This window comes from Juglans regia, chromosome 10 (genome assembly GCF_001411555.2).
Source record: "Juglans regia cultivar Chandler chromosome 10, Walnut 2.0, whole genome shotgun sequence".
In the NCBI taxonomy this organism is placed as follows: domain Eukaryota; kingdom Viridiplantae; phylum Streptophyta; class Magnoliopsida; order Fagales; family Juglandaceae; genus Juglans; species Juglans regia.
The window spans coordinates 32,561,376-32,633,464 of NC_049910.1; the positions used below are offsets into that span (position 1 = coordinate 32,561,376).

Here is a 72,089-nt window from a genome sequence, read left to right on the forward strand (position 1 = left end):
TTTCATCACCAAAAATAAAATTAGATTTCTTGGTCATTAAATTTATCAATGAACTATTATACCAATTAGCAGAGTAAAAGAATTTGCTGATAAAATTTCAGATGAAATAAAAGATAAGCAACAACTACAGAGATTCTTAGGAAGCCTCAATTATGTTGCAGATTTTTATCAATCTCTTAGGCTATTATGTAAACCATTATTTAAAAGATTAAAAAAGAATTTACCCTATAGACATAAAAACATACAAATATTATAAAACAAATTAAGGTTCATGTTAAGAAATTACCATGCTTAGGACTCTCATCTTCTCATACTTAAAAAATTGTTGAAACAGATGCCTCTGATCTTGGTTATGGAGGAATTATGAAACAAAAATTATCAACTGATTTGAAACAGATTGTCCGATTCCATTCAGGATTTTAGAATCTTGCCCAAAAGAATTATAGTACTATTAAAAAAAAAATTTTAGCTATTATATTATGTATATCTAAATTTCAAGATGATTTGTTGAATCAAAAATATTTACTTAGAATAGATTGTAAATCAGCAAAGGAAGTTTTGATTAAAGATGTGAAAAAACCTGGCTGCTAAACAAATATTTACTAGATGACAAGCTATATGAAGTATTTTTTATTTTGATGTTGAACATATTAAAGGAGAATCTAATTCTCTTCCTGATTTTCTATCCCGAGAATTTTTACAGAAAAAATCATGTCATCTTCAAAGTCAAAAGTAAAGTCAAAATCTTCATACGCACGGCCACCATCTCCTCCCTATCATTTACCTTGTCCTTCTGCAACTCCAAGACCATATACGGTATTAGGGTCATTACTACAAAACATTAGACCATCTTACAATTCATTTTCACCATTAGCTTCTCCAAAATTACCGACCTATTCAAAAGTTGTTTCCCCTTCTTCCTCTTCTCCTTCCCAAATTTTTTATTTTGATGTTGAACATATTAAAGGAGAATCTAATTCTCTTCCTGATTTTCTATCCCGAGAATTTTTACAGAAAAAATCATGTCATCTTCAAAGTCAAAAGTAAAGTCAAAATCTTCATACGCACGGCCACCATCTCCTCCCTATCATTTACCTTGTCCTTCTGCAACTCCAAGACCATATACGGTATTAGGGTCATTACTACAAAACATTAAACCATCTTACAATTCATTTTCACCATTAGCTTCTCCAAAATTACCGACCTATTCAAAAGTTGTTTCCCCTTCTTCCTCTTCTCCTTCCCAAATTATTAATCCTCCATTACTATCTCAGCCTTCTTCATTTCCTCTTATCATTAAATCTCATTGGCACCCAGTCTTCCCCATCGAATCTGAAATTCAACACCTGTCTGACCTCCAAAAATTGCTTGATGCTTTTCATTTACCAGACTGACATTATGTTCTACAAAATATTAAGAAAATCCTACATTTTTATAAATTCATATTAGTAGACACCGACTCAATTATTCTCTCTGAAATTCCTTGTTCTCTTCAAACTCAACCTTCTTCACCCGCATCTCCAATTATTGTTTTTCATAAAGTTACCATTAAATAGGTTCTCACTTTGGAACAATGGAGAAAAAATTACTATTTAACAAGAAAGTTTTCTCATCCTTATGATCCACTTTATTATGATTATTATGATTACCAGCAAATATGAACAAAAATGTTTCTAAAACAAAATAAAAATTTGTGTCATTCGTGGTTCATTCATTTTGGTAAATTACAAGAGATCAACACACTCCCAAAATGGTTTTCACTATGGTGGGAATATTATGGACCCGAACCTCTTCCCCTCCATAAGAGTCTTCGACTTTTTACTACACAAGATGATAGTTCACAAGCATTAAACCATTGTTTACCACTCATTCTTTTATTCCTCAAAACAAAATTAAATTAGATTATGAAATGAAAATATGTTATCAAACCTCATCCCTTTCTCAAAACTATTATGTTTCTAGCTGGCCAAATTTCTGTCAAATGGTGGGAAAATTACAATTATGATCATGTCTTTAAAATATTTTCAAAAGTTACCAAGATTCCAGAAGTTCTAGTCCAACGGAGCAGATTTCAAGCTCAATTAACATCAATTACCAACAATAAGGATTTGAAAAAATTAACCGAATCAATGTCATAGGTTTCAGATAGTGACGATGAAGAAGAAGCACATCATCTCGCCAAATTATCTCCATTACAACAACCTGTCTTATCACCAGCTCATCAGGCCTATCCTTCTCAACAAGCCTATCATTCTCAGGATAACTAAGCTGCCTCTCCTTCTTAAGATTACTCATCCTACCATCCAGTACATCTAATGGATTCTCACGACTCGTTTGAACTGGAATTAGCAAATTATGACCCTCAGATTATGTGATTCCAAAATATTACTACTTTCTCAATTAGTTAGCATAACATATGAAAATTGTCAGGAATATTATCTCTCCAGAAGATTATTATTCATGTCAGATTTATCCTGAAAAATAACAAATGACTTTGTACATACTAGTTTATGTATCTTGTACTGTGTTTGTTTGTTTTTAGTGACAGCCAATACTGTTATTGTTTTTAGTATCGACTGATACTGTTCATGTATTATTAGAATCACTGTTTTGTACTATTTTAATGTCTATATAAAGAAATTCGCGAAGGAAGAAGAGCATTCAGAATTCTCATCTAAAGCCTCTTCCTCTCTCGCCCAAACTACTCAATTCTAGTCCTCCTCACTTTGTAAATTTTCTTTTTTTAGGTCTTCTGCTTCTAACTCTTTTGAGAATTAGTCTTCTTGTAAGTATTATGTTTTTAATGAAGAAGTTTATTCTGTATATCTTTTCTATATTATTTACTTATTCATGCATATGATCGGTTATACTGCTTATTTTATTTACTATCATGCATATAACTGGTTATACCGCCTATTATTCTTATTAATATGGTCGGTTAACTTGTAATATTTTTTTTGTAAACTTTATTTATATTTATATTGAAAAAGTATGTATATCTTGGGCCCACAGGGTGGTAAACCAAATTCAAAAACAAATTATGAGTTTCAAAAACAACTTTTGGGTTCAACGGACCAATAACCCATTGGGCATTGAGGTCTATAATAATTGTTCTTTTTTGAGCTCATGTCAGGATTCAATTCAAATCTTATTTAGGAATAGTTTGGATTTAGAGATGAATTGAGATGGTTTATAAATAATAGAATAAAAATTGAATTATTTATTATATTTTATATAGAAATTTAGAAAAGTTATTTTGAAATTTAAAAAAATTGAATTGTTTATTATATTTTATGTAGAAATTTAAAAAAATTATAATGATAAAATGAGATGAATTGAGATGAGTTACGAATACAAACGAGACCTTAAAGCCTTCGGTTGAAAATAGACCTCAATGGGACCCCCTCTATCTCTAGGTGAGAGTCATGCATGCACCCCAAACTATATTAACTATTTCGTGCCGTCTCACTCGTGCCTTGTTTGAATTATACTTCAATTTTATTATAAAATAAGTCTAATTAATCACATAAAATTAGGTAATTATTTTATAAATTTATTTTTATTAAATCTTTTCGTGTACCTATCACTTCTCTACTTTAATTAGGAGATCGATTAAGGGATTGTATGCAATTCAGATCTCTTTGCTACCATGCCAAACCTATCTCATTCTGTGCAAGTTAGTTTGGTCACATAAAATTAAATTATTTTATCTTATATCATCTCATCTCATTTAATTATTTTAATTTTTTAAAATTTTTACATAAAATATAATAAATAATTTAATTTTTTTAAATCTTAAAAAAAAATATATATTATAATAATATTTTATTTAATTTTTAACAAAATATCTTAATATAACCAAACGAGTCCATAGGAGTTTCTCTCAAATTATGTGACGTCGATGTCATTAGGGACTCAGTTTTTTCTCCATATATATTAAAAGCCATCTTTTATTGACTTTCTTGCAGGACAGATACTACCATAAACACGTAAAAGCTGGGACATGTAATTCGTGAAAAATGTAGTAGCTTTACAAAAAGGAGTAGCTTTTATGAGTTGCCAATCCGAACCCTACTTTTACAAATAACGTAAATTAATAACGTTAGGTGCATATGTGATTGTCAAAATCTATTTAGTGTACTCAAGAGTAAGATTTGGGATAGGTATTCATGTTAGTACCAACTTTGCCAAATTGTCAGCACTTTGATTTGATGCTGAGTTTACTTATATTGAAGCTGTCTTTTGTAATGCCACGTCTTTGAATTATTTGCTTCACCAACATATCTATCTTATCTTATTATGATCACTTGTCTTATATGTACCCTTTGGTTCATGCTAATTAATTAATTGGGTAGAACAAACCGGTTTGCAATGGAATAATGCCCAAGGGCTTAATAACAAAATGTATTATGTTCATGTCTCATAATTAGAGCTCTCATCTAATTCTTAAGGTAGCTCACACGGCAAAACCGAAAGCATGTACAAGAAAATTATTTATTTGTAATCAATTATTTTTAACGAAATGATTATTTTTAGTTAAAATAAATCTATTTTCATCGTAAATAGTCATTTTTATTATAAATAATTAGTCACAAATATCAATTTTTCTTGTAGTGACTAGTGAGCATAAACAAAAGCCACGAGACACAAGTCTAAGCATTGCTGCCATTAGTACACTTGACATTATATGCCCTGCCAACTACCACACTCAATCAAGAACATGAACATCTGACGAACACACACTTGACATTATATGCCCTGCCAAATCATTTGCAGAGAGCGTTGGGAGCCTCTGTAACCTGATCCATATTAATTTGACAGTGGAAGCACCCCTCCGGAACCAACTTTGAACAAATCCATCCTTGGCGTCAACTTTGAATAAATATTCGTACTTTTTCTTGGGCATGCAAGGTTTGAGGTGCTTAGAGAACTTGAAGTACTATATGAAATTAAACCAGCGATCGATCTAGCTAACCTGAGTCTCAGACTGCATGGTCGCTACGAGATAATCAAGACCTCCCTAAGTTTTTATTCGAATTTAAACTTATTATAAGAGAGATAGATATATGAAATGAGCCTACATCATGAATTTATTACTATGTGTCCTCTCCACTCATGAGTTCAAGCCTTCAAAATTTTTTATTGAAGAGATTGATAAGATATTTTTTCATATTCTAAGAACACCCTCGATCGATTGTCTTAAACAAGCTAGCTGGGTGTGCCCCAGTTTGGACCCCATTGTCACCTGCTCCGTCCCCCTCCAAGTTGACCTGCAGGTAACCCAGAAATAATATACTTCTTTTAGATAGTTTGGTCTTTTCTCTTTGTAGTATAAATACATTGGCACGTGTACGTACATTCTGAAGAAGTACATTTTTACTCAGATGAAATGAAAACAAAATTGAGACGTTCTTTCTCTGTGTTATCTTCTCGAAGCTATCCCTAGCTTGTTTCTCTTTGCATCTCAGATCACAAAACCATGGCAGAGTTCTATTTTTGTCAGCCCAACTTTAGTTGTTAGGTTAAATGTCGAAGGGATTCCAAATGGAAAATGGTAGACCATCGAGAAAGTGTACCAAAATGTGTTTTTTTTTTAAGCATTTGTGTGTGTATGTGTGTTTTTGTAGTATTTAAAAAAAAAAATACATACACATTCATAAAAAAAAAATAGAATACACTATTCGGTACCGAATGTCGATGGGAGATTAATGGCGGTACTTTTGTAATGGAATGTGCTATTAATTGAACATTACTGCATCAAATTGCATTAGCTAGCTTCTCATTTGTGTAGTCCATTATTAATGTTGAAGCACACACTTTCATTTTATTATGTAGAGTATATGGTCACCTCATGGTGGTCGCATGCAATTAAAAGCCTCCCATACCGTACCCTTTTCGATCAAACACCTCGATTCCTACTATTCGAAAGATATATATATATATATATATATATATATATATATATATATATATATACTAGGTGGGAATAACGTGCAAAGTACGTTTGCCTAGTTTTATGAAATGGTTATTTGTAAAAAATAATGTATATATTTTATAAAAATGATAGTTTTCACTTAATAATTTAAAACATAGTGGAAAAAATAAAAACATTAGTTCAAAAATATCATTCAATCTAATACATATTTATAACATTCATAATTTTAGCAAAGCTTCCTGCAATAAGTTTCATTTTGTGTCATCTTGTATAGGATCAATAGAGACAACATTGAAATTCTTATGTTGCTGTTGGTTGAGTCAGTCAAGGTTGCCCTCATGTCATCACCTTGTCAAATGATTCATGAAATGCTTAATGGTACAGATATCAATTGTAATGCACTCATCTATTCCTCGACAACAAATGTTTCAATAGTATGCTTTATCACACAAAACATGAGAATCTCATACTGCATGGTTCGATAGGACAACGGTGTTTCCTGAAATCTATTGTGTAGAACACTATTTTATAAGACCAATCAAAACTGAAAACAATCTACAAATTTGATTGAAATGAGCTCTCATACAGTGTAGTTGGTACACGAACGTTTATATTCACTCATCCTTCAAACCCATGAATGAATGAACAGATGAATGTTCTTTTTTCCCTGATTTCTACCGCTCCTTATTCAACTTGGTGCTTTCCCAATAACCCGTTGAGTGATCCATCCTAGACCATCATACAGTCCGTCTCCTGTGAGGGCACAACAGGCTTGAATGTGCCAATTATGATTCTTGATGCTGTGAAGGGAAAGGCAATCGGTGATTTCAGCTAGGGTCATTGCATCCTTGAGGTCCTGTTTGTTTGCAAAAATTAGTATGATAGAATGTTGTAGATCCTCATGTCCCAGCAACCTAAAGAGTTCCTCCTTCATTATAGAGATCCTGGCTCTATCAGTGCTATCTATCACCGCAATAAGTGCATGAGTTCCACGATAATAAGTTGCCCATGATGCCCTGAGCCTTTCTTGTCCACCAAGATCCCACGCCTGATATGAACAGTAGTTGCAAACGGTCAATTTTAGGTGCTTAGCATTTAACATATGCATAAACAACTTTTCAAACTTTTCAATCAGGAGTCATTTTCCAAGCACGTGCCCCAATAAAAGCCTTGCACCCCTGAATAACCACTACATTTTCAATTTGTACAATAAACTACTAACTAAATTACCAAAATTTGGAATTTGCACCTCCAACTAAGATTTGAATGGATTTCATGCCACATGTCCTATTTTCCATCAATCTTAATAGTTAAATCTTGATTCAGTTTACAAATTGACAGAATTTAGCAGTTTAAATGCAAATTGCCATTTTTGGGACTTTAGGATGCAAATTGAACAAACCATGGTAGTTTGGGAGTGCAGAGCGTAATTTCTCAATACTCTAAAAGTAAATCCTACATTCACCTTTAGCCAATTAACTGGTGAAATCTGTATATACAGCCATTAATAGAAGAATATCCATGAACATACAAATACAGCAAAAGCAGCACCAATTTGTGTAATACCCTGACATTTAAAAAGTGTACTTTGTAATTTTTTCAAAACTTGGCGACAATTTGGTAGTTGTACAAATAGAATTTCTGAAAATATAAATAAGAGAGAGGATGAATTTATTTCCTTCACCTAGAGCAAACAAGTGTATAGATATGTAAAAAAGAGGGAAAAAAAAGACAAATAAATAAAAGAAAATCGAACAAAATTTCCTCATTGGAGGAGGAGGAGGAGGAAATAAAGAAAAGTTAAAGGAAAGTTTTCTAAGGGTATGCCTCGAAGGTGAAGGATTAAAAAGAGGTTAATAAAGTTTAGTAAACAATCGAGGTTGCTAAGTGAAGTGTATAGGAATTCATGATGCTGATGAGAGGCAAGTAGATATGATCATCCCCTTACTTTCTTCAAATGTCAACAAAATATTTCTCTGAAAATTGTTTCAATAATTATGATGTAAAATAGCCTGCCTTTGGTAGCCCTCTTTATGCATCCAATACTATGTCAGAAAGAGTTCAAATGTAAATGATAATATTTGATGTTTATGTTATGTAATATGAAATGAAAATGTTATAAATGTTTATGGTACTTGAGGAAAAGAAAAAGAAAAAGAAAATAAAAGATGGGGGAAAGGATGTGACTCTATGAATGCTTGTAAAGAATTTAAATGTTTTCCTGGCCTTATGATAGATATGCAATAGAACCAAATCTTGAGAGGCAGGGGCAACCATCTTGTATGGTACCTTGGGACTGGCTCACCCAAGCGCGCCTAGTTTATCAAGTGAAAAACATATATTATGAAGAGTGGGGCTATAGGTACGGGCAAGTCCATAGACCAAAGAAGGATTCATCAATTTTCATTACTATCCATTTCACCATTCGTCTCATCTTATGAATGGAATCGAACAGGGATCCTTATGAATGCCAATCCTTTTACATAGTTGAGATGAATAAATGACACAATAGTTGCTTTTCAACAAGTTTCCAAAGAGACAGTACTGCATCTGTGAAAAACAGAAATGGCCAAGTATGTTTTACTTCAAACTAATTCAATGCCTATAGAGTCGAGAAACTAAACCCATCCTCAATTATACAGTAAATCATCAGTCGCACAATACAACTACAATTGACTATACAAATCAAACCTTTCCCAAATTATGTCATTTCTGGACAACTAAACAATAATTACTATCAAGAAATTTTTTTTTTCTTTTTTACAACTGACAATAATTAGCTAGCTGAGTGATGTATGAGAAACTGTGAAAGAGACTAAAATTTTGGAACACTATACAAGGAAAAAGATGAGAATGCACCAAAAGTGTGTTTGCAATAGCAAGCCATCTGTCAATCTAAATTATTTGATACTAATCATTTGATGATCATTCAAACAGACATACGGTAACATTTGGAATGACGGACTATGGTACCAATGGAAGACAAAATAAGAGGATGTGTTTAAGATGGTATGGCCAATGGCCATATGTAACAGAGGTCTGTGAATGCAACGTAGCAAGAGTGGATATATGATGTGCAGGGAGCAAAAACTGCAAAAACAAAAAGAAGATTGGGGGGGGGGGGGTAGAAATTATAGGCAAAGACATGATTATTAAGAGAGAAAACCAAGAGCATGGCCCTAGCCTGTAGGCAAGGTTGAATGGCCTTAAAGGATCCACACAGCTGACCCCAATTTGTTCGGAATTTGTAAACAAAAATGACTTGAGTTGAGAGAACAATTATTTGTTGGATTATTCATCAGTGTCGATTTGTAATAGCATAACTTTCTGGACCTCCTATTAAACAACCACTTTAATATATACCGTAATTATATATAGGAATGGTAGTAACTGTTACTATCCACAATTAAGTTTTAGAGAAATACACTAAAAGCCTACTTAGAACACCACAGTACATCAACCGCTTCAAATATCATAGACTATAGAGTAAATGATTACAACACTTTCTGTTTCTGATTCACTAATGGTTCTAACGAAATTAACGATCACGTTTCAGGCATTTAGGAGGGGCACAGATCAATGAATATATGCATGCATAAATAGAGAAAGGGAGATATGAGCTGTTTACTACCTACAGCAGAAAGGCGACGGATATTCATGCAAATACAATTAGTCCCATCTTTTCTTCCACTCTGGCAGGGGAAAAAATTATTACAATACAACAAAAGTGTTATACGCTGCAGGTCACGAAGCTAGAGAAGATGAACGAAGGCTAACGAAGAGAGAAGAAGAACATGGGGCGGCGGCTAACAAGTGATCGTATGTTCCAGAAGACCTAGAAGACTTGCTGGGATAATGGGCTTCAATGGGCCTCACGAAAACACCTTCACGATGGGCTTAACCCAACTCGTAGCTGTTATTCCTTTTATGTAATAAAGAACCTCAGGCCCGAGTAGTAAGGGCAGATTAGTCTTTTTACAATTCTGGTATATATCCTAACAAACTATACGGAAAGAGGCATCCAAAATACTTTTCACTTTAATTCAGTTACAATTTGGAGGTGCTCCCCTCGAAGAGAGCTTTATCAGAAATTCAATATACATTTTCATTCCATTTTCATACTCAATTCAAACATTCCAGATCTTGATTGTTACAAAAAGCAATATCATTGATATAAGAATGAAAACAGAAAGAATTTAATATTTGAATAAATATATTTTATAGGAGAAGCCGTGAGCAAATCTCTAATGCTCCAATACTTTAAAATATAAATTTGAATAAAGTACAAAAAAAAACCCCATGAAAGACTTTCCTGAATGGTGATAAATATACAATATACATAAATGGAAAAAGTTAAAAGACGTCGAAGCTGCTATCTCACCTCGAATCGAATGTTCTTATAGACGAGCTCTTTCGACGTTGCTCCCAACAGTAGGGTGATTAGTGACAACCAATTCACAGAGATTTTTGCAATCTAAAATTTCAAGATTTTGACCTCAAGCAAAAAAATAATAATAATAACACTGAGATCTGAACAAGATCTCTTCAAATATATGAAGATCTGTTCAGATCTATAGGAAAAAAATAGAAATAAAACGGGTTAAAAAAATCTACATCAACTCAGATCTGTAGGAAATACCTCTTCATTTACCTGCAGATCCACGATGGAAACAAAAATATAGACAGCCGTGAAGAGCAAATATGGCCAAAAATATGAAAAGTGAGAGTGGGCTTGAGGGAGGTTGAAGGCAGGGAGGAGACGTTGAAGGCGTAGACGGTAGCGTCCTGGAGTACAAACCTGGGCTTGCTTGGCTGGAGAATGGCTCAGACAATGAGCACAGCACCAGGACGATGAGGTTGAAGATGAGGATGCCCACACCTCAATAGAACAAGAAAAGCTCTGAGGATTAAGGAAATTGTCAGAAATTTTCGAGACGAAAGATGCGTTCTTTAACGCCGATTTAACGAAGAATGGGGATTTAACGGAAAAGTTAACGGAAAACAAGAATTTCCGTTTAACTACCGTTTGATAGACACTTATATAATAGTAATAGATATAATATATATATATATATATATATATAAACGCGGCTATATTAAATATTGTTGCATGGAATCTACATTACCCACCAATAATATAATTTAAGAAAATACTATAGCCACAAATAGATTACGCAAAAGTAAAACTTATAAATTGATGTGACTTGATGGGGTATATCAAATTATAAAATTATTTTTATTATAAAGTAGATCTAACGGATTCTATAAAATTACATCAGTTTGTAGATTTATTTTGTATAATCTATTTGTATATGTAGCAGTTCTTTATAATTTAATACAGTGAAATATACATATTGTATCTATCTATTTTAATTGTAGGAAGTGTTTATGTCAAGATACATTGAGTTGGTCGAATGGCGCAAAGTAGAAGCAACACCATGAAAAAGCTAGCAAGAAGCAACCATGCAATATGCATACCATTTTGGAGTGGTACTATAGCTCAACTAACTCCAACCTACCACGTACGTACAGTCTCCACATTAACCCATAAAGCTAGCGCATGCATGCACGGTAGTACTGTTCATACGTGGATGTTTTGTGATTAATTCTCTATGAAAGTGAATGAGAAAGATAGGGTCATTCGATGAGAAGCCAAGTTGGTTGTGTTTCGACCTTTCATTTGAGTATATTATATACACCACAATCCACGTGCATATATATAATGCTAATTTATAGATCCCTCAGCCGTTGGAATTATTAATGCTAGCCACCAAAACTAGCTAGGATCTGTCTTTCTTCCTATAAAAATGGGAAAAACTAGGATAATTTCTATTTAATTTTGAAGGAAAAGAACAAAAAATAAGTGAAGCTGTCAAAAGTTGTTCGCTAAATTAAAGTCTACATTTATTTATCTTTTTTAGTTTGTATATGATGCAAAAAGAAATAAAAACAAAAAAAGAGTTAACGACGGGGCTAGCTAATTCTTTGAATTCTAATACAGATCAGGTTAAGTTGTTTGTAAACATAAAATTATTCAAATGATGCAGTCGATCACATCTTCCGCCTACCTCTAATATTCGAAGAAGTTGTAAATTATAATTTAATTATCTTAATATTAATATCATAATATATATTTATAAAAGTTCTGACTAATATTGAATGAGTTGTTTATGAATATATATAAAATCCAAATAAATGAAAAGTTCAAACTCGACTCAAGTTTAATTAAAAATTAAACGGATAAGACTTATATACCCACCACTAGTACTTATTCGTACTTGACTTGTATACACCCTAGCTACGTATTCTTTGGCGTTCAAAGTGGTGTACTATACAGTACTTATACTTGAGGGAAGTTCCACGTAATTTGCTGATCTTAATGAAATTAAATGCACAAGAACTAATTAATTGTTTGTAATGGCTTTCCAAAATCCCATGAGTACCTATTGGGAATTAATTAAGAATAAATATAGATAGAAGTTACTATTAGATGTATCCATTTTGTACACATGATGTGACATTCATCTAGATCACATATCTCTCTAAGTGAGTGTTGGGAACAATCAACTAGAAGCAGTCACGCAGTGAATGCAAAGTGTGCACTGCTATAGTAGCTTTTCTCTAACATTACTCATTAATTAATTGCACCGAAATTTATTGCCAATATATAGTATCTTTTGAAGATCTTATAAGGATTAATGAAAATAAATATAATTTTCTTTAAGATTAATCAAATCCATCGTCTCAACTCTCAAGTAAGCCCCTAAACCTAACCACGAAAGCCGTAACCCATACGATACATGCAAATTATAACACCCCTTCTTGATTGGACTTGATTGCAATGTTAGAAATATTATATGCCGATAATTTCAAATAAATAAATAAATATATATTATATGCCGATGCCATCAACGATCAATATTTTTTTAAAGTTTATTTTATTTAAATTCAAAAACCTAAAATAAAATAATGACAAACATGTAAAGTGTACAAGAGACATTAACTTAAAATAAGTTGATGCTTAAATCAAAATTTCGAAGAACAATTCTACATATAACACCATCATTTTACTCTTATCTCGCTATGATGAGATAGTCAATATCCATCAACTTTTTAACTTCTTTTTTTATAAGAAATAAGAGACAATCCAATTGTTATAGAAAGTGTCATATTTATCAAGTGAGATAATAGTTTACGTAGTATATAAATAATACTCTTAATGGCATGTTTGTATGTTTAAAGTATTTCAAAGTTTTGTGAATAATGGTAAAATAATTTAAATGAAGATGTTTTATTAATTAAGTTTTGAAAAATAAGAGAGAAAAAATTGAATAAAAATATTTTTAAAATAAGTATTGTGTTGAAAATTGTGAAGGTGAATAGATACAGTTAAAAAATTATTCGAATATAATTTTTGTATGTATTATTTGAAATTTAAAGTTTGTAAAGGTTTTTGTTGAATTTTGTTTTTAAGTAATAATTAGGTAGTGATTAAATGAAAAAATTGAAATTTTAAAATTGAAAATTTATTTTATATTTAAGTGATATTTGTGAATGAAGTTATGATAAATTTTAAAAATCTTAAAAATTCTCATATTTTCCAAACATGTCATGTAATAATATAAGAAAAATAATTTGTGCATGCCTAGACTGTGCAAGTCTCATGTGACCCCTTTGAAAAAAGTGAAACTTACTTAAAAGTTTATTTTGCATGGTGGTTCTCATTGTTTTTAAACAGATTGCACAAGAATTGCACACCTTGATTATAGACTTGTATATAGTATTACACATAATATAATAGCTTCTTACATTAAATATGAATACTAAAAATCAAATTTACAAATCATTATTTTGTAAGTACATTTTTTTTTTTTGGAGTTGTTAATAATCTTTTGAAATTTTGTTCTCCTAAATTGGTCAGACGAAGATCATGGTTTATAAGAGATACAATATAAATAATTAAATTATCTCTTTCTATCAATTTAAACTTTTAAGATTGGTGATAATTTAACAACCACTTTTATCACTTTTGTTAAGGAAATACCGTTCTTTTGTCTACCTAGATGGCCTACACAAACACTAAACTAAGTTTTAGCTTCAATTGTTTATGTTGTAGGTAGATGTGATAATATGTGACATGATTCGTAAATCCAACACAAATACGACATAAACTTAGCTTGTTTGGGTTTAATATAAATAGATTCGAGTCAAAACGGGTTAATTCGTTAAAACACAATTAATAAATAGGTCAACATGCTTAACCGAAGTTAACCTGCAATAATATGTTTAATTTTTATTTCAAAATTACAATTTTATTATTGTTGTATTGTCATATTGGTATTTATCAATATACTTATGTTTCTATAGTTAGGATTGTAATTCTGGACATATGCTCATATTTGTTATTGTTGGATTTGTCATATTGGTTTTATTATAGGTTAAAATTTCTAAATACTATTTTTTTTTTTATAAAATGATGAAATTTTATTGCTCAACAAGTCTTACAATATCTCTAAAGATACAATTGACTTAATACATGTTGGAAATTCTTCCAATCCTATGAAATCCTCTTGTAGAGATAATGCTTCTTGGGCAAGAATATGAGCAGCCTGATTAGCTTCTCTTCTTGTATGGACAACTGACCAAATGACACAAGTATTCAAAATTTTGGTATCCTCAATTAACCGACCTGCCTGGCTCCAATCTGGATTCTTCATTGAAAAGTTATTCACCATTTGTAAGACATCTCCTTCCAATATAAGTGATCGAATGCCCATTTCTTTACAGAATTTGAAGCAACCATTATAGTATAAGATTCAGCCACCCGAGAATTTTGATTTAGACTTCTGGAAGTACTAAGAGAACCTATCACCTGTCCTTCTCCATCTCGAATGATCACCCCTATGCCAATATTTCCCTTCTCCTTATCAATCGCAACATCCCAATTGGCTTTGTAACACTAATTAGGAGGCTTAGTCCATTTTTGATAGATGTGTCCAATATTCTGATGATAATGCTTTTTTGTAGTTCTAAGCATTTTTAAATGCTTGCCAATCATCCTTTACTTTGTTGATGATCGAATTAGGATGTCTAAAATGTTTTCCATGAACAAAATCATTTATTCTAAACCATATCAACATTGCTACTATTTTTGCTTCCTCTAGGTCCTCGTGTTGGAGAGTATTACATGGTTTGCTCCAAATGTCCAAAAATGATTTACTTTGAAAAACCATCATTTGAATTTTCTTACTTCCCTGGCACCTGACATCTTTTGAAAAATCATATTTTATTAGTAGGTAGTCTTATTATTATTATTTTTAGATATTGTGGTTACTAATAAATATAGATTTTAACTTTTATGTTAAATTATGTTAATCAGGTAAAACGGGTCATGCGGCTTAGTTCAACCCATTTACATGAAATGGGTTGAAATGAGTTGTATCATGTGGACTAATTTCTAATTAATTATTAAACGAGTCAAAACGAGTAACACGACACGATCTGTTATTTAAATGGATTGTGTTAGGGTTTGAATATCTCACTCGTTTAGCTTAATGGGTTATATTCAGATTAATCCATGTAGTCAAATTTACATAACTTGATACGATAAGAACACGAATTGTCACCTTAGTTGTAGGATTTCAAGAATAAAATGTCATGTTATATAATTCTCCCCCCTAAATCTTTTAATATTGTTAGACAATTAACCACGACATGCGGTCTACCTTTGACCAGCTAAATTATATTTTTCTGTCACTCAAGCAACTTTTTAATTGAGATTAGGGGAGTAATATACTTGCACTAGACTTTGGTTTACATCTTTTGCATGCGAATAATGTTGTGTACACATTTTTTTCTAAAATAATTTAATTTGTTTTAGACAAATCCCTTCTTTTTATTATAGGGTGTCTTTTTATGCTTGAGTCGATAACGTAATTTTTTAATATTTATTGATCATTTAATATCACATATTAAATATTGGAATGCTTATTTTATTTGTCTAGCAATATCTTTTCTACTATAGGCTATAGAGTAGCTTGAACAAGAATCAGAAGTCCTATAAAAAGTGTCATACAGCTTTAACTTTAAGCGGGTATTTAATAAAACTTGGGTTGGTGGGGATAAAAGGTGTGGCCACAACCTGCAACAGAGGCTTTCAATGGTACAAAATTAATCAACATGATAAAAAAATAACAATAATAAATAAATAAATAAATAAATTGAGAATGCTTTTTTAATATGTTTATCAACTGCGACTCATTAAACATATTATTCTCATTTTTATTCACCAATTTTGGCTCAACATAGTGGAAACCTCATATTTATAAATTTCACCATCGAGTTCACCTAATTTTTAAAAAAAGAAAAGAGTAATTCTATTTGCAGCCTCATTTGAGGACTATATGTACAGACTTTTTATTAAATGAAAACAAATATCATTTTAAGAGGAATAATTTTGTAATTTTAAAAAATTTTAAAAATAAAATTACTTAAACTTGCATTGTAGTCTCCAAATAGAAATTGTAACTAGCATTGTTAAAAAAAAAAAAAAAATAGAAGAAGAAGGTAAAAAAAGACGTACTGTAATTGATTATATCTATTGGAGGATTGTAAAACTCTTGTGATAAATTAATTTTTTTCACATCCTTGTTCTTATTTTTTGTGTACATTTTATCACACTTTCGTAATATTTAGCATACAGTACATGACAAACGGTGCCACTTATCTTGTACACGGAAAACTATATTATTAATTGTATATTGGATCCTAAAATATAAAATATTATTATATGAGCTTATTGTGACAATGATCTCATCGATTTTACTTCTTACTTAAATTTTAAAATTTACTGCGAGAGAAATTAACATATAAAGCTGACTCTGTAACATTAATTTTGACCGTGTGAATTTTGAGTGTTTATTTGTTATTGTGATAATCACTACATATATCTTTTTATTCTAATCTAAATCTTACAACCTAGACGACGACTATTAATTATAAATTTGTACAAAATAGGAGAAATAATCACCTCTAGTCCACAATGACGATTTGGGCCTTGATAGTATGGTCAGAAGTTCACAATGACGGTTTGGGATGTCAGTACGGTTCCTATACATACATTCATATTAATAGATAGTTAAAAATATAGAGAATACAAATAGAGAATGAGACACACAGATTTACATAGTTAGATACAAAGTATTCATCTACTAGTCATTTGGAGGATAAATCCATGATGAGTTGAATATTTTACAGTCTCTCGTACCTCATTGTACAAATGGGGGTCAATGATCCTTTTTGGCCTAGAGAAGATGGTCTCTGGAGTCTCCTCATCGTAGGGTTGAAGAAGATCCCTTGGTTATTCCAATCGAAGTCTTCCTTATCTTTCCATCAGATCCCCTTTTATTTGGGCCCTTAAGAGTGGTGAGAAATGGTAGCTTTATGTCACCTCACCCTTTACAGGTCTGACTTCCCCTCTTATCTTGTCCCATCATTTCTCTTCTCTTTCTTCGTGATGATGGCTCCCTCATGAACAAAGCTTGAAATATTATATTGGGCCTGGTAAATTTACTCCTAATAGTATGTTGTGATTCTTAAAGTCAACTTACTCAACAAGAAGGTCTTGAAAATCTTCAAGTCAAGTCGTAACAGAGATCACTTGTAGAAACTTGTAGAAAAAATAAATCTTGGGAACCAATCCCTAGTTTTCTATTTGTTTATGTTAAGCAATGAAGATCTCCGAGTGCGGAGCTTGGCACGAAGAGATAGGTGGGAGATAGCTCAGCTACTCGCAAGTGCGGAACTAGGCTTGGAGAGCTAGGCGGGAGATGTGATCAACTGCTCAACGCGCGAGCAAAGAGCTTGGCTTGTAGAGGTAGGCGGGAGATGTGATCAACTGCGCTAGATCCGAGCGCAAAGCTTGGCTTGGAGAGCTAGGAGGGAGATGTGCTCGATCGTGTTAGGTGCGAGCACAAAACTTGGTTTGAAGAGATAGGCAAGAGATGGCTTGACCGTACTAGGTGCGAGCACGGAACTTGAGAAGACTTGCGAAATTTGTAGTAAGGGCATTCGAGGATGGGCCCTTATGAAGTTTGTTTGTACGAACGTTTACCTAAAAATCGAATGTTTGGATAGTTGCATTTGGCCGTTTATTGTTAGCAAAGAGTGCATTTTCATGATTGTTTTTACTATTGTTAGTGGTAGTAGATTTTTTGCCTCTTGATGTGAGTTGCTGTTGATTTTTTCTATTTTGGTATTAATATTAGAGCTTGTTTGTAGTAACTGGCGCTAAGTTATCAGAAGCTCGTTGACCCTTTAGGTCCATTTCAAACAGTTATCGAGCTCGTCGACTTGTTCTTGAATGTCATATTCGTGAGGCAATTATGGAGCTTAGAGGCTCGTTTCTGAAGGGAACTCGCTAGCAGCAATTGTGACACGATTTTCAACACTCGACATTTATTGGAGAAGATATTAGGTGGAATATGTGCTAGATCGCCCTAGGTGCGAGCACAGAACTAGACTTAGAGAGGAGAGAGATGTGCTCGATTGCGTTAGATAGTGAGGAGAATGAGACATTTAGAAGAGGTATTCCCTTCTATCGATACGAGCGTGGAGCGTCGGTTTAGATAATTAAGCGAGAGATGTACTCAACTACTCTAATTGGCGAGTAGAGATAAAACACTTATGTGATGTTCCCCGTTTAATCGTTAGTATGAACGTAGAGCGTAGGCTTAGAGAACAAGGGTCTACCCCGTCCGTAGGTGCGGTTAGCACTAGCACCCGTAATTTATCCTTATCTTCTTTTCAGGATTTCTTCGCACTACTTCCTAGGCTTCTTCTTTGTCATAGCTACCCTTTTGAGGAGATTCATGTATGTTGTGATCGGCCCAATTTGGCCAATAAAAAGCCATCTTTAATTAGCATTAGCATTCGTCTCATAAAAAAGAAAAAAATTCATTAAAATTTAATGATTTGGAGGTTAAAATGCTGATATTAGATTCCGTATACTATCAAAACTCAAGTTTTGAACTACAGTACTTTTATTTTTATCTATATATTAGAAAATTTATTATTCATTCTCTATTTTTATTATTTTATTATAAAATATATTTCTTATATTTTTTATAATTTGTATAATGTAATTCTTTCATCTTTTTTTTTTAATACCTTTTTTATTAACACTACTGCACGGTGGTTTTATTTTCTGGCTATATTAATATATATATGGTTAGTGTAATTGTAAAATATAAAAAAAATTAAAAAAATTATTATTAAAAAATAATATTATATTATTATTTTGATAAATCTAATGGTTAATTTAACGTGGAGTTATGAATAAGGAAGTTTTGAATTTATGAAAAATATGTACTTTTCATCAAATTTTAAAGATAAATTTGATGAAACCAATGTTAACGCTCTAACATCGAGAAGATATAATCTAAATGGATCATGACACTGTCTCATTTTAAATATCGAAATTTCACAATTTTTATTAAACAATCATCTTTTCATTTTTTTTAAATTCATAATTTTTTTTAAATGAATATAACTTTCCTTAAAAAAAATTAGGAATTTCACTAAAAAGAAAGAAAAAAAACATTTATTGATGGTTTTCAATTCAAATATGATATTCAGGTAAAGAATGCTCAAAGTGAATCGCAAGCATGCAGTCTCCGAGAGAAAACATAATTAAATATTAGAGTAATATTACATACAGTCGTAGAGTACGTAAATATTATACAATCGTTTTAAAAAATAGTAAGGTCTATTATTAAAAAATTAATTTTTTTTCATGTGGGTCTCATATTTATTCAATTTTTTCAAAACGACTATACGGCGCTTGCATACTTAAGACTGCAAGTATCATTTCTCTAAATATTAAGGCCATGTTTGGAATTTAGACTATTTCAATTTAGTCTAATTTTGAATCTAACATCTAAACACTCAACTTTTAAATAACTAAACTCATATCAATTCAAAAATTTTTTATACGTGAGACCCATAATTTTTTTCAACTCAATATCTTTTTACACATGGAACCCACAACCTTTTTTAACTTTCTATAAATACATGTAAACACATTTTAATATCCAAACATATTTAGACACATATTAGGTGAGACTCATAAAATTTATTCCATCATCTCAATTCATTACTATTCATAAATAACTTAACTCCTCTCAACTCAGCTCAACATTGAATCAGACTTAAAACTTTCCCTTTTGAAATTTGTTGTTTATTCTCTTCATGATGTAGCTTTGTAAATCAATTGGAAAAAAAAATGCCATACAACTATAAAAGTACAATGAAGTTCCTTGTTTGATTCAAATTAAAGTTTGGGGTGCCATAAAATATTAAAATGGAATTAACAATATAGTTATATAGAAGGATAAAAAAAAATAAAACTAATTAAACCATTTTAATTAAAAATAATTCTCTTTAATTAATATTTAATTATGTTTGTTTGAAACTTTAGAACTTCAAATAAAAACTTAATGTTTATCTATTTCTCTTCGAATTACATCATTCAACTTGGATAGAAAATAAGAGAATTTTAAATCGTTTGAAAAGAATAAAGAGTCTTACGATTTTTTCTGAAGAGTGAAAAGAATAAACATATAAAATGAATTTTGTAATATTTCTCGTTGGAGATTTTTAGATAATAAATATTTCACAAAAACAAAAGGGGATGGTTGGAAAATGAATGAGATTTGAATTTTGTGAATAGCAATAAAATTATTCGTAAATAGTAGTAAAATTGTTTGAATTAAGATATTTTATTGAATTTTAGAAAATGAAAGAGAAAAAGTTGAATAAAACTATTATAAAATTAAAATAATGTTAGAATATAATTTTTTAATATTATTATTATTTTAAAATTTGAAAAATTTGTATTATTTTTTGTATTTTGTTTGGTAGTTTAGGAAAGTTGTAATGATTAGATAAAAAAGTTAAATTGAAGTCTCGTTTGGTTACGCAGTTATGGTAAGATGAAATGAAATGTTTTGTTGAAAATTGAATAAAATATTGTTATAATATTATTTTTTAATATTATTTTTTTAAAATTTGAGAAAAAGTGAATTGTTTATTATATTTTGTGTGAGAATATATAAGATGAGATAATTTAGTTTTATGTAACCAAACCAACCTAAGATTTTTGTATTTGGATAGTATTTAAAATAAATTATGAAAATCTTTGAGATGCGATAAGAATGAGATGAGATCTCCAAACGAATATTATTATTATTGGGTTGGGTTTTGAAAAAGTTGAATTTAAAATATTATGTTTTAATATTATTATTATGTTGAGTTTTGAAAAAGTTGAATTGAGATTTAAAAAAGTTAAATTGTTTATTATATTTTGTAAGAAGATTTGAAAAAAGTGTAATGATGAGATGAGATGAGAATTTTGTATCTCATCCCACTCCTAAACTTGCCTCAGCTATGCTTAAATGATGAGGAGATCATATCATCTATAAATAATAATAAAAAATAAACTATTTTTAAAAAATAGTAAACTATTCATGATGCTGAGGAGATCATATATCATCTGTAAATAATAATAAATAAATAAACTATTTAGAAAAAAGAATAAATATAAATAGAAGTTTCTATTAGGTGCATTCGTTTTGCACAGATGTGGTATCATCTAGATCACATATCTTTTTAAGTGAGTGTTGGGAACAATCAACTAGAAGTATCTACGCAATGAATGTAAAGTATATATTGTTATAATGACTTTTTTCTAACATTATTTTTGAAAAAAATAATAAACTATTTATGAATAATACTGAATAATAATTAACTATTTCGCAAACTAAACACATGTGGTCAGTAAGGAAGATCTCGAAAGATATATAGGCTGATTTAGAGAAATAGACATTTGTAATTAAAACTACAATATTTAATGCTTAATAACGGAAGGAGTGGAAAAAAAGCTGTAGAGACCAGAGAGAGAGAGAAAGAGGTTGGGGATGTGGAACTTTGAAGGGGAGGCGGGAGGGGACCAGATGGATGGACGGATACTCTTCAATGTATATATATATATATATATATATATATATATATATATATATATATTATATTATATATTTATATATCTATATAAACGTGAAGTCTAGGCTCTGCAATTCAATTCTTTTTATCGTCCAACAAACCGCTGGCCCTAAAATCCTCATTTTTCTCTCTTCTCTCTCTCCGATTATTGCAATAACCCGGAAAATCTAGAAAGCAGTAGGAGGAAACTCTACAACTATCCAGAAAAAGGAGTTTTCCTGATCTGAAATGAAGCAATAGCCCCTCATTTATTTTTGCTCAAAACACCGATTCGAAGTTTATTTACTTAGTTTTTATTGTTGCTGCGTTTGGTTGGACTTTCTACCTCGGTTTCTCTCTGGTTAAGGTACGGACGGAGGGATTTCTTTCGTTTTTGTATTTCCTTCTTCTTCTTTTATAATCTCTTATTTTCGGGTCTGATCTGGGTGGGCATTTGAAATTAGCGGTCTTCTCTAGCTTTTTCTTGGCAGCGAAACACGCCGTGAAAGTTTCGTCATTTTTGTTGGACACCCTGATTTTAGATTAATGGAGGGGTAAAATGGGGATTATATGCACGATTTTGATGTATATTGCGACGTGCATTGGTTTCCAGATATATTAACGAAATGAGATGAAAGGTTTTGGATTTAGCTTTGGGTGTTCTATAGTTTTCGGGTCAGATCCGCTCTGCCTTCGGCTGTGTATATACGAATGATACTGTATTAGATAATGCCTAGGATCGTATGTTTCAAATTGTTGTTTTCCTTCCAAAAAAGTTCTCCTTTGTGGTTCTCTTTTTTTCCCTTCTTCTTATGGCTTTGAATTTGGTCCTTCAGTTCTGGGAATGCTCAGAGAAAGAAATAGAAATGCCCCAATTGCTAAAATATTGAGCTCTGATTTCTTTTTGGGTCCAAAGGGCATTTCTTTCTGGAAATCAAATGTTTTAAGTGGCGAAAATTTTTGGGAACCTATTTCTTCGCAGGACTTGAATGATGTGGACTTTTTTTTTTCAATCTTTTTTATTTGAAAAAAAAAGTTTCTGAAGCAAACTAATTTTGAGGCATTTAATTGAAAAAGGATCACCCACACGCATATCATGTGTATGTTCCGTTCGAAGGAGAAACTAGCTCATGGCAGCTTTTAAATTTGTTCTTACTCATTCTTCATCCGAACCATACAGACCGATGGTGTTCTATCTGTGCTGCAACTCGTTGGCGTTTTCATTGCTTTTGCTGTCTGTTGCGTATGTCTGAAGATTCCCACTGTTTGTTTTTTTCCCCTTCCCCTGACAGACAGTGCTCCGATTGGCGACAAACTTTGACTGGCGCCCTCAGGCCGTAGAACTTCATCATGGTTGCCACCGCCGCTACTTCTGCTTTCTTTCCGGCCGCATCTCCAGCTCCAGACTCTGGCCCAAAGACGGCCAAAAAGCTTGCGAATTTGGGAGGAATGAAGTCGAAATCTGCTGGGTCTTCCGGTGCCTTGCAGGGCAAGGCAAGTACCCAAGCTTCTCCCAAAATAAATGGTACCTCAGTTGGGTTGAAAAAACCAGTGGAAGGTGTGAAGAATGAGTTTGAAACGTCGTCGCCTGCTCCCAGGACTTTCATTAACACATTACCTGATTGGAGCATGCTTCTTGCCGCTATCACCACAATCTTCTTGGCTGCTGAAAAGCAGTGGATGATGCTTGATTGGAAACCAAGGCGGCCTGACATGCTCATTGACCCTTTCGGTCTAGGGAGAATTGTTCAGGATGGTCTTGTGTTCCGGCAGAATTTTTCTATTAGATCATATGAAATAGGTGCTGATCGCACAGCGTCGATAGAAACGTTGATGAATCATCTACAGGTATTATTAAATCCTCAAATTTTAGACATTTAAAAAAAAAAAACAATTATGTAGTGGGTTGTTCTGTTTTTATTGAGTAGCATATAATACGAGATTTCTTCTTCATGAGCTGTTTTCTTATTCCACCTGCTTTTGTTGCAGGAAACTGCCCTTAACCACGTTAAGGGTGCTGGACTTCTTGGTGATGGCTTTGGTTCGACGCCAGAGATGTGCAAAAAGAACCTCATATGGGTGGTTACACGAATGCAGGTGGTGGTAGATCGCTATCCTACATGGTAAGCCACTTCATGCTAATAGTTTGCGCTGATTAACTACACTTAAGCATTAGCTGATGGATTTTCTCATTTAGTCGGTTTATGTTTGTTCGTCCATTTTTCATACAGGGCTTTGATGATTGTATCCTAAATCAATAGCATAGATTATAGTTTGCAGCGCTGGCCGTGTAGCAAAGTGTTGGCTATTTAGTTTGCTCTGTTAACGTATCTTGCACTTAAAGGTTTCTAAAAGATCACTATTTTTTTGGTGATGATGCCTTATCAAGGTTGTGCTCAATTTGTGCATTTGCAGGGATATTAATTTTTTGGGGACATTAGTGTGTCTGGGAAGCTTAACATATTATCATAGGTGGATTTTCTGACCTCAGGATTGTTAATTCTTATTATGAAGCTAACTTATCAAAATAAAATTCTAAGTATGAAGCTAAAGTTATTGCTTAAAACAAATTTGAATATTAGGAAAATACAAAATCAAGGAAAAAAAGGTTGCGGTGGTGTTCACGGGTCCCCCCATACCTAAGGACCTATTCCACTCTTGATCAAAAGACTTGTCCCATGATAAGTCTGAGTAATAACCATTTCATTAAAAAACTTAGCAAGGCCCATTCCATTTAGGAATATACCCTGTCCCTATATGATGTATTCTGATTTGCTGTGTTTTATTTAATTTTCTTAGAAGAAGAAGCTCAAAGCAAGTGGTAACCTTTGGAACTCCCCTGGGTGTGAGGGTTTACATTTTTAAGAATCTTGTTTTGCATTGATTGTAAATTTCGGAGCCAACCACTAATTTTTTGTGGGCAAGTTTTATGATAGCTGTTTTTAGTCGAGTGTAAGAACTTTTATAAGATGCCGTCATGGTTGGAGAGCAACAGAATTTATAGGTCATAAGCTGATTTGTAGTTTCAGGAAAGATGTCCGAATATATTGATGAATTTAATTTATTTGTCTTACAGGGGTGATGTTGTGCAAGTAGACACTTGGGTCGGTCCATCTGGAAAGAATGGTATGCGCCGTGATTGGGTTTTACTTGATTCTAAAACTGGCGAAACTCTGACAAGAGCCTCTAGGTATGATTCTTTTTAGAGTTGAATCTTTTTTTCCCTGTCCTCTTGAAGGCGCATATGATACTCAAAATTATGTCATTTATGTTACATCATAGTTCTTTTACTTTGGTGATGATAATTAAAGCAATAATAATAGTCTATTTTCTTTTTGTTATCAGTTTTCTTGACATGATTCAGATTGAAATGTGTTGAGAAGTGTTTTCTATGGGATGTATAGTAATAAACTTCAGGCATGCCTACATGAAATGTGTATGATTGTTTGCGTTACATGGTATTAGCAGAAGTAATTGATCGGGTTGTGTTTTTGGCTTTGTTGATCTACAGTGTTTGGGTGATGATGAATAAACAAACCAGGAGGTTATCTAAGATTCCAGAAGAAGTTCGGGGAGAAATAGAGCCTTATTTTACGGATACTGTTCCTGTTGTGGAAGAGGATAGCAGAAAACTGCAAAAACTTGATGACAATACAGCAGACTATGTTCTTACTGGGTTAAGTGTAAGTTTATTTTTTTCATCCAATACTTTTAATCAACATTATTTGCTTTGACTTCTGACAAACCGCGATGTTTGCACCCTTGTTGCTTTCTAAATCGTTAATTTCCCCTTTATTATTTGCAGCCTAGGTGGAGTGATTTAGATGTCAATATGCATGTCAACAATGTGAAGTATATTGGCTGGATCCTTGAGGTAGATGCTCAAGTGAATTTCTTTCTTCAGTTCATCTCCTTTGTACTTCCCCTTCTCTCTCTCTCTCTCTCTCCCCCCTTCCTTTTATATGTGTTTACTAGATTCAATATACATGCTAATAATGCCTGCCCTGTACAAAGATGGTCAGCCAGATAAAATTCTGAATTGAATGTGTCTAACCAGAAACAACCTTTTCTTGGGTTTATATATTCAGTACATTTACAAGTCAGCAATGTATTTGCAAATCCCTTTTGAGCAGTAGTGCTTGGTTTTCTATTTTTGAGTCTTGAATTACTTTAAAAAAAAAAAAAACTCTTGAATTATATGCTTAGGAAAAGATTAAATTAATGTTTTCTTATCCATCAAATCCCAAAGCTCCAATATAGAATTGTCTAATTCATTCAATACTTCCAGGTTTTTATTAATTAATAATAAGTTCCTGTCCCAGTGACATGCTTAAATTTCCAGGCTGGATAAGTCCAATCGAGGTAATGTTGTAGTCCTTCACAATGTTGGTTGTCTCAGCAGGGCTTTAGTGATTTCAGTGCGATGCCATGTGCAACTGTCCTTGTCAAGTATTAATTCCTGCTTTTTGTCATTGCCACGTAATACTGTTTGCCTTTTAGCTTTCCTTATACTTTTTCTGTTGGCTTTTTGCTGGAATAGATGTACCTACTACCAGCCATCTTGGCCCTGCAATACTTTGGTTTCTTTGAGCTAGATCTCATCAGGCTGTGCTTTGGTTTCTCTGGGGGATGCCTGAGTAATGCATTGCATCACAAGTAAAATATATTGTATTTATCCAATCTATGCTGTTCTTTCCAACATCCCCTTGGTTTAATTAGCATCAGAGGTTACTTGTAAAAAAAAAATTAGCATCAGAGGTTGTCGTTTAAGATTTGTGTTTTGGGTGCCATATTCTTAACATTAAATCCATCAATATTGGGATGTGAGAAATTACAGTAAAAGATGCACAAAAGAGTAATGCATAAACTCAGTGTCGTGTCCCACCTTCCGCTTGGGCTGGTACCGACCCCCTTTATTAGCTCAGTCTCCAGATCAAAATCTGCAACATTGGACTTTGAGGTAACTTTCTAGTGCTCTTGAATGCGGGCTTTATGATGGAGATTGAAAAACAATTGAGTAGGTAGTGAGATGTTTTTAGGAAAATGGGAAAAAATAATAGGATAGTATCATGACTTAGCTTGCTACACTAGTTTATTTTTGGTTAATCATATCTAGCGGGGGTTGGGGTTTACATTATATGACATGGAGTTGTATACCCGGTGTTCAAATGTTTTTTGGTAGAGGACCTCATCTTGCGACCATCTTCTTAGGAGGGGAAAGAGTAGTGCCATTTAAGATAGACTATTGGCAAGACATGCAAGGGGCGGAATTGAGTGTTGAATGATTGTTACTTTTCTTTCTTCAGTTGATAAAAAATTTTCTGTTTCCCTTGATGGAAACAGATGGAATCTCGCTACCTGAGATTGTTTTTGTCATAATCTTTGTCTGTTGTAAGTATAATACATGTTAATATAATCAGAAGTTGATACTGGCTGTTGCAGAGTGCTCCATTGCCGATCTTGGAGAGCTATGAGCTTTCTGCCATGACCTTGGAGTACAGGAGGGAGTGTGGAAAGGACAACGTGCTTCAGTCATTGACTGCCGTCTCTGGCAGTGGCATTGGTAATTTGGGAACTCTGGCTGACATGGAGTGCCAGCACTTGCTTCGACTCGAGAATGGAGCTGAGATTGTGAGGGGCAGGACGTCGTGGAGGCCCAAACATGCCAGCAACTTTGAAACTTTTGGTTCAATTCCTGCTGAAAGCATCTAATATTAATATGAAGTGCTATTGGGGATGGAATGGATATAGGAGCGCTTGTGTAGAATCCTCTGCATGTGTTTCTTGGATTTTATTCGTATTTCTTCCTTTTCTATATATATATATATATTTATATATGTTCCTTCTCTTTTGTCATCTTCAGGAAAGAATAGTGTTCCTCCCCACCCTCCTCTTGTAATTATCTCTTTCTTTCTCTCTCTCAAAAATCCACTCTAGTTCTTATCCAAAAAAGTCTTAAAGGAGATAGATAGAGATCAACGTATAGAGTTATTGCTATCAATACAGATTTTTGGGGTACCACAAAATGTTCAGTAAATGTTATAGCATTTATTTTATGATTTTATTGAAAAAGATATGTGTATCTGTATGGACCCTCGCTTAATGGCCTCGTCCCTCTCGGCTGGCTCACCTGATTCAATCGGGAGCAATGTCCTGCGTTCTGGCAGACTGGCAGTGGCAGTTAAGCTTAGCTTTCTGGTAATTGGCATGTCTAGGCGATTTTGTCATATTATTATTATTTGGTTAACATTTTTTTCTATAATTTAGAATTGGTGGAGTATCCACTTATTGCTGCTTTTATTATGGACGACTTAAAAATATCACCTTGTTTTGGTGCAACAGCTAACACTCGTTTGTGACTGTTTTTATTTATGAGTGGCTCTACAGCCACCGAAATGAAAAAGGATGTCTCGAATAGTGTATTTTATTTTTTTAATTTTCTTTTCTTTCATTTATTCTTTTAATCATTATAAATATTTTTAAAAAAAGTAAAAAATTTACAACATCATTAAAAAATATTTCTTTAATCATTAAGAAAAAAAATTAAAAAAAAAAACATTTCGAGAGAAATGTTTGGAATCTATTTTGGAGATCCCAAATATTTATTTATTTATTTATTTGGAATGTCAGCATTTAATATTTGATGACTTAAAATACTATACGTTTGTATGCGACAGCTAGTGTTCGTTGTGATTTGGTTGTCAATGTGAAAGGTCCGATACATAAATTCTTTTTTTAAAATTTTTATACAAAATATAATAAATAATTTAAGATTTTCAAATCTTAAAATAATTATAATATTAAAAAATAATATTATAATAATATTTTATTCAACTCATTTAAAATAATTTTATTTCATCTCATTCCATCTCACTATCTAAACAAGTCTTAAGTTGTTAAAAATTAAAACTTAGTATCTCAACTTGAATTAGTGTATGCTTCTCTTCAAGATATGATTCTTCATATGAATAAAAAATTCATGATGTGACATGATTAAATGAATATCAATAAGAGAATTGTTTGTCACAAAGAAGTTTTACAAAAATTTACAAATTAATGTGTCTCGATATGGTACATTAGATTATAAAATAGATATCATGTATCATACGAAGTCATATAAACTTGTGAGTTTATTTTTGTGAGATCTCTTTATGACTGCAGCACTTTAATAGAAAATAATAAAGAATAAGTTTTAGGGAAGAAAATATTTTGTTGGTAGTTATAAATGGTCATTTTATGGATTTGGGTCTTAAAATTAAATTGACGAATAGAAAGGGATCTGGAAAGAAAGCCCAATTCCCAAAACATATACTTACTGGGATCTGGACAACTAAATTTTCGAAATATAAGCAAAACACTAATGCTGTTGGTGTTATTTAGAGTTAGCCTTGTTGACGTTAGATTTTTGAGTATTTAAGGTCGAATCTTGCTCTACGAGGGATGGAGTGCAAGGATCAAGGTAAAAGAGATTTGCTGTGTTTGTGTTAGTTTAGTTAGCCATGCTCTTTGCCCCATCTGCCAGTCTGCTGAGGGAACAACTTCTCATCTTTTTCTGAATTGTTCCTTCTCCAGAATTCTATGGAGTCAATCAATCGCCTTGGCCCCACATTGAAAACATCATACGCGTTGTATCTGGCCTTGATTATACACAAGTCAACATTCTTCATTCCCCCCCACCCTCCCCAAAGCAAGTAGGTTTAAGATTATATATTTAATTTTCTAATTTATGGATTTTATTAGTTGAAGTAATTAATATTAAAATCTATTGAATAAAAATTGAAGGTTTTTTTTTTTTTTAAATGCAAGCAAATAAACTTCATTAGAAATTAAAAAGATGATACATGAGGAGGGGGTGGGTTCCCCAACAAACACTCCAAAACAATAAGAATAGTGCAAAGTTGTGGATAAAAAAGAAAAAAAAAAAAAAGAGTTTTTGCAACCAATTTCTTGGTCTTCATCCATATTCTACAAAGAGAACGTCGTCTTAAAAGACGGTAATAAGTTGTTCGCAAAAATTTGCGAACAACGGAACCACCGCTGGTGGCGGTTGAACATCTGCTAAAAACGGTAAAAGTGGCGGGTGTACTGTTGTTTTTTGTCTTGAGATATTTTTGGAGAGATCCGCAATTTCTTCTTCGAGATCATCGGTTAGAGAAAGCGATAATATAGATGAAAACACGGCATCGGGTGGACTGATCTACGGCCTGTGAACATCTACATTCCCATGCTCCTGTGATGGCATGTGGCAGCCACGCAATGGTGGGATGGAGACGAGATGGCCCAGATCTGGAAGATCTCAGCGAGTTGAAGCTGCTGGTACGGCACGTGTAGCCGTCAAAGGCGTCGGAGCATGGTGGCGCGTGAAGGCCACATGCGGCAACAAGCCATCGGCACGTGGACCTCAAGCTTCATCCTAGCAGATCGGCAGATGACGGATGGGGCGGTGGGGCACGTATAGGCGGATGGCAGCCGAAGAGCAGCAAATCTGACCAAAATCGAATCGGTGGAGGAAGGAAAAAACACTACCTTGAAAGTGTATACATAATGCGGAAATGGAAAGGAGAAGGAGGAAGAGTCTCTCTCTCTAAAAACTTTCGGCTATAGGAAAAGAAAAAATTTAGCTCGAATAAAAATTGCAGATTAGATGGTGAATACATATGTATCATAGCCCACAGACAGGGGTGTAAGTTTAAATCGGACCGGATCGAATCGGACCCGTTGGTCTGGTTTTGAATCTGTCCGATCCGGGACCGATTCCTATATTATGAAAACCAGCCGGACCCAGTCCGGTCTCAGTTCCATAGTTTCCGGGACCAGACCAGACCGGTTGGGAAAAAATATATATATAAATTAATTTTATATATTACACAAAACATTTTATATATATATATAAGTTTTATATATAATATATATAATTAACTATCATATATGAAATAATTTCATATTATAATTTATAAATTATAATATAAAATGTTAATCTTAAATATAAACATTTGTAATTTATTTGATCATATGTTATTAATATAATTATATATATATGATAATATTATTATAATTTATAAAATAAAAGTTTAATCTTAAAGATGAAAATTTAATTGATCATATGTTTTAAATATAATATATATATAATTATTAATAACATTTTATCATAACAAGTAACACTTTATTATATATTTTTTACATTTTAAAAAAACTGGAAAGACCAGACCAGACTGAAAACCGAAGGTACTGGCTTAAGAAAATAATCGGAGCGTAATCGGTTTTGAAAAATGCAAAACTGGTATATACCGGTTCGGTCCTAAATTTTGTCTAAAACTGGACTGGACCGGACCGATTATACCCCTACCCACAAAGACAAAGGGTGCTATTATCGACGAATGGGCCCAAAAATTCTATAACTTCATGCTTAATCTAATGTTCATAGCTTTATTAATTGATAGTTGATGTTATTAGTAGTGTACGTTTTTAGCTTTCGCAACCTTTCATTACCTTGTGGTTTTTTGTTGGACGACTGACGAGTCTAGTCGATACCTGCTACACCTATTTTTGTCTTCAATGGAGGAAGAGTTGTTATTGATTTCCATGGAACCCCAGCATGACCAAGTGGTACATAAAAGATCAGATCGGTAAATAAAGGAAAAATACATTCTCATCAAAACGCGGTCTCTCTGTCCAATGATTGAATTTTAGAGCTCAAAAGTAGTTCATTTGTCCTAATTGTGAAACTATCGATGCCTTTCTTTCTCCCCTTTAGTAAGCGAGATCTTCCTTTACAGTTCAAATAACAGGTTCCTACCCTCCCTCCCTCCCTCTGGCTTAATATTTATAATTTATGTGTATATGTGGTGTGTATGTATGTATGCTTGTGTGTGTGTGTGTGTGTGTGTGTGTGTGTGTGTGTGTGGAGTGTGTTTGTATGTATGTTGAATTAAGCTTCACTTCATGAATTATTAACAGTGAGGCATGGAATTTTAGTATCTAAATTGTGAAGATTGTGGTTGGGTTTGTTAAAGTAGGTTGTTTTATGGTAATGAATCATGGTGATCTGTGTTTGAGGCCACTGGTCTTGTTTCATGTGTTGGTTTCGGATTCTAATGGTAATTCCCTATTTTGTTCAGGTAATTATCACAAATTTGGGGTTAGACCTACCAAATTCGCTTCTAACATCTAATTGAGTTTTGTATTACTAATGTGGACACGCTCATTTGTGATTTGAGTAAAGCCTTTCCAGTCAAGGACTTAGGTCCTTTATCTTACTTTCTTAGATTGGAAATAGACCATACATGAGATGGTCTTTTGCTCTCTTAGAGAAAGTACATAAAAGACTTACTCACTCGCAGCAACATGCTGCATGCGAAATCCATGACCTCACTCATGGCAGCCTCACTCAAACTCTCTAAGTTTGACTCACCTAATTTTGAGGATGTTACATTGTTTAGAAGCATTGTAGGTGCTCTTCAGCACCTTTCACTCACAAGACCCGATATATAATTTTCTGTAAATAAGGTGTGCCAATTCATGCACTCCCCAAAGCTCCCACATTGGAGTGCTGTAAAAAGGATATTACAGTATCTCAAAGGCACAATCAACTATGGCCTTCATTTTTCATCTCAGTCTCCTTTTATCCTACAAGCATATTCTGATGCTGATTGGGCGGGATGCCCCGATGATCGTCGTTCGATTGGGGGTTCTTATATTTTTCTTGGTACATACTTGATTTCCTGGATCTCTAAAAAGCAAAGAACAGTTGCAAGATCAAGCATAGAGGCAGAGTACAAGTCGGTTGCCACCTCTGCAGCAGAGCTTATTTGGCTTCAAAATGTGATATGTGAATTAGGCCTTCCACTTTCTCAACCTCCAATTTTATGGTGTGATAATATTGGAGCCACTTACTTGGTTGTCAATCAGGTCTACCATTCCCGAACAAAGCACATGGACCTTGATATTCACTTTGTAAGAGACCGAGTTGCTACCAAGACCCTTGTTGTTTCCTTCATCAGCTCCAAATACCAGCTTGCTGATGTCCTTACAAAACCACTAGTTGCTGAAAAATTTGCTAAGTTTCGGTCAAGTCTCAAGGTCGTTGATACTCCCTTGAACTCGAGGGGGCGTATTAGCATAGATGATTGCACTAAGTATGTTCTAGAAGAACTGTAGAAAACCTTTCTGTTATTCTCTACAATTCCTATAATTGTTTTTATTCCTTTTTTATTCTATATTCCATTAGAAGAGTTGTGTATATAAACACATTAAATGCAATGATATAGTATTGTGTGGAATTCAGAAAATATGCAGCTCTGATACCCTGCACCCTTCAAAGAATATGTTTTTTTTTATCTACTTTCTTTATTTGACCCAGGTGGTCCGTCTGCTAGATATTGCAACACTGTTACGATGCTCAAGCAAATTCTGAGCAAACTCTCTCAGAAACTGCCCAAAGCTGACCCAGTAGATTGTGCAGGGAGTGATTCTGGGAAACTTAATGCCAATTTGGGCAGTGGATTTCAATGTGCAAATGTTGGTAGTGCTCTTTCAAGCAAGTTAAATGTTGTGAAACGCGCGTCTTCAGTAGTTTTTCCCACGAGCGTTCCTGCTAGAGTCGAGGTAGTGGAAGTCCATCTATCTTTCAAAGATGTTTCAAGTTTACAGACGCAGAATCTGTTTGTCAGTAAGTTGAACCTCTGCTGTGAGGTTCATGATTTTAGTGATCCAGATAAGCAAGATGTAATACATCAAGCATTGTTAGAGCTTGTTGATTTTGTTTCTTCTAGATCCGCAAAGTTGACTGAACCAGCAATCGCTACAACGTGTAAAATGTGTGTTGTTAACCTGTTCAGAGTTTTCCCACCTAAATATCGTTCTAATTGTATTGGGGGTGAGACATAAGATGAAGAACCAATGTTTGATCCTGCTTGGTCACTTTTGCAAATTGTGTATGACCTTCTCCTTTAGTTTGTCAACAATACTTATCTTGATGCAAATCTGGCAAAAAGGTACATAGATCATTCTTTTATTATGAGATTACTTAACCTCTTTGATTCTGAGGACCCAAGAGAGAGAGACTGTTTGAAAACAATTCTGCATAGAATATATGAGAAATTCATGGTACACAGGCCTTTTATTCGAAAGGCTGTTAGCAATATCATCTATCATTTTGTTTTAGAAACTAAGTGACATAATGGAATTGCTGAGTTGTTGGAGATTTTTGGGAGTGTAATTAGTGCGTTTGGTTTTCTTGTGTAGGGCTCTGATTCCCCTGCACAAACCAAAATCATTAAGTATCTATTATCAACAATTGGCCTATTATATTGTACAGTTTATAGATAAAGATCCAACATTGGTCGGGACTATGATTAAGGGACTATTGAAATACTGGCCAGTTACAAATAGCCAAAAGAAATTGATGTTTATTGGTGAGTTGGAAGAGATTTTGGAAATGACTAGTATGGCTGAGTTCCAGAAGATCATGGTCCCACTGTTTCAGCGCATAAGATGCTACTTCAATAGATCTCATTACCAGGTAATTTTTATGTTATATTGATGCACTTTACCAAAGACATGCTTGTTGCATAAACATTTTCTTTGGTTTCATGTACACAGAAAAATATCTTGGTCGAAATAGATTCCCTTGAGACATCTCTTTGGTTTTATCACTTTGGTGGTTCTGTTTCTATGAAAACAAAAACCTTTGACTGTTGTCTTTTCTTGTTCGTTAGAAAGTTGCATCATGACTTGCGATTGAATAGGTGCATCTTGTAATTGATAACATGTTTTTGGTATATCAGGCAAGCAACCTAGTACCACTCCATGGGTTTTGTTCCATCTAAGAAGTTGTTCATTAGATGGTGGGAAGTGGTAATGTATCTCAAAGAGACAATGTGAATGTTATGTTCTTCTTGCCTTGATAATTTTCAGGTGGCTAAGTGTGCCCATTTCTATGGAACAATGAACACATCCTTAATTTTATCTCACATAACAAGCAGATGATTCTGCCTCTAGTGTTCTCAGCTCTTGAGCAAAACACTCAGAATCACTAGAACCAAGTTGTGCTCCACCTTACTCTAAATCTAAGAAGGATGTTATCTGAGATGGATGGGGAGCTAGTGACTACCTGCCAACGTAAGTTGGAAAATGAAGATTTAAGGTAAGTGTGGCAGCCGAGAAGCAAAGATTGACATGGGAACGCCTGGAAAATGTTGTTGGTGTCCAACCCTTGACAAGTAATATTTTAGATCTGATCCCTGCCACATGCTCTGTTGCTTGCTAATTGCTTGGGTAACAATATTTGAAAAGAAAATATGAAAGATTATTGTCATAGGCTCTCGAATATTACTTGGTATGGAATGCCAATAGGGCTTCCATCTACACTAAGATGTTGTGTTGTAGTTATGTTGAGTTATGCTATGGCCATGAAGGTTCTTTCCTTGCACAAGAGGTTGGGTTGACGACATTGCTTGCAATCGTGTGCATTGACCTCTCTCTCCTGTATGATCCTTGCCCAAGAGATGTTTGTTTTTCCCTATAACTTCTATTTGTTTTGTTGTGTTCCACAAGAACTTGCTGATCGTGCTGTCATCCTTTCCAAAATTTTAGCAAGATTATAACCATATTTGATATGCCAAAGATGTATAAAGTAAAGCCCAATTAGCAGATAGCATAATAGACTTTCAAATGGAAGATGTTTGTGTTGTGTGTCTTGGCATGGGGGCTCAGATCTACCCCACCTATTGGTTGCTCGTGCAGATCAACCATATGCCATACGTATGGCTATCAAAAAAATCGTTCTCGACGTGAGGTATAAATACCTTGAAAGAGTCCCTCTTGTGGATCTTTATTAAGAAAAATATTCCTCTACATTTCACTTGAAATAATAGTATTAATTTAGTGTAAAATATGGTATATTTTAATCAATAAACATTATATTAACAAGTAAAGTGAAATCACCAAAATAGTTGTGTTTAACATTATATTAACAATTTGTAATCTTATTCTACATCTTGTGAATAGGAACTAAAAGGCATTGGCTCTCTAGATGGGAATTCTAGAAAATATTTTGCGTCTATCAACCAAAATACCATAGGAAAATGGGACATTCACATAAAGCAGTAGTATCAAAATTCCCTAGGTGGCATTGATTAGTAGTGCATGGCTTTTGAGTGGATCCATGAACCAATACCACTCCAAATCCCTTCCTTCTTTTCTTTTTTTGGACCTTAATGGAGGTGACAACTCCATTTCAGGTGGTCGATCATACAAAAATGATGTTACTTTTAGTGTATAAAGCCATCCACGATACCAAAAGCACTTCTACTAGTAATAATGCCTAGTACTATTATTTAAAACCTTTCAAAGTTTCTCAACATTTTCCCTTTCACTTGCTGGAAAAAAAATAAAAAAATAAAAAATCTTCAGTGTTCAACATTTTCTCTAATCTTTGTTATTTCGGCCCACATATCATGCGTGTTTACCACTAGTTATATAAATTTTTAAAATATTTTTTTATTCTTTTTTTTTTAGAAAGAGGATGGTATTGTAATTTTGTTGATTATCCTTGCTTATAGCGTATGAAGAATGTGATACCCCGTATTTTAGTATATTTTAATTGAAAGAGTATTTTAATTAATTTAAATGTTGGTCCTCTTGTTTTAAATTTATCGGATTTCTCGTTGATTTATTTTTATGATTTTTAAGTTGTGAAATTTATTTTGGTATGCTTTCTTAATATTAATTAACGTTTTGCATTTAAATTGCTCTTTACTTTAAATTAGTTTAATGTTGGACTTAAAATTATTATATTGTTGAATTTTTATTATTATTTTATTTTAACTAGTCATTGCGTTTAAATTATTTTATTTAACTTATAGTTTTGAAATTCTTTTCGTTGGATCAATTTTGTGACCCAAGTAGTGAGGGTTGGACCTCATCTCTTTCCCTCATTTTTTCTTTTTCTTTTTTTCTTCTTCTCTTCTTTTTCCTTCATTTCATTTTTCCTTTCCATTGCATTTCTCTCCTCCCACGCACGCGAAAGCCTTTCGCCCTATTCCCATTAGTTTGTCTCGTCCGCCCTAGCACCGTCGTGCGCTGTCCTTGTCTGTCACTGCCCCTCCCAACTTCTTCCTCTTCGACCGACGACCTCACCCATCCGTTTTCAACTCCTTCCTCTCGCGTCACCGTGAACTCCCACGCACAGCTTCAAGCCGAGGCACTCCTTGTGTTCGCGCGCCGCCATTGGCCACCATCTCTTCACCACATCACCGGCTACCCCCCAGCTACCTAATCCACCCATCTTCAGCGCCGATCCGCCACTGACGAAGTCCATCCAACTCCATTTCCGTTTTGGGATTTTTGGACTTCAACCGCCCTCTACGCCGCCACCCACGGCCAACCACCACCACCATTAGCTTCACCAACACCTCTAAACCATTCCCTAGTAATCTCAAGTCTTCGTTTGTCCCCGTTCAAAATCTAGCATTTTGAGACCTACGGCCATAGTGCATTTTGCACTGTTACGTTGTCGTGCCGCCACTTTTAGTATCTCCGTGATCCTTCAAAAAGTATATTATAGTGCTGTAAGTATTTTTCCAAAGAACTTTCGTGGTTTAAATGTATTTTTGCATTAATTCTTTTTTACTGTGATTTGGTTGGTTGTGCCGAACTGAGTCCGAAGAGTAAGAGGGTCGGTTGGATTGGAGGATGGAGTTGTTTGTGTAACTGGATTATGTTTTGATTTGTTGGTTGTTGGATATTTGTGTCGTGTCACGTACATTGCATATTTGCACACATGTTCATGTTTGTAAATGAAAACTGGGTTTTCGCATAATTGCATACATGTTCATATGCATATTTGAAAACTGGGTTTCCATGTGAGAAATGGTTTTTGGGTGCATGTGTATCACGACCTCAAGCCGAGATAGGACATTATCTCGGTGGAGCTTCTCTGGTTACTCGAGAGCGGAATATACTGAGTGACGTCCACTGGGTTGTCGCTAGGCGGCAACGGGATCGGACGAGATGATAACGCTCTTGTACCGACTTCATGGCCCCTCTGCTGGCGGGGGCTAGAGGATGCTTGGCCACGTACGCGCTGGGCGTGGAACTAAGCATCTCTAGTTACGAAGTAACTCGCACGGTCGTTACTCGTGGTGTGACGAAAGGAGCCAAAGTGTGCAGATAGTCCCTAGGAGAGATCATAGTGCATACGGTAAAAATGGATTATTGGGCTATTTTCTGGAAAAATTGCGTGTGTTGGATAAAAGGATTTTGTGTGAATCATTTTTTGGAAAAATGATGGATTATTATTTTGGGCCATTTTCTGGAAAAATGATGGGGAAATATTTTTTTTGGGATATGTTTTGGGCCAAAATGGGATTTTGGCGTGTGTTGGCAAATATTCATTTTCAGGAAAAATGATGTTTTGGATCTAATGCATATTTCATCATATGCATGCATAATTGTTGGTTGCACTAATGCATTTTTATCTCTTGGGTTGTTTGGATTATTACTTACCTGTGGTACCGTTTTATGGTATCACAGATTTTGATGCAGATGATACTGATATTGAGCCTGAGGATTCGGCTCCGCCAAATGAGTGATATGGGATCACTCGTTCATGTGTTCGGTCTTTGTAATATATTTTTCGGGACAGCTGTATAACTCTTTCTAAATGTTTTACTTATATAAATTTGTATTAAACAATTTTGGTACTTGGTCGACTTATCTAAATTATCTACTGCTTTGTTCATTGTACATTGTTGCATGTACACACACTTGGCACTTAACGCTGGGATCCGTGACCGTGTTGTCATCATCCGGGTGTCTCGATTCCCAAGTTTCGGTACGTGGGGTCGGGGGCGCCACAAATAATTTGTACATAAAATGAAACTTGGGAATTACAATGAGAAAAATAAAGGCCCAAACCCAAATTCCTAAAAAGAAATAAAGACCTTATGGCGTATATAGTTATATAGAGATTATAAGAAAATACCAATCTCCAAAATAAAGATCTGGAGTTCGAAACCCCCTCCCCCAAATTAAAAAGAAAAAAGAGAGAGAGAGATTATAAGAAAATAAGCAAAAATCTATCAAATTTAGTGCCTAATAGTAGGAAGACCTGAATGATCTAGAAAGAACTAGGCAATCATATGCTTAGGGAGTTGAAAGAGGCACGAAAAACTTACTGTATATCCCATAGCACCATAATTTACTAGATTTTCTGCTAGTGCATTACCTTCTCTGTGACATGATTAATACTGAAAGTAAAATCTTAAAGAGAAAAAGTATTAAATTTTTTTGTATTCTCTTCGAGCCACTTCAATATTTTCTTAATTACCTTAATTTTCTGTTATTATATTGATTCCTTAATTTTACTATTTACATAATTACAACAAAAACTTTCATTATGATAATTTATTTACTCATCGATCTCTTACGATTGAATTGAGGGGTCAATTGTCAACTCCAGCTATAATCTATATAATCACCTCGATTGAGGTCTGTATTCATTAGAACGATTAATTACAAATAATAGCAACACTCTAAGCTTTGCACTCTTCAAGATTTGCATCTCAGAAAATTTGTGTTCGAATTCTAAATTCTAAAATAAAAAAGTGTGACAGATTCTATAATATTTATTGAAAATTTAATATTATCCAAAAAATTCACTCTAATGCTTAGAAATATCGTGTGATTCACTTTCTTTCTCGTTCTAGGAATTATAATTCGGACAAAAATTTAAAAAAATCTAATTACTTATCCTCAAACTAGTTTTTAAGTGCAAAAACTATTATTTTGATCACTCTCGGAATGGTTGGATTGATACATGGAATTTTTTCACATTACAACTAACTCGATTGTGCGGATTCTTGTTCAAAATATCAATATCGCATTAGAAAATAGAAATGAAATAGTTAAAAAAATTAAAATTGAAAAAGACAAAGATATGATGATAGGAATATAAAGAGTGTGGTCTTAGATAGATTTCAAGTAAAGTAAGATTTATGTAACCAATCTAATAGTGTGGATAAAGCTACAACTAAGTTGGAACTAAAAGTTAACTTAAACGAAGGTGTTACTTATTAAAACAAAAACACACACACACACACAAAGAAAGAAAGAAAGAAAGAAAGAAAAATATCATGAGTAGCAGCACCACCAAAAGAAGCAACATGCTTAAAGTAACAAAGAATTTATGTCATCTTATATATCTTTCTAATTAATTGTGGCACAATCTGTCTAACTACTTGTTTAAGTTCAATAACTATTTATATGTTTATATTTTATTTATATTCCCCCTTCGTTGAGCTCAGCTTATTGCTCATCTTGATATCTGCTTAATTATGTTAACTTTATGTTAGTATAATTTGTACTTAATTATAGGAGATTTTAGTGTATCATATGATTATGTTAATTATAGGAAAGATCATTAGAATTTCCTGATTGATATTGTAATTAGTGTTTACTTGTAATTTATGTAATTAGGTCAATTAGGTTATTTGTTTTCCTAAATTAGCTGTCTTTGTACCTCTATATAGTTTTTGCCTCAGATATCTAGGGTTTTTACTGTCCTAAATCATTACAATATACTTCCGTTGCTACCCTGATATTTTTTTCTCTACAAAAATGATTGGTGATACATCTGATAATTTCAAAATTGCTCCTAAAAAATTGATTGGTCAAACTAACTATAATTCTTGGGCTCGTATTGCTTGCATGTCCATTGTTAGCAAGAAAAAACCTAGCTATATTACTGGTACGAAGAAGGCCCATAAAAAATCTAATGTTGAAGCCTATGAAACTTGGGACGAGGAAAATTACATTGTTCAAACATGGATGCTTAATTCAGTAGAGAAACATGTGACAGTTCTCTTTGATTGTCTTCCTACAATAGCGGCTATCTAGAGTGTTATAGAGAAGACCTATATTGTAAGTAACAATTCTTCCAGAGTATGTGAGTTAGCACGGAGATATGACAACATCACACAAAAAGGTTGTACCCTTGAAGCTTACTATGAAGAACTACAAACTATTTGGCAGGAACTCGATGCTATCAATCCTCCTCAGATCAAGAATGAAATTGATCTCTGCACCCACTTTTGCATCTGTCACAAATTTTCGTGTTTACATCTAATTGGCAAGATTAGACTCTCATTTTGATGGAGCTCGTGCCCATGTGCTTCGTTCTGATTCTCTTCCTGATATCCTAGAAGCTTATGCCATGATTTGTGAGGAGGATATTCACTTAAAAACTATGGGGAGTGAGGAAAATACCAGTGGCAATGCTTTAGCTGCACGTAAAGGGAATGAGGGCAATTTATATGAGTCTCTTAAACCCTGCTTCAAATATGGTGGATCAAATCCAGCTAAAGATGAACGCAAATGCACTCATTGTGGTAAAAATCATACTGTGGACAAATGTTAGGAGCTTCATGGCCGACCTGATTGAGCAGATGAGCTTATTACTAATAAAACAAGGAAGCAGAGCATCACTTGCTACTACTTCAACTATTGAAAATGGAGATGAGGCCATGTCAGGTAACTTTAATTATGTTCTATATACTTCTACTTCTGCTTGTGATAATACATGGATAATAGACACTGGAGCAACGGATCATATGACTAATAACCCTAAGAAATTCACTACCTTCACTAAAAATTGCTCAAAATATTTTGTTAGAACTCCCAATGGTAAGATAATCTCTATTACTGGTATTGGTACCATTCAACTTACACCCAACATCACATTGCCCAATGTTCTCCTGGTTCCCACTTTAGAGACTGATTTATTATCTGTGTCTAAACTTATGACTGCATATTCCTATCATTTTTTTTTCAAAATATTGTATTTTCAAGATCTTCACACTCACGAGGAGACGAGACGTGGTTTTAAGAGAAGGGACTTGTGGTACTTTCATCATCGCTCGAAGTTGAATATTGCAGCAAACCATACCGATAAGCATGTATTGGAGTATGAGAAACTAATTTGGTTATGGCATCAATGTTTAGAACATCCATCATTTGACTACTTAAAGCATATGTTACCTACTTTGTTTGAGTCTTGTAATAAAGAACTCAAATGTTCTACTTGTGAGACTTGTGTTTTAGCTAAAAGTCATTGTACAGTATTTCCAAAAAGTGATAATAAAACATCAATGTCATTTACTTTAATTCATTTGGATGTATGGGATCCCTCACAACATTCTACTTCTGGTGCTATGCAATGGTTTATTACCTTCATTGATGACTGCACTCGGATTACATGGATTTATTTAACTAAGCACAAGAGTGATGTGAAAAATGTTGTTAAAAAATTCAGCACTATGGTCCAAAATCAGTTTTCTACAACTGTCAAAGTACTGTGTTTAGACAATAGAGGTGAAAAACTCACAAACGATCTTGTTGTTTTCTTTCAGTCACAAGGCATCATTCATCAAACATCTTGTGCTAATACACCACAACAGAATGGTGTTGCTGATCGACCCAATCACCAACTTCTAGAGGTTACTCAAGCTTTCTTATTTGAAAAGAATGTTCCTAAGTATTTGTGGGGTGATGCTTTTTTATCTGTTATGTATGTCATCAACCGAGCTCCTTCTAGTGTCCTTGCATTCCAAACTCCACTTCAGGTCCTCACTGCAAAGATAAATAATATGCCCCATGTCTCTAATCTCTCCCCAAAGTTTTTGGGTGTGTTGCGTATGTCCATGTCCACTCTTATCAGCGTAGCAAACTATCACATTGGGCTGTCAAATATGTTTTTGTGGGATATGCTTCTCATCAGAAGGGATATCGTTGTTATCACCAACCTACTCAAAAAATGTATGTCATTATGGATGTTACATTTACTGAGGATTTTGCCTATTTCTATGTTGATGGCTCTCCTCTTCAGGGGGAGATGGATGGTGTTTTTGAAGAGAATACTCATGATGATAATATCCCTATTGTTGCTACATCTCTTCCCAATGATGAGAGATGATATTCTAGATACCGAGAACTCCTTGCAAGAAGGAAATAGCTCGAAAACACGCCCAAATACTGCTGATAGTTCCTCCCTCTCTCCACAACACGTTCAATCTACTGCTGAGGCTTCGAATGAGGTACTTTCTGAACCTGATGAAACTTTGAATGAAACAATGATATTTTAAATACTACACCTAAACTTGACCTTGAACCAAATCTGAACCACCAAAATACCAATTACCAGCCCGTATAAATCGTGGTAAACCCAAACCCCAATATGATGTAGATTTAAATAGTAAATGTAAGTACCCCATTGGTAATCATGTGTCAACCCATAAAGTTTCCAAGTCATATGAATCATTCATGTGTCAAATATTTACTGTATCTATTCCAAGACAATTGCAGGATGCATTAGCAAATACTAAATGGACCGAAGCTATGGCCAAAGAAATGAGAGCATTACAAAAGAATTGCACTTGGGATGTGATACCCTTGCCTCCAGAAAAGAAGATTGTTGGGTGTCGATGGATTTTCACTATAAAACACAAAGTTGATAGCTTGGTAGAGAGGTACAAGGCGAGATTGGTTGTAAAAGAATATACTCAAAAATATGGGGTGGATTACAATGAGACTTTTGCTCCTATGGCAAAGATTAATATTGTACATGTATTGCTTTTTGTGGCTGCAAATCAAAACTAGTCGTTGTTGCAATATGATGTGAAGAATGTTTTTCTTCATGAAGAACTTCAAGAAGAGGTGTAAATGGATCTTCCACCAGGAGTTTCAGAGAAGACAGGAATGGTGTGCAAGTTAAAAAGAGCACTATATGGATTAAAACAATCTCCTCGAGCCTGGTTTAGAAGATTTGCACTGGTAATGAGGAATTTTGGGTACAAACAAAGTAACTCAGATCACACATTATTCCTAAAGCACAAAAAGGACAATGTGACTGCTTTAATTATTTATGTGGATGATATGATACTGACTAGAAGTGATGTTTTTGAGATTGAAAAATTGAAGAAATATTTATCAAATGAATTTAAGATGAAAGAACTTGGAGATTTGAAGTATTTTCTTGGCATAGAAGTGATCCGATCAAACCAAGGCATATTTCTTTCCCCAAGAAAATATTTACTGGATTTGTTAGTTGATACAGGAATGTTAGATTGCAAACCGGCTGAAACTCCAATTGAACAAAACATAAACTTCATGAAAACCCGATGATGTTCCTGCCAACAAGGAGAGATATCAACGACTTGTGGACAGGTTAATTTATTTGTCTCATACTAGACCTGATATATAGCTTATGTTGTTAGTGTCATCAACCAATTTCTACATGCTCGCAGTGAAAGGCATATGAATGCTGTGAATTGAATTTTACAATACTTGAAGAGTGCTCCAAGGAAAGGGATTATGTTCACCAAGAATGATAACTTGGATATTAAGGATTTTATTGATTCTGATTGGGCAGGAGATAATACTGATAGACGTTCTACTGTAGGTTGTTTCACCTTTGTTAGTGATAATCTTGTTACCTGGAGGAGTAAAAAATATAAGGTTGTATCTAAGTCAAGTACTGAAGCTGAGTATAAAGCAATGGTTCAAGGTATGTGTGAGTTACTATGGGTGAAGATTGTAATTAAAGACTTGGGTTTTAAACCTACAGGTGCCATGCCTTTATATTGTGACAATAAAGCTGCAATTGCAATAGCTCACAACCCTATACAGCATGATCGCACCAAGCATGTAGAAATAGATAGGCACTTCATTAAAGAAAAGTTGGAAGCTCATACTATTGAAGTTCCATTTATAAAATATGAAGACCAGTTAGCTGATATCCTAACTAAGGCAGTTTCAAGTGGTGTGTTATCCAACTCACTTGACAAGTTGGGCATGGAAGATATCTATGCACCAACTTGAGGGAGAGTGTTAGCGTGATTTGTGCTTAATTATAGAAGATTTTAGTGTATCATATGATTATGTTAATTATAGGAAAGATCGGTAGAATTTCCTAATTGATATTGTAATTAGGTCAATTAGGTTATTTGCTTTCTTAAATTAGTTTTTTGAACCTCTATATATTTTTTGACTCAAGAGACATGAATATATGAAATAACTACTCCACTAATATTGTTCTATTTGTCACTTTCTGAATCAACCTGCGTGCGTGAGGTTAAATCATTAATTTTTTTCTTTTTATTCTCAATTTTAAAATCTTAAACAATTACTAATTAACACGTAATATTTGAGCTTAAGATCATGTTAAAATTCCAGATATTGTACTGCTTTATCGATTGAACCAAACAAAATATGACTTGATATAGTTAATATTGTTTTTAGTAATTTCTACGTAATTTTTGGGAGTTTGGTTTTGAGATTTTGATTGTAATCGATCCCGATCTCCCTCTTGTATAAGATATTCCTCTAACACAAGTGAAAGTTATCAATAAAATTAAAGTACCGTCATTTTCTTAAAAATTTCTTAAAAACAAAAGATGTGATAATATATATTAACATTTTAAAAGTATTCATCATCTCAACTTTCATCATCTTATGATGTGGCATTAGGTAATTGGAAATTATTTATTATATTTTACTTGTGAACCTATTATTTAATATCACGTCATAAGATGATGGGAGGATAATGAGAGTTGGAATGATGAATAGATATTTTCTTGTGTCAAAAGCAAAGCATTGCAAGTTACTCCGGGTACTGAGTCCCACCATGATCGTTTGAGCTGCAATATTGTCTCCTGATATCTGTTTCTTTACTTATTTATATAGCTAACTATTATTACTTTTGATTAAACGACAAACAAGTAGAGAAAGTACTGTACCTTATAATTTAAGTCTGTAATATTTGTAGAGTAATGTTAGAAAGAAGTCACTATAGCAGTATACATTTTACACTCACTACAAGAAATCAGGCCTTTTCCAGCGATTTTAAAATCTTCACAAAAAAATTCGCTGCAAATAGAGGTTATTTCCGGCGATTTTAAAGTCGCTGCTTAATTTTCGTTGCGAAATTGAAAAATCACTGAGGGAAAATATATAATTTGCTTTTGCGGCGACATTTATATCTTTTGTGGCGATTTTTGTCGTCACAATAAAATTATAAAACTGTAGCGGTATTATTTTGCGTCGATTAAAGAAAATCGCCGCGGTATTAACTATTTGCGGCGAAAATTGTCGCTGTAAAAACACATGCTTCCATTTTAACTTATTAGCGGCGAGTCAAAAGCGCCGCAAAAGCTCATTAAATTAAATCCCCCGCGTTAGGTTTTCAATTCTCATTTCGTTCCCTCCAGCCATCTCTCCCCCTTCCCCCTTTCTCTCCGCAGTCCCTCTTCTCCCTCAACCCTCCGCCGCGCACAGCTCGTCGCCAACGGCCCCAGCAGGCCACCGCGAACTCACCTCGACGGCCACCCCCTCCTTCTCACCCCCATCACCAACCCACTTACTCTCTGGTTCCCACTTCCGCCAAAGCGTACGACGCCAAGCCCCTGATCACTCGCATCTCGGCTGTCCATGCTGCAGAGCCCTCGACCAAGCAGATCGGCTCCATTTGAGGAGAGGGATGGTGTGAAACTGCCGAGTTACAAAGGAGACAACATAAATGGAGATGCTTTTAATGAGAAATCAAGGATTCCGGACCCCTAGAGATTGATAAGGGCTTATTGCCAATCCGCGGCGACTCTGAACCTTCTTAGGGCCTTCGCCACTGGAGGATATGCTGCAATCAGAGGATTAGCGAATGGAATCTTGATTTTGCTGAGCACAGTGAGCAGGGAGATAGGGTATGCTTTCTTAAACCTATCTTGGTTTAATTTCTCCACACTAAACGTGAGCTTGTCAAGTTTTAGCTTTTGGTACTTTACAATATTCAACGAGCCTGGATCATTGCGTGAAAATTTGAAGCATAGCCTAGAACGTGTGTACCCAAAAAACAGGAGAAAAGATATCATTGTGCTTGTTCATAGTCTGGTGTTTTGTGAGTACCATGCCTATTAGATAGAAACAGGAGAAAAGATATCAATTCAGTACTGAATTGATCATTTTCTTAGTAATTTAGAGGTTACTTAATTTTATTGCGCTCTAGAAGGAAATAGATTGCTATTTTCATAGGGATTTTCTCAGTTGATTCATAAGCACTAAATTAGCATGGATTTTCTTCTAAATACAATCTCATTTGATTAGAATTGGTGATTGGCTTATATTTATAACGTGAGCACGTGCACGTGCGCGCACACACCTTTTATTTGTTCTCTGGCTTAGATGAGATGTGCATATCTTGTTTTGAACCATGTATTAATCTGAATCTCTTAATTGTTCATAAGACATTACTCTTACATTTTTCGTTTGCACTATTCTTTTTTGGTATTAGACCTGAGTCATCTTCTTAGTAATGAAAAAGAAGTTGGTCCTTTTGGTATTCACAAAATTTTTTCTGGTCAGCTTGCAATTTGCCTATTAATTATTAAATTGTTCCTATACTATATAGTATATATCTTAAACTATTTTTTGTTTTTCTTTCTTTGTCTACAATTTGCATGTGGTCCTATCACTCGAACCAATCAACCATGCATATACTATTAATTTACATGTATTAATATTTATTATTTTGTTTCTTTCAAGTCTAAGAAGAAATTCATGTGCAATTAATATATATTAATGTTCTATATATAATATGTTAGAGTAGTATTACTTTTGCAAGTAGCTTTTAGTTTAAATATTATAGGTAACATATATGAGGACGATTACAAGGACTAAGACTCCAGCTTGCACTTCTTGACCACGAGTTTGATGACCTAAGTATTTTCATTTTTGTTGAAATGTATTTGTTAGATTTTTATAACGGGGTCACCTCTTGGAAATTGATGGTCCACATGCACATAGCAAGGCTATGTTTGTGTTCCAGTTTAGGTTGAATTTCAATATGTGATTTTTTCTGTGGATGAAAAGTTCTGTTCATTTTGGTTCAGATTATGATACTCTCAGAGCACTGGACTCTGATAATACTTCCACAACTCCTTCGATGAATGATGAAGATATAAATGCATTACCAGTTCACAAATACCAGGCTGCTGGCTCTCAGAAGTAAGTTCATTTATGAGCGGGAATGCGTCTTTAAGCATATGGCAACTCCTTTTTAGTCTGCAGTTATCTATAAATTGATGGATCTAAAGACTGATATCAACAATTCAGAACTGAACCTAGGCTTAGTATGTTCACCTAGTGGAAAGTTACTAACTGCTTGTTACAATGACTACGTTTATGGTGAAGAAAGGAATGAACATCTGATCCCAGTTGATCCCAGTTGGTAATGGATGAAGGGGTATTGAATGAACATTAATGACTACTGATTGGTTATAATTTACCAAGACAATCCTTAGAAAATCTTCTCTTTTATTTGCATCACTTAACATTGGAGTTTGATTAAATTGGATGGGTGGAGGAATGCATTCTTCCACAAATGCACAGGGAATATTCATGTCTAAACTGCTGTCTATTATAATTTATGTTAGGTTTTTGTGAATTAACTTTGAATTTGACTGCTACTTTGCAAAAGTTATTTATAAAATTTGTGCCAACCTGGATGAGTGTAGGAATCTTCTCTTTTATTTGCATCACTTGACATTGGAGTTTGATTAAACTGGATGGGTGGAGGAATGCATTCTTCCACAAATTTGGCTACATCACATTTCAATTGGGTGTTGCCATTGTCAATGATTTCAAAAGTATCGAAGGAGACAGAGCACTAGGACTTCAGGTACCTCCAGTTCTCCATTGTCTCTTACCCTTTGGTAATACGAATTATTGCTATGTTGGCAACAATTTAGAATTGACCATCTTAGAAGATGCTTTCATAAACTTAATAATGTCGTTCGGGCAGTCACTTCCAGTTGCTTTTGGAGCAGAAGCTGCCAAATGGATTTGTGTTGCCTCTATTGACATAACTCAGATCTCTGTAGCTGGTAAATCATTTTTTTCCTATTTCCAATATTAATCATTTTTTTCCTATTTCCAAAATTCGCCTTCATTCCATGATGAATTTATATGATTGCATGTTATATTAATATTCATTGGAACTTCATCACTTACTCCAGTTGAAAATGAAATTAGGACTTATCGTTTATATAAAATTAAAAATTATATATTCATTTTAATTAATTAACTAACAATTGTAATTAGGTGCACTCCTTACTGTCGATATTACGGTTCAACCATGAATATTTTCTGTTTTGTTATTTTATTCTTTGCCCATTTGCTTCTAGCTACGATACGTGCTATATCCGTAATAAGCACTCTGCTAATACCATTTTTTTTTTTGTGCACTGCAGTTTCAGTATTTCTTCAAGGACCCTGTTAAGTATGATGTTAAATATCAGGTATAATATTCAGGACTCTTATGAAATGTGAAGTTACTGCCAAAACGAGCTTTTTGAGAATGAGGCTTCTACTTCTGAATAATTATTTAATGAACTTGATCGACTAGCTAGATAGCCTTGTAATTCATTATGTCACATGACATAACACAGACCTCCAAAACGACCCAAATAGGAGCTTTTTATGAGGGGATCAAACTCCTCCATGCCTCATGTCAGTGTGTCACTACTTCCCTTCACTTGCATGAATTCAGGCATGTTAGTGACCAAAACCTTCACTTGAAGAAATGCTGCAACAGATGCCAAATTTGTTTCAATATGGGAAACGGATTTCCTTGCCTCAACCACTTCTCCCCTAAGCATTCCTATGTGAGAAACACCTTCGTTCTGGTTTTGACAGTTTTGTGCAAGTTTGTGACCATTTGTTGTTGGCAAAGCAGGTGTTGATATGTGAGTTTGGGGTGACTAAAGTGTAAAATATGAGGCATACAAATCGGTTTGGTGTATGATAAGTCTAATCACTTGCTATTCCATAGAACTTAATGGTGCTATATCTATGCTGTTGTTTTGTGTTATGACATAATATATACTTTGTCTGACAATATTCCCACAAGAGGTAAATCATACGTAATGGTGCAACCGAGTTTTACACAATCTGTGGTTTGGTTTCACCATCCACATATATTTTTCCTAGATTATTGATATATGTTGATCTATCAAGAACTATGTAAAATTCTCAGTTACGTGTGTGTTCCTACAGAAGTTTGAAGCCTATGATTCAGGAGGTGCTGTCGTAGCTGGAGATAAATCAAATGAGGTAATATTAATAAAGTGGTCCTGCCAAATTTATGTATCAATCCCTCATTTTAGCTCTCTTGTAGTTTGTAGAGTGGCTAAGCATCCTGGGCTCAGACACGCTGTGTCTAACATACATTAATTTGAGCAGTGATAACTACAAATTTTTTTTATCGCAGTACAATTTGTAATCATTACAAAGCATTAATAGATGGTCAATTGATCCATTGCAGGCAACCCTTGTACACATGTATTAACACTTGTTAGAACATTATAAAATGAATAAATTCATCATTTTCTATTTATTTAAACCTTTGGAACAGTTAGTAATATTAACAGAGTATCATAACAGTTAAATGATAGTTTAAACTGAAAACAGTTCGAATATTCTGTTCATAGTGTCAGATGTAATGCCACTTTTCACTTATTATGTCACGTTTCCTTTTTTGACATATTTAGTATCCATTCCCGACACTCTCCAATACTTATGTCATTCAGGTCCTTGTCCGTGATATCTGGATATTTGAGAAATCTCTCTTTCATTCTGGAGAGCTTATTGGCGTCTCTGTGGGCGGATTTCACATAAATCTCCTTGATTGAAGTCTGAGATCGACCGTGCTGATGAGGATGATTAACTGATGCTAACTATAATGCTTCTAACTTTGCAGAGTAGCAGGTGCAGAGATGCCCTTGGTTATCCCTCATCTCAGTTTCATTTTTTTAATTTCTCAGTTTTAATTGTCCCTCATCTGCAGGATAGATTATTATTATTTTTATTATATCCTTTTGTTCTCCTTTTGACAAGCCATTTCACATTACAGTAATGCCAAATATCTGTTTGGGATCAGTCTTAGGTAATTACATGTGTAGACTGCATATTTATACTGTTTTGTGCATTTTTTTTTATTTTGTGAAACATCTTTTCCGGCGAGTTTTGATCGCCGGAAATAATTTTTTATAGCAGAAACTTATTTGTGGCGGCATTAAATCGCCACAATAACCTTTTTGCGGCGAAACTTACCCGCCGGAAATAATTCCTAATGGCGATACTTTTAAATCGTTGCGAAAATAATTCATTATTTGCGGCGATTTATTAAGTTTTTGTGGCGATGGATGTCGCCGTAAATAGTTTCTTGCAGCGATTTTAAAGGCAAGTCGGAAGGCCTTTTCTGTCGAATTTTTTGAACATTTCCGACAGACTAAAATCGCCGGAAATAATAGATTTTCTAACGATTCTTTCCAATCGCCACAATTGATCAAAAATGGCTTTAGGATTGTGGCGAACCTGCAGCGATTTATAAATCGCCACAAATGATCAAATGTAGCGATTCTGAAGGGTATTTGCGACGATTTTGAGCGCTGCAAAAGGCCATTTTTCTTGTAGTGACTCACTGTATGGTTGCTTCTAATTGATTGTTTCCGACACTTATTTAGGGAGATGTGTGGTCTAGATGATGCCACATCATGTATGCAAAATTGATACTCCTAATAGTGGCTTCTATCTATATTTATTCATATTTGTGATATATATCACTTTGAAAATTATATATCCATATTTGAGAATAAAAAAAAAAAGGATAAAGTCATGAACCAGTCCCGATCGATCCACCCGCAAAAGCCAAAAAAACTACTTAAAATATATCACATTAATTAGTAAGTAAAATAACAAAATATGGGATAATGTATATATGCATTTCTGATCTTTTTCAAATGACACACCATATACCATAATGACCGAAAGAAAGAAAAAGAATCAGTTCTTCACGATCGATCCAATATAATATATATATACATATATATATATATATATATATATATATATAGGCGAATGCTACCCATGCAGCTGCCTACACCACACACACTATTGGTGTGTGTTTTTTTTTTATTCTGACTAAATTAATTGAGTATTTTTACTCATCATTCATGCACCACATATAGTATTTTTTAAGAGAGAAAAAATAAAAAAATAAAAAGATAAAAAATAAAAATAAATATGTAGTGTAAGGATAATAAATAATAGATCAATTTATTGATCTAATATATAATTAATGGTAGACAGTATATATAATATGTACTGATACTACATAAAATATATCATATTGTTAAAATATTATTGTGTAATGTGTTGTGAAAAGTAACGTATGTTTATATTTTTCTATTAATATATGTGATTAAGAATATTAACCAGGAGTAATAAATACGAAACAAACAATAACGTGAAGGCGAAGGATCGGTAGGACCGCAGACACCATGCAACTAGAGAGGAGTACCCATACATAAAATGTCAAGAAATGGGAAGGTACCGCCAAGTTTCCTTGTGTGTCTATTTGCCCAATAATATAGATCACTTATCCCTTCCTTATCTTTATGAGTCTAGCTATGACGACCTAGTGATCTTTCATCGGCTTTCAGCTCTCTCCCTTCTCCACACATTTATCTGTCTCCACCAGTACTTCTTCGATCGATCTGCTATTCTATATAAGCTTATTTGTTTGAACTTTGAATTACTGGTCGGTTGATCTTCTTGCCGGAAATTAAAACGATTAGCGAGAGAGAGAGAAAGAAAGAAGAATGTATGCACCGCCTGGTCATGAAGGGATGTCGCATCCATACGTTGATCATGTTCGGAGACGCCATGAAGAGAAAGGCTTCCTCTACGCTTGGTACTGAATTATTTCTTTCTTTCCCATATATAATATGCTGATCGATGATCTACTATATATAATAATGAATTACACATGATGATGATGATCTGGATGATCAATTGCATGCAGTTTGTTCGCCTTGTGTTGCTGTTTCTGCTGCTTTGAGACTTGCGAGTGCTGCTTAGAATTTCTTTGCTGTTGCTGCCCTTAGCATACAAGCTGGCATTAATCTAGAGGAGAGGAGAACGGCGGTCCACGTCTGTGTTGCAGTACTCATGTTATTATCATGATGTATCGTTTAATTTTCTTTTATCAACCAACAATAACTGCCACCAGTCTCCAACCTCACAGTTTATATGATTGGTGTCTGTCCCCAGTGTGAGATATATAAATATATATATATATATATACATATATATTTATAACTTTCCCCTGCTTTTTTATTTGTGGTACAATTTAAATTTATATAAAATATTTTATATTTCCCCAATCATTATTCAATTTGTCTTCTGTTAAGATTATGCCATGTCATGTTTTCTTGTCTATTTTAACCAACAAATTTCAAAAAGTAATGTTTAACGAATATTTTAAAGTCTAGGCTAAATTATCTTTTTACAACTTTATGATCATTTTGCAAGTTCAACAATAAATAAATAAAATGACAGTTTTGATCTTTAAATTGAGTTAGAGGAAACTTCCTTCACCTGATCTATAAATATGACAAGTGTTAATTAAGCATATGACAAGCACGTATTTTAATAAAAATTTAACTTAAAACATTGACGTGTCAATATTTACTGAAAAAACTTGTGCTTGTCACAAAATCAAGGAACACATGTTAATTTTTTAAATGGGTTGGAAGAAACTTTATTTAACATAGTTTAGAAGAAACCTCCTTCAACCCAATCTGAGGGAGCGGCTATGGCTTCCCGTCATCTAGGCCCTCCTATCTGATTTTGTGTGAGTATGGTGATACTATGACTACGCCCAAGTAGGGAAACCACTTCCAGTTGCCCCCACATATAATGCTAGATACAAATACAAGTTTAGAGTGTGCAAATCCTTTGAAGTATCATATCCTAGAATTATTCAACCAGAGATAAATATGAATATTAAAAGATCTACCATTTAAAGGGATGTATCCAATCATCTTGGCCACTATTTACTAGTTTCCAAATAAACTACCTTGATAAGCTACATTAATGCAGTCAGGACTTGTCATCAGTTTTTTCTTTCTCTCTTTTTTTTTTTTTTTTTGGCTTCCATGAAGGTCTTGGTAGAACATACCCTGTGCTTTTTGCTTCAATGAGATTCTAACAGACCTGAAAATAAATGCAACATATATTTTTTTTATTCGTCATAGGACATACTTGCATATCATCTCTTCTCTAACATAGCGTTTCCATCTGAGCTATACATGATCAAATGAAGGACAACATTTTCAGTCGCTTCCTTTTAGAAACATAATGATCAAAATACCAATGTTTTATATTAGATAGATATTCTTCATTTCACCTGAAATGAAGTTCATTCCACTTGGAGTAAACACTAGAGAAGAGGGCCATTAATTAAGCCCTCCCTAATTACTCTCTCTCTCTCTCTCTCTCTCTCTCTCACCTCAGCACACTCCTTTATTACTCGACCTGAACATAAAATTTGCTCCCATCCGACACTGTATCACTGACCAAAAGATGCCCACCAAAAACCCTTGCAGTTAAGTTACGACAAGTTTGTCCTAGCCACAACCATTCTCATTTGTTCACTCAGCTCGACCAGACCAAATTTAAAGATTATTTGTGAAATATTAAAGAGATAAGAGCCTCACTGTCTCATTAAGCAAATAATCTAGTGTGAAGGCATTTCTTTTGCGAGTAATGCTATGTACCACTCATCTCACTATGTAAAATGTGACACATATATCACCATTGGATGATAAAGAATCATCCAATAAAATATCATCTATTAGTAATAAATGTGTCACATCTTACATAGTGAAATGCAAGTAGAATGATAATGTGATATATATAATTTTCCTTTATGATGATGACCTACCATATTTTTTGGCTATATACTCTTGAGATTCGCCTCTCTTCAATTGATAAGTACTAGTTTAGTGGCCATGAAATAGAAAAAATTGCTGGTTTCTTGTCAAGTATACTATTAGGAATGACGAACAAAAGGAGAGAAATCCATACAGGATTTCGCAAGAAAAATGAGAGAGAATGCAAGAAAGTAGAAGTCGTCTACAATTCCAATGTGGGTTTTGTTGATGATGGCAACTGTTCTTTAGAGATGTAACCGTGCTGATCAGTATTGAAAATCGAAATCTGATGAGTGATACTGATGATGAAATGAAGCAAAATCAACAAAGTGATGCACTGGAGTTTTGATAAAGGTGAAAGGGCGTTACAGCTATATAACACACCAAGATTATATGAGAATATGGGTAATTGAGAGGGATATCAAAATTTAACCACGTCTTCCACTTCCCCTCTCCCTTTCCTTCCACTTTCCCTTTCCCTTTCCCCTTCCCCTTCCCCTTCCCCTTCCACCCCCTCCGTGTCCTGAAGCACGAAACCTACCGTCATCTTTTGTATAATTAAACATACTCATTCTCAAGTCATCTGCCCCTGCTTTATGAGGACCCCTTTGTACCTGACAAGTAGCAAATAATGACATCAAATATAGGGGAAAAAAAATCCGGAGCCCAATATGAAAGGCCATTATAATGACTATTACGCAACAATAGAAATAAATATGAAGGACAGATGCTGACATGAGAATCTTCAGAATCAAATTCGTTTTGAAGCTGCCATGCAAGATGCTCGTCACGACGAATGTCTGGAAGCTCATCTTTCTTTAAAGTCTTTTCCTCAGCTTTTATCTTTTCCCATTCATCCAAAGTCAAAACAGCTGGCTCTTCTTGTTTCCCCTTTCCCCTATGTCTTTGACCTTTGGAATGTCGACCATCCGAGCTTTGATGATTCATTTTCTGGAGTAGTTTCTGTGTAGCAGCTTGATTTTGAACAGGGACAAACTCCACCACTGCACCAATATTTAGATTAGTATGCCATTCAACATGGTAGATCCACTAAAAAAAATCTTTTCATATTCTAAGTTTAATAAAGATTTTAAGACTCTTATCAGGTAATCAGTCCAAAATGTATGTTGACCAGTCTGTACATGTAAACCAGGTGAATCAGGAATTTGATTTACTACCCTCCCACATTAATATCCAAGTTGTAAAACACCACCCTTCCCAGCCCAATGTCCCTTTTCATCTTTCTCCTAGAACATATGCCATGTGTGCAAACTCATGCCACCCCAGTTTCACTAAGAAAAGAAAATTGTAGATTAGACAAGAAGCAGAACACAAGTGAAATTGCAATCAAAGAATCCTAAGAAACAAAGTTGCACCTTCTTTTGGTCTTGTTTCAGAGCTGCTTGGCTTTTCTTCAGTCCTCTCTGTAACAGAAGATGTTTTGGGATTCCTATTCATGTCAGTTAACTTATCAAGGTTTTGCTGCCTTCCAGTTGGCATAAAATCAGTATTTCCAACAACAGCATTAGGCCCATGGCTCTTGGAAGTAGATCCAGCATAATCTGAAAATCATCAACTTTGTCACCATGTCTAAAAATTAACAATTAAACACAGTTTTCAATAGTCCATCTAAAGAGTGCATGCTAACAAAAATCTAACCTCTAGCCTCTAGGACACATCTCCAACAATACACACACACACATATATTTGTGATATGTAAGGAAATTTTTCTTCAAAGAGCAAAGGGGCACAACCCAAGTACACTGGAAGTATGCAACATAACTCCCCATTATAAAACCCATTAATAACTTTTTTCCTGTAGTTTTGGCTTCACTTTTTGATAGGTAATCAATAAGTTTTATTCATAGGAAAAGAAGGCATGCCCAAGTACACAGGATGCATACATGAGAAGCTTCTGCTCCATTTATATATTTCCACGAAGATCTTCCTTGTTTCAAATTGATACTTGTATTTGTCAACTACAGTGGTGCACCTATCGTAAATACAACCAACATATGAATGGACTAACTCTTACTTGTGTTGAGTTTGTTGCGTATTTGGTTGCACTGTTGTGCAAACCAGCCTCACAAAGTATCATCGATACTAAATGTTATCACAAGTAAAGTTATTTTTGTGATACATGCAAGAGATCCTGTTATTAAAATCTCACATATATTGTTCTACCCAAAACACAAACTTGTGTGCAACCATGAGTATTTTTTCAAACCATAAATGTTGCACTCTTCATGTCATAGTGGTAAGGGGAATAATTGGAGTGGTGTGGTTCAAATTTTCAGTAACCTACTTTTAGTCATAATGTCCCTTTTCATCTTTCTCGCTAAGAGCACATGCCATGGGTGCAAACTCATGCCACACAAATGCCACTAACAAACAAAAAAAATTGTAGATGAGATGAGAAGCAGAACACAAAAAATGAAATTGCAATCAAAGAATCCTAAGAAACGAAGTTGCACCTTCTTTTGGTCTCATTTCAGCGCTGCTTGGCTTTTCTTCAGTCCTCTCTGTAACAGAGGCTGCTTTTGGGTTCCAGATCATGTCAGTTGACTTATCAAGTTTTTGCTTCCTTCCAGTTGGCTTAAAATCAGTATTTCCAGTGACAGGATTAGGGCTATGGCTCTTGGAAGAAGACCCAGCATAATCTGAAAATCATCAACTTCTGTCATCGTGTCGGAAAATTAACTAGTAAACACAATCCAACCTAAAGGGTGCATTATAACAATAATCTAACCTCTCGGACACAACTCCCTGTTATACATACATACATAGACATACATATGATGTAAAGAAAATTTTCTTCAAAGAGCAAGGGGCACAACCCAAGTATAATGGAAGTATGCAACATAACTCCCCATTATAAAACCCATTAATAACTTTTTTCCTGTAGCTTTGGCTTCACTTTTTGATAGGTAATCAAGAAGTTTTATTCATAGGAAAAGAAGGCAGGCCCAAGTACACAGGATGCATACATGAGAAGCTTCTGCTCCATTTATATATTTCCACGAAGATCTTCCTTGTTTCAAATTGATACTTGCATTTGTCAACTATGATAGTCTGTTTGTCAACTACAGTGGTGCAACTATCGTAAATACAACCAACATATGAATGGACTAACTCTTACTTGTGTTGAGTTTGTTGCGTATTTGGTTGCACTGTTGTGCAAACCAGCCTCACAAAGTATCATCGATACTAAATGTTATCATAAGTAAAGTTATTTTTGTGATACATGCAAGAGATCCTGTTATTAAAATCTCACATATAATGTTCTACCCAAAACACAAACTTGTGTGCAACCATGAGTTTTTTTTCAAACTATAAATGTTGCACCCTTCATGTCATAGTGGTAAAGGGAATAATTGGAGTGATGTGGTTCAAATTTTCAGTAACCTACTTTTGGTCATAATGTCCCTTTTCATCTTTCTCGCTAAGAGCACATGCCATGGGTGCAAACTCATGCCACCCCAGTGCCACTAACAAACAAAAACAATTGTAGATGAGATGAGAGGCAGAACACAAAAAATGAAATTGCAATCAAAGAATCCTAAGAAACGAAGTTGCACCTTCTTTTGGTCTCATTTCAACGCTGCTTGGCTTTTCTTCAGTCCTCTCTGTAACAGAGGCTGCTTTTGGGTTCCAGATCATGTCAGTTGACTTATCAAGCTTTTGCTTCCTTCCAGTTGGCTTAAAATCAGTATTTCCAGTGACAGCATTAGGGCCATGGCTCTTGGAAGAAGACCCAGCATAATCTGAAAATCATCAACTTCTGTCATCGTGTCTAAAAATTAACTAGTAAACACAATCCAACCTAAAGGGTGCATTATAACAATAATCTAACCTCTCGGACACAACTCCATATTATACATACATACATACATACATACATACATATGACGTAAAGAAAATTTTCTTCAAAGAGCAAGGGGCACAACCCAAGTACACTAGAAGTATGCAACATAATTTCCCATTATACAACCCATTCTGCTTCATTTATATATTTCCATGGAGAACTTTCTTATTTCAAACTATCATTTGCATTCATCAACTACAGTGCTACAGCCATCACAAATACAACCAACATATGAATGGACTTAACTCTTACTTGTGTTGAGTTTGTTGCATTTTTGGTTGCACTGTTGCACAAACAAGCCTCACAAAAGATCATTGCACTCAATTGTATCATAAGTAAAGTCATTTTTGTTATCCATGCAAGAGATCCTTTTTATTAAAATATCTCACATTTAATGTTTTTTTTTTTTTATAAGTATATCTCACATTTAATGTTTTACCCAAAAACACAAACTTTTGTGCAACCATGAGTTCTGTATAGGTAATTTGAATAGATACATTATTACAAACCATATATGTTGCACTCATCATGTCATAGTGGTAAAGGGAATAACTGGAGTAGGGAGGTTCAACTATTCAGTAACACAAAATGCAACACAGACCTTTATGTGATTAATATAAAAGCATATATGGAACAGCCATTCAGGAACCAAATTCAAAACAACCAAATGAAATTGAATGACCCAACACAGGAGAGAAATAAATGAAAAAAAAAATGTATTAAACAATTACTTTGAAGACTGACCAGAAGATTTTCCTTGCTGAACAAACCGACATGAAGGTGCCCTAATTTGCAGCTTCTCGAATGGAGGAGGGCCTCCTGTATCACTTTCCCGTGATAACCTCAAAGAGGACCGGGAGAAACCTGAATATTTCTGGTTCATCTGCCATGCTTCATAGAGTGGTTGAACAACTCCTCCTAAGAAGGATAACACTTTAGGATTTAAACAGACTATACCACTACGTATTGTAGCTTTATCTTCCAAACGGACCTGCCAACCAAATTGTAACTAAAGGTTAAAACACTAACCATAAGAATAATATATACAAGACAACACAGTTTTTTATTTCTTGGGTACATAAGAACTGCTCAATCGTATAAAAGGAGAGAGCCATGTAAACATCAAATTAAAATTAGGGACATGAATCAAGACAAGCAAGGTCTTAACAAATAAAGAAATGCCATCTCGTCAAGGACTTGACCAGGTAATGTGATTGGATCAAAATCAACTAAGACTAAAACCTTTTTTATAGGTAAAACCTTGATCTCACCTTCTTTCAACAGCATAGTAATCTTTTCTACACTGACATGAATCCATCTCTGCCAACAATTCTCCATACCTAAAAAGTTCCTTGACTTCAGAAATGCCAATACAAGCAAAGCACTTAACCCACATTTTCAACCCAATTTAGCATGTTACATACATCCAACAGTTCCATCCACCCTCTCTTACACTGCCAATTTGATTTTCTGCACCTAATAGGCATCCACCTGGATAAAAGTGAAGCAGATAACAAGGTAGTTTCAAAACCTTAACCACTCCTAGGTAAACCCTAACGCCAAGGGACCATCACAAATTTTAAGAACTCCTACCAAAGTCTCAGCATTCATGGTGAAGGGCTGGTTTGGAGTCTGTGTAGGTCATAGGCTCAAATACTGCCCAGCAAACCAATTCAACAGAAGTTGACCACATTCACCTGGCATCCTCCCCCTTCTTTGCAAAGAGTGACAGATTCAGTCTAGGCTGAGCTCAGTTTTCCCTGCACAAAAGTAGTGGTCGTGCAATGAAATCTCTAGAACAGCCCTAAAATTATTAGGAACTAGAAGTACATGAGTCTGAGGCTCTGACCCAACTCCCTCCCTTGTGCCTAAGCTTTGTTCCCCACGTCTCTCTCTCTCTCTCTCTCTCTCTCTCTCTCTCTCTCTCTCTCTCTCTCTCTCTATCACACACACACACAAAAAATGTTTTTATAAGTAAATAACTCCGACAATTTCTCTCACAAACTATCATCAACATCCAAATATTAAGCCAATTTCAACTATAAAATAGTCGCCGAGCCCAAAAATTAAAACAAAATTTTGACTAACTTCAATTTCATTTTCGTTCAAAACTTACTGCAGTTCAGGTTATGGGTCCAAACCTTAATCCACCAAGGACTCCCAAATCCATGATCAGAATCCCTCAAATTTTTTTATAATCCTTTCTAACACCATTGCAAACATATTAATTAGCCGCTCAGTCATAAACTCAAGTCTCTGACACACTTATAACGCAATTATAATCATCACTTGCTTCAATATTCCACAATTACTAATGAACTAGTAATTACACAATGAATTATCAGTGGGCTGCTTACATTTGTTTCTGTGAGAGATCAGCTAACCATATAAAAATAATTCAATAAACTAGCATTCTCATTACTTTAAAGATATAAATAAGTAGTTAGCAAATAAAAAAGAGACTACCTTAGCTCCTGGAACAAGGTCGTCCGGAACCGAAGGGACAGGAGCGAACTCTATAGCTGTTATCTCGGTGTGCCCATCAGTGAGACCTAACTTTAGGAGTCGCCGACTGCTTGAACTTCGTGAGACATCCTCAATGCTGCTTTTTGTTATGTCTCTCACTGAAGATATCTGCCAAAAGCAAAACAAAAGCATCACAGGTCGATTCACAAAGTTCGCAGCCAGAACAAAGGTCTAACTTGTTTGCCGAGGAAACGAAGACACAACTTGTGCGTGAATATTGTATTTTTTTTGCTTTTGGCAGAAAAAAACGACACAACATAGAACTCTCAATTGTTTCTTTTCTTATACCGTTCTCTCATGTTCTCTGCAACTAACAGAGACTAAAGAAAATTCACAAGAAAGAGAGATAGAGAGAGGGGGGAATGTTATTGCCTGAAGGACTTTGGGACCGAGAATATGGGAGGACTTGCGGTTGCGAAGAAGCGTGGGGTCGGGTAGGGACTTGTCTCCGATAGATTTAAGATCGGTGTTCACGAGCTCAGACTCCACTGAATCCACCACGGTAGAAGCATCATCGGCCAAAGCGGAGTGGATCATGATGATGGCCTTCACAAGCTCAACGTCTCCTAAACTCCATCCTCTGCTTCTTAGGGTTTCTATAACAATCGATTCCGAATCGGTGGATCCCTCTTCCATTTTAGCGCCACTGTGTCTCTTTCTGCGATCTATTGAAATTTGATTCGGAGGGGGTTTTATCTTCTTTTACGATATCAGTTTGGTCCGTACTATGCTCAAAAAAATGGACCTTACTTTTTCAAGAATAGTTTATTATTTTCTTAAAAGAAAATATAAAATCTTCTATAATTTCTTTTATTAATTTGAATATTTTCTGTCAAGATAGAAATTTGGTTTTTGTGAGAAAATATTTTCATGTAATTTCTTCGAAATAAGTTTTGTATTCATGTTTGAATTCCAATCAAGTTAAGTTCTCGCTTGGTTATGCAGTTCAGATGAGATGAGATGAGATGAGATAAGATGAGATATTTTATTGAAAATTAAATAAAATATTATTAGAATATAATTTTTATTTTAAAATTTAAAAAAATTAATTTATTTATTATATTTTGTATAAGAGTTTGGAAAAGTTATAATAATGAAATGAGATAAATATCCAAACCGAGCCCACAGGTTTGATGCATGGAATGAGACATAAAATTCTCATTTAATTTTATTTTACCTCATCTCATTTTCTTCTCAAACATTTTGTTTTACTTTTTTAGATCCATGGCTAACTCATCCCCCGACTCATAAAATTGAGAATTAAAATTGATTCTCATTAGCTAAAACTCTTAAAGTGAAAAAAAAAAAAAAAATGTATAGATAAAATCATCTATTCTAAATGAAGTTCAATGAACATCTCAACCCGTTCTTTACTTGCTTGATGATGTTTGCGATCATCCTAAATTAGTCATATGCTTTCATTGTAAACATTAACTATGATCCTGTGGAAGCAAGAAGAGCTAAAAACAAAAGCATTAATGTCTGTGGCCGGAGGGATTTTGTTCATCCTAGGGGATAAGCCGATCGGATGATCCTGTAAAATCAACTAATTAAATAGTGTAAACTTTGCTTTTTTCTCTCTGTACACTTTTACGATGGGTGGTTTATTCCAGTGACCTTGCCGGAAGCAATTTTCTTTAGTTGTTTTCTGATTTATTCAGCTGTTACTTACAACCAAGGATGGATTTTTTTGGAACACCTACTTATAAAAACAGAGGTGTTTGTCTTATCGTCGGCGGGGGAAAAATATTTTCATATCACTAAGAACACTCTTATTGAATTAACTAAAGTTAAAATATATTTTTATGAATATAAGATGAATTTAACTTTTACCTATTCCATTCACACAAGTCTCTATATTAGAATAGTTATTTTTTTATTATATGACAATAAAATAATATAAAATGAATTTGACTTTGACTATTCATATCAAATCTCCACATTGGATTATCCATTTATTCATTATTTAGTAATGAGTAATTAATAATTTTAAAAATATTTTAATTTTTTTAATTATGAATTTATTTTATTTTATCATATTTTACTATTCATAATATTATATATTAATTAGTAATCATATTCTAATTATATATTTTTCAATTGTCATTTAAAAGAGAGAGAAATAAATGATATAAAAGGAAGAGAAAAATAATTAATATAAAATGTATTTGATGAATGAATAGTTCCTTTCAAATTTGGAAATAATTTTAGAAGTGACTGTAGCTAAATTCCAATTATTTAAAATTTAGCTATTCCAATGTGATCACATTTTATGGTTTAATAGCTAAATCTTCAATAGATTTAGTTTTTAGCTAATCTAATGAGAGTGCTCTAAGAGTAGGAAGGTTACTAAGGAGATGGTGATCAGTCATGCTAGGACTTGTTGGCTTGCAAATATGATGGTAGAATGCTCGTTATCGGAGGGAAGGAAAGAGTTTTCCCAGACGTATCGTGATGGTAACAAGGCTTTGTTCGCCTTTTCAGGTTCTTATGCTTTTGGAAAATATTTGGAATTAGGGTTTTGTTACTCATCATCTCTACACAACACACTTATTTTATTTTTTTTAAATTTTTTATTTTTTTATTTTATTCTTCATAAACTAATTGAAATCTTCTACTCATCATCCATACACCACATATTTGGTAAGAGAACAAATTAAAAAATTATGTATAGTGTGTGGGGATTATGAGTAGAATTTTTCTTGGAATTAATATATTACGGTGGTAGTGGGCATTGAGGCCTTTTAACAATCCGGGAAGAAATCACTACAAGAAAAATAGTCTTAGTTGGAAAAATTTTACATACAGAGGGAGAGGCCAAAATGGAAGGGGCTTTGGTTTTATTTGAGTCTAGCAAGGGATGAGAGAAACAGCATCTGCTAGATATGGTGGTTGAAGGATGAGAGGATGCACGAAGGGGCATGACAACATATAAAGTGGAAGAATCTATTCCTCTAAACTCATTTCACCCCAACGTATTAGATTGAGTAATTCAAAAAACTATGGAGATCAAGCATTGTGTAGGAGATTACATGTGAGGGTTTTAAAGATGAATTCATGGCACTACTCACAGCCATAGAGACCAAATATGCACACTCCAAATTTGATTCATCTCTCAATTTGGATAAGAGAGAGAGAGAGAGAGAGAGAGAGTTACTTGGGCAATGAATGATTCTGTTGGGGAGAGGAGCTCTAACCGAGGACGTCTCAAGGGAAAGGCAAAGATAAAAAATAATATTATGAAATGTAAGGGAGCTAACTGAGAATAACAAGTGTCTCCAAGTCAGAAACTTACTTCATCAATGGAAGGTGATGTTACTTATTTACAGAAAACCAAGCTGGAGCTTATTTCAAGAGAACTAGTTTGAAGTTTATGGAGAGGTCAACATATTGGGTGGTCGTACTTGCCATCTAAAGGAGTATTCAGTAGTGTTTTAATTATGTTCAATAAAAAGGTGGTAGAAAGGCTAGAGGAGCGTGTGGGTGAATTCATTGATGACTACATCGTAATGTATTATGAACACCTCCTCTCCCAACAGTATTCATGGAGATCGAAAGTGAATTGATTAACTTTTGTATCATTAAACCAACAGAGTGCAAGGTGGCTCTAGAGGCCCTTCAAAGAAAATGAAGTGTGCAAAGTAATATGTGGCATGGCTAGTGACGAGGCTCCAAGCCCTAAAGGTTTTACCATAGGCTTTTTCCAAGCTTCTTGGAAAGTGATCAAGGATGATCTTATTAGGATATTTCAAGAGTTTCTTGCTAATGACAAGTTTGAAAAAAGTCTTAATGCTAATTTTTTGGCCTAATCCCAAAAAGATGGGGTATGTGGATGTTAGAGACTCTCTCTCCATTAGTCTAGTGAATGGGGTCTACAATATACTTTTTAAAGTGTTAGTGAATAGATTGAGTACAGTGATGGAGAAGCTAACTTCGAAGCCTCAAAATGCATTCGTCAAAGGTAGAAAAGTTCTAGAAAACTTGTGTTACTTTGCAAATTATACATGGAGAAAGCTTATGATCGCGTCAACTAGAACTTCTTACTTTATTTACTTGCAAGAAGTGGATTTGGGGAGAAATTGTGTGCTTTGGTAGCGTTTTCTATTTCTACAGTTTGTTTTTCTATCTTGATGAATGGTTTGTTGGTGCGTTTTTTCGACTCCTAGCTTATGTGGTTTGAGACAAGGAGACATGCTCTCTCCATTAAGTTTTATAATCGTTATGGAAGCTCTCAATAAGATGATTTTGGGCCTTGTGGAATGTGGTTTTCTCTATGGTTTCTTGGTGGGGAATGGTGATTATGATTCTATTGATATTTCTCATCTACTTTTCGTTGACAATACTCATTTTCACGAAATTACCCCCAACTAACAATTCGACGATAAGGACTTCCAATTTTTTAGGGCTCTCCTTCTTTGCCTTGAAGCTATCTCGGGTTTGAGAGTTAATCTCTTAAAGTCTAAATTGGTGTCGATGGGGGTTGTCCCCGATGTAGTGAGTCTAGCCTCTCTTTTGGGATGCAATATATCTTTTTTACCCATGAAATATCTTGACTTGCCACTAGGCACTTCCTTTAAATCAAAGAAGATTTGGAATAATGTTGTGGTTGAAAAGATGGAACACATATTGGTTTCTTGGAAGAGGTTGTACTTGTATAAAGGTGGTAGGTCCACTTTGATTAAGTACTCTTTCTAACCTACTCACATATTTGTTGTTCTTGTTCCCACTCTCCACAAAGGTTGCCAACCTTATTGAGAAGCTACAATGAGACTTCCTGTGAAGTGGATTGGGAGTTCAAATTTTATTTGGTCAATTGTTTGTACAACAATTTCTAGGGGTGGATTGGGGATCCATAACTTAACAAAGTTCAACCAAGTTCTGTTGGGTAAATGGTTGTAGCAGTATCAACATGAAAGGGAGGCCCTACTGACGTCTGTTATAGATTCAAAGTTTGGGTAGGCTTGGAGAGGATGGTGCTCTAATGAAGTACATGGTTCATATGTGGTGGGTCTATGGAAATACATTAGAAAAGGATGGGAGATCTTTCAGAAATATGCGCATATTGTGGTGGGTGATAGTTCTCGTGTCAGATTTTTGTACAACAAATGGTGTGGTGAACAAAACCTCCGAGACACATTCCCTACCATTTTTTAGATTGCATGTGCGAATGATGCAATGATAGCTTATCTCTTGGTCTTCTCTAGTAACTCTCCTTAATGGAATGTAGATTTCGTTAGTGTGGCTCAAGATTGGGAGTTGAAGACTATCATAGAGTTCCTCGCTTTTTTGTATTCCGTAAGCATAACTGAGGGTACCATAGATAAGATGAACTGGAGTCCCACTAAGAAAGGTAGATTCACAATCAGGTCGTTTCAACAAGTTTTAATGTGCCTGGGTATGGCCACCTTTCTATAGAAGAATATATGGCATACGAAAGCTCCTCTAAAAGCAATTTTTTGTTTCAACAACATCCTTAGCCAAGATTCTTACCACAAATAATTTGAGAAAATGTGAGGTAATAGTGTTTGGCCTCGTTTGTTTTCGCATATAAGATGAGATGAGTTGAGATTAAAGTTAAAAGTTGAATAAAATATTGTTAGAATATATTTTTTTAATATTATTTTTGTTTTGACATTTGAAAAGGTTGAATTGTTTATTTTATTTTGTGTAGAAATTTGAAAAAATTATAATGATGAGATGAGATGAGATAAGATAAGTTGAGAAGAGTTGTGAAAACAAACAAAAACTCTGTTACATGTTTAAGAAGAATGGTGAATCAGTAGATTGAATGCTTTTACATTGCAAGGTGGTCAAGACCATGTGAGATAATTTTTTTGTGATAATTTGATTATCATGGGTCATGCCTCTTAGGCTGTAGATTTTCTAGCAAGCTAGAGAGGTATCCAAGGTAATGCACAAGTGACAGCAATATGCAGAATGGCTCATATACGTATGTGTTGGTGTATTAAGCGGAAGAAAAATGATATAATAGAAGTTTCAAAAATGAACAATGGATTAGCTTAAAGTTTTCTTTTTTAAAACCTTGTTCTTACGGGTAGGGATCATTGATATTAATGGACTAACTGTCCATGATTTTCTATTTGTAAACCCTATTTGTTATACTAATAAGAATCTGGAAGATAAGGTACACTACATGCTAACTCCAAACAAGTTTACGGATACAAAAAGTTGAGAGCACAAGTCGATGAGAACTACCATAGTGAACTCTGCCAAATCATTTTTCCTTTTCCCCAGGGACCCTGAGATTGTTTACAGCCATAAGAATGTTTGGCTTAGAAATAACACCAAAACTGATTGAAAAGATTATACAAATTTAATACAACAATCGACACCAAAATTTTTCAAAAGGATTATACAAATTTAATATAGCAGTTTACTCCTTGTAATCAACAACCTGGTTGCAGCTTTGAACCAGAATCAAGAAAACATGTAAGAAAATCTGGAGCCCAATCGCATGCCTGTCAAAAGGGTGAATCGTAAAGAGGATATTACATGGCTGAAGTTCATTAACATAAACTTGGTAAACACCATTTACATCTTCTCTCAGTCTGAGCCGAAACTCTCTCGGACATTATCAACCAGATTTCTTGCATAACAAAGTTAGCTTTGACGCAAAAGATGACTTCCTTCAGTTAACTTGGACTAGGGTCAAGATTGAAATAATCCTTTCGTTGAACTGTAACAAAACTATAAACTACAAAAGCATCTAAAGAAGGTATACACAATGGAGAAGGTTCTTCTCTATGAAGTATCTCTGGTTAAACATAATGAAGAGGGTGTCCTAGTTTCGTCACCGGGTAAAAGCAGTAAAATCACTTCCAGAGCTTCACACACTTGTCATGACTAGTTGAAGCTACCAAACCTGTCACACTTGATACTGCTAAGGAAGAGACTAGTTTGTCATGTGCATGTTGTAAAGTCATCGTTTTGTTCTCGCTTGCATTCCACAGTTCCAGAGTCTGAAAATCCACAGCATTCCACATCAGAAACAAAACTCCATATCAGCAGCTTGAACAAGCTATATTCAGTTCAACTTCACGCAAACATAACTTGGCATGTACTCAACAGATTAGCCTATCCAGCAAATTTTATCGAGCACCCATTTCTAAGCTGTAAAAATCTTAGCAAAACATGTCCAGTTACAAAGGTTTAAAGTATGCAATCAAACTGGATTACTTGCAATGTTGTGGATAGCTAAATTGGCAGAAGAAATTGAAGGAAAGACCGTTTCTGCATCCTATGGAATCAAATTGCAAACCTCTATATTTTGTAGCTAACTTGATGAAATTGCATTAAAATGGTAAGCTATGACTTGCCTCATAACAGCCGATGATCAATAGAGAATGATAAGTAGGGTGGAAAACACAGGTATGGAATTTGTTGCCAGTACAGCTTAACTCGTGAATGCATTCCCCTTTGTTACCGGAGCCAATTGTCCACACCCTAACCAGGTCATCACTCACAGATGCCAGATATTCACCAGAAGGATCCCAGCAGACAGAATGGACAGGGTTTTTGTGGCCCTAAAATGAGTCATATAAGGTAAAAAGAAAATGTTATTTATCCAAAGAAAAGGGAAAAGAAGAACAAAAATAAAATATCAATAATGGTAGAGGTCATTACTCCATGACGAAGAAGCAAGGACCCATGGAAGGTAAGTAACATAATCATTTAGCAGACAGTACGGAAAAAATAATTCAAAAGAAAATAGCAGTCAATTTGCATACAAAACTGCTTCCAGTTTTACATATGATAATAATAGCATACTATTCCTGAAGATCACTTGATCTATCATCACATATCCAAATATCAAACTCTTTACTATTCATAGGTACAGTCAAATTAATTGGCTCAGGTGCAACAATAAACCAGGAGCTCACGTTGCATAGGAGTCATATATTGGGTTAAACTGCCAAAAACTAGGCTGCCATAAGACATGTTCATAAATGGCATCAATCTAATGCCCTGGAGAAATTCAGATTACTTAAAGCATAGCCAGTTCGGAAAAAAAAAAGGAACCACAAAATATGAAAACCAGAACCAGACACAGAACAGAGTCAGCTGCCAACAAAAGCCTGATTAAAAAGGGCCTCCAGGAAAAGAATATTATATCTCATAGAAACTCCAATGACTCAATGAAAATACTTCAATTAACTCCAACGCAGCCAGTCGCCAAAAAATTTACCAAATTGAAACTTGGGACTGATAAAGTCATACAATAGAGACATAAGAATTGACATACAATAAAGTCATACATTTTAAGTTTGGACCTATAAAGCCAGGTAAAAAACAAGGCATCAGGAGAGGGTGACAACCAACCTGTAATTTAAGCCTGCAAAGTTGGGTCTCTACATCAAGTACAGATACAAACTTTTCTGAGGCAGCAGCAAGAAGCCTTCCAAGACGAGGTTGGAACCTCACCTGGGTTGCACCCCCCTGACAAAATGGGCAATATGACTAGTCGCAAAACAATGCTTAAAATAATATCGAACTCTGCTGTACAATATCTCTTCAAGATGAATAACCATTGGGTTCTATACCTTGAAAATGCCAGCACAACTGCCATTCTTGACACTCCAATACCTTATCTCACTATCATCACAAGAGCAGATAAGGTCCTCCTTACTAGGGTGGAAGTCCAATGACATAACAGCTGCGGAATGCCCCGTAAAAGTACGAAGAGAATACCCAGGCTGCAAATCATCAATGATTAGAGAGAGAGAGAGACACATAAAGAAGAGGGTGGAATCAAGCATGCTAGGTAGCAAAGTAAAAATTGACACAAACCTCTAAAAGCAAATGCTACGGTAACAAAATCAATAGAGGACCTCAATGAGCTTCACCTTCCAAACAAAACTTACTACTTCTAGAAAGTCAGTTTTTATGACTCCATCCAAATAACTTTATTCCGGTAGAGGTTGGGTTGTGTATGAGAGAGAGAGAGAGAGAGTTTAAAAAGTAATATCATTCTCCATTAACTGGTCATCGATGCAACAATACCAGTTAATGGAATCCCAAATTTGGTAGATTGCAATGAATAAATCAGAGTTGAATTTCCCATTTCAACTTAATCCATTTTTTTTTGGATAGGTAATCAAGAATTTGGGTAGGCTTGAAGGGATGGTGCTCTAATGAAGTACATGGTTCATATGTGGTGGGTCTATGGAAATACATTAGAAAATGATGGGAGATCTTTCAAGCAATCTGCGCATATTGTGGATGATTTTGTTCTGTGTAGATTTTGGTACAACAAATGGTGTGGTGAACAAAGCTTCCAAGACACATTCCCTACCATTTTTTAGATTGCATGTGCGAATGATGCAATGATAGCTTACCTCTTGGTTTTCTCTACTAGCTCTCCTTAATGGAATGTAGATTTCGTTAGTGTGGCTCAAGATTGGGAGTTGAAGACTATCATAGAGTTCCTTGCTTTTTTGTATTCCTTAAGCATGACTGAGGGTACCATAGATAAGATGAACTGGAGTCCCACCAAGAAAGGTAGATTCACAATCAGGTTGTTTCAACAAGTTTTAACGTGCCTGGGTATGGCCACCTTTCCATAGAAGAATATATGGCATACGAAAACTCCTCTAAAAGCAATTTTTTGTTTCAACAACATCCTTAGCCAAGATTCTTACCACAAATAATTTGAGAAAATGTGAGGTAATGGTGTTTGGCCTCGTTTGTTTTCGCATATGAGATGAAATGAGTTGATATTAAAGTTAAAAGTTGAATAAAATATTGTTAGAATATATTTTTTTAATATTATTTTTGTTTTGGCATTTGAAAAAGTTGAATTGTTTATTTTATTTTATGTAAAAATTTAAAAAAGTTATAACGATGAGATGAGATAAGATAAGATAAATTGAGAGGAGTTGTAAAAACAAACAGGAACTCTGTTACATGTTTAAGAAGAATGGTGAATCAGTAGATTGTATGCTTTTACATTGCAAGGTGGTCAAGACCATGTGAGATAATTTTTTTGTGATAATTGAATTATCATGGGTCATGCCTCTTAGGCTGTAGATTTTCTAGCAAGCTAGAGAGGTATCCAAGGTAATGCACAAGTGACAGCATTATGGAGAATGGCTCATATACGTATGTGTTGGTGTATTAAGCGAAAGAAAAATGATATAATAGAAGTTTCAAAAATGAACAATGGATTAGCTTAAAGTTTTCTTTTTTAAAACCTTGTTCTTACGGGTAGGGATCATTGATATTAATGGACTAACTGTCCATGATTTTCTATTTGTAAACCCTATTTGTTATACTAACAAGAATCTGGAAGATAAGGTACACTACATGCTAACTCCAAACAAGTTTACGGATACAAAAAGTTGAGAGCACAAGTCGATGAGAACTACCATAGTGAACTCTGCCAAATCATTTTTCCTTTTCCCCAGGGACCCTGAGATTGTTTACAGCCATAAGAATGTTTGGCTTAGAAATAACACCAAAACTGATTGAAAAGATTATACAAATTTAATACAACAATCGACACCAAAATTTTTCAAAAGGATTATACAAATTTAATATAGCAGTTTACTCCTTGTAATCAACAACCTGGTTGCAGCTTTGAACCAGAATCAAGAAAACATGTAAGAAAATCTGGAGCCCAATCGCATGCCTGTCAAAAGGGTGAATCGTAAAGAGGATATTACATGGCTGAAGTTCATTAACATAAACTTGGTAAACACCATTTACATCTTCTCTCAGTCTGAGCCGAAACTCTCTCGGACATTATCAACCAGATTTCTTGCATAACAAAGTTAGCTTTGACGCAAAAGATGACTTCCTTCAGTTAACTTGGACTAGGGTCAAGATTGAAATAATCCTTTCGTTGAACTGTAACAAAACTATAAACTACAAAAGCATCTAAAGAAGG

At 34.4% G+C, this 72,089-nt stretch overlaps 5 protein-coding genes, 1 long non-coding RNA gene and 1 pseudogene across 9 annotated transcripts in view; 3 read left to right on the forward strand and 4 right to left on the reverse strand.

Moving 5' to 3' along the window:
* Window positions 1-6,327: 6,327 nt before the first annotated feature.
* Window positions 6,328-14,712, reverse strand: LOC109013586. Its single transcript, XM_035695245.1, has 4 exons — window positions 14,472-14,712; window positions 10,575-10,954; window positions 10,317-10,409; window positions 6,328-6,983 (listed from the first exon to the last, which is right to left on the reverse strand). The coding sequence occupies exons 1-4, from the start codon at window positions 14,710-14,712 to the stop codon at window positions 6,624-6,626; spliced, it is 1,074 nt and encodes a 357-aa protein (XP_035551138.1). The 3' UTR covers window positions 6,328-6,623.
* A 7,340-nt stretch (window positions 14,713-22,052) lies between these two features.
* LOC109004120 (palmitoyl-acyl carrier protein thioesterase, chloroplastic-like) lies at window positions 22,053-27,991 on the forward strand. Of its 3 annotated transcripts, none has more exons than XM_018982541.2 (7): window positions 22,053-22,337; window positions 23,263-23,818; window positions 23,960-24,093; window positions 25,047-25,160; window positions 25,482-25,653; window positions 25,776-25,886; window positions 27,413-27,991. In XM_018982541.2, the coding sequence occupies exons 2-7, from the start codon at window positions 23,321-23,323 to the stop codon at window positions 27,680-27,682; spliced, it is 1,299 nt and encodes a 432-aa protein (XP_018838086.1). In that variant the 5' UTR covers window positions 22,053-22,337; window positions 23,263-23,320; the 3' UTR covers window positions 27,683-27,991. The 3 variants fall into 3 exon arrangements, with proteins under 3 accessions (XP_018838086.1, XP_018838087.1, XP_018838088.1); XM_018982542.2 differs by having other exon boundaries at window positions 23,267-23,818; XM_018982543.2 differs by having other exon boundaries at window positions 22,055-22,337; window positions 25,776-25,844.
* A 5,373-nt stretch (window positions 27,992-33,364) lies between these two features.
* On the forward strand, window positions 33,365-35,237 carry LOC109004119 (annotated as a pseudogene).
* Window positions 35,238-52,420: 17,183 nt separating this feature from the next.
* Window positions 52,421-53,159, forward strand: LOC109021185. Its single transcript, XR_002001049.2, has 2 exons — window positions 52,421-52,769; window positions 52,881-53,159. It is a non-coding gene; the product is annotated as an uncharacterized LOC109021185 (long non-coding RNA).
* Window positions 53,160-54,995: 1,836 nt separating this feature from the next.
* On the reverse strand, window positions 54,996-61,880 carry LOC109021186 (tudor domain-containing protein 3). Its single transcript, XM_019003776.2, has 8 exons — window positions 61,556-61,880; window positions 61,124-61,291; window positions 59,402-59,648; window positions 58,371-58,556; window positions 57,267-57,452; window positions 56,169-56,354; window positions 55,528-55,796; window positions 54,996-55,406 (listed from the first exon to the last, which is right to left on the reverse strand). The coding sequence occupies exons 1-8, from the start codon at window positions 61,817-61,819 to the stop codon at window positions 55,221-55,223; spliced, it is 1,692 nt and encodes a 563-aa protein (XP_018859321.2). The 5' UTR covers window positions 61,820-61,880; the 3' UTR covers window positions 54,996-55,220.
* A 5,521-nt stretch (window positions 61,881-67,401) lies between these two features.
* LOC118349544 (transcriptional corepressor LEUNIG-like) lies at window positions 67,402-69,900 on the reverse strand. The gene is made up of 4 exons (XM_035694423.1): window positions 69,745-69,900; window positions 69,524-69,640; window positions 68,521-68,727; window positions 67,402-68,163 (listed from the first exon to the last, which is right to left on the reverse strand). The coding sequence occupies exons 1-4, from the start codon at window positions 69,850-69,852 to the stop codon at window positions 68,017-68,019; spliced, it is 579 nt and encodes a 192-aa protein (XP_035550316.1). The 5' UTR covers window positions 69,853-69,900; the 3' UTR covers window positions 67,402-68,016.
* A 1,670-nt stretch (window positions 69,901-71,570) lies between these two features.
* Window positions 71,571-72,089, reverse strand: part of LOC109019794 (transcriptional corepressor LEUNIG-like) — a 13,005-nt gene continuing 12,486 nt past the window's right edge. Inside the window, exon 18 of one of the 2 annotated variants that reach the window (XM_019002166.2) lies at window positions 71,571-72,089. This exon is cut by the window's right edge and continues 243 nt beyond it. The gene's annotated coding sequence lies outside the window, so the exon portion shown is untranslated. The other variant, XM_019002167.2, reaches the window with a different exon arrangement.

What these genes read in the sequence shown, in the direction of transcription:
- LOC109013586 (XM_035695245.1), bottom strand. Translation starts at nt 14,712, where the DNA reads ATGGGCATTCGATCACTTATATTGGAAGGAGATGTCTTACAAATGGTG. An exon ending in ATTGGAAGAATTTCCAACAT is followed by an intron (nt 10,955 to 14,471) that starts GTATTAAGTCAA and finishes ATCAAACGGTAG; the next exon opens with TTAAACGGAAATTCTTGTTT. An exon ending in ATCTGCAGGTAAATGAAGAG is followed by an intron (nt 10,410 to 10,574) that starts GTATTTCCTACA and finishes TTGAAATTTTAG; the next exon opens with ATTGCAAAAATCTCTGTGAA.
- LOC109004120 (XM_018982541.2), top strand. Translation starts at nt 23,321, where the DNA reads ATGGTTGCCACCGCCGCTACTTCTGCTTTCTTTCCGGCCGCATCTCCA. An exon ending in CGTTGATGAATCATCTACAG is followed by an intron (nt 23,819 to 23,959) that starts GTATTATTAAAT and finishes CTTTTGTTGCAG; the next exon opens with GAAACTGCCCTTAACCACGT. An exon ending in GTAGATCGCTATCCTACATG is followed by an intron (nt 24,094 to 25,046) that starts GTAAGCCACTTC and finishes TTTGTCTTACAG; the next exon opens with GGGTGATGTTGTGCAAGTAG.
- LOC109021186 (XM_019003776.2), bottom strand. Translation starts at nt 61,819, where the DNA reads ATGGAAGAGGGATCCACCGATTCGGAATCGATTGTTATAGAAACCCTA. An exon ending in TCGGTCCCAAAGTCCTTCAG is followed by an intron (nt 61,292 to 61,555) that starts GCAATAACATTC and finishes TGCTTTTGGCAG; the next exon opens with ATATCTTCAGTGAGAGACAT. An exon ending in ACCTTGTTCCAGGAGCTAAG is followed by an intron (nt 59,649 to 61,123) that starts GTAGTCTCTTTT and finishes TTTGGTTGGCAG; the next exon opens with GTCCGTTTGGAAGATAAAGC.
- LOC118349544 (XM_035694423.1), bottom strand. Translation starts at nt 69,852, where the DNA reads ATGTCATTGGACTTCCACCCTAGTAAGGAGGACCTTATCTGCTCTTGT. An exon ending in TTTGCAGGCTTAAATTACAG is followed by an intron (nt 68,728 to 69,523) that starts GTTGGTTGTCAC and finishes GACTCATTTTAG; the next exon opens with GGCCACAAAAACCCTGTCCA. An exon ending in TGATCATCGGCTGTTATGAG is followed by an intron (nt 68,164 to 68,520) that starts GCAAGTCATAGC and finishes GTGGATTTTCAG; the next exon opens with ACTCTGGAACTGTGGAATGC.